The following is a 72,089-nucleotide window of genomic DNA, read 5'->3' as shown; positions in this document are numbered from 1 at the left end:
TCTTTATCTTTCTCTGTTTCTTCCTCTTTCTTTTCTTTCTCTCTCCTCTCTCTCTGCTTCTCTCCCCTTCCTTTCTCTATTTCTCCTTCTCTCTCTTTCTTTCTTTCTTTCCCATATATCGTCTTTCTATTTCCTTACCCCTATCCTATCCTTGGTGTGCTGTAATGGTAGCTGTTTTCTCATATCGGTAGTCTCAGCGATGTCCACCACTGTCTGCTTACATAGTGACACATGTCCGAGCCGTCAGTCAGAGGTCTATGACATGAGTGTACACTGTATATCCAATAAAAGGTTTGAATGCTGTTTATGCAGAACCCAAATAAGTTCATAGCGCATTTACCTGGTTTAGGTTGGAATGGACTATGGGGTAAATGAAGATTTGTGCACCAAAAGGGGGACCATGAATCTTAGCAAAGGGAAATCCCCAAAGTTAAGAAATAATGTGGGGAGCGTCTAACTGGGCTTTCTAATACAGATTACTAATGAGTGATGGATAGTGTAACTAAACTGGATTAGGATGGGTTGCAGGGACACTTTGTCACCCACCAAACACTTGACATCTCAGAGCACAAGCAATTAAAACGTTATCAGTTATGTAAGGAGCACGATCAGCAACATAGGTGGAATTGCAGTAGTAGTATGAGCTCTTTGGGAGGGGTGGTCAAAACTGGCAACAGATTCACTTTAATAAATCCAAAGAAAATAGAGCAAATGCACATTGATGACCAATAAATGCTTTTAGAACACTTAAGGACAGGTGCTGACGGCCGTAGATTTTCTTATCTGAGAGAATTGGGCCGATTACGCAAATTATACTGTGATCAGAGTGTGATCATCGTGTGATCCAATTCTCTCGGATAAGGAGAAGATGGTGAAAAAATGTATCCATTGTGCCAGTCCATGGAAATCAGACTCCACTCATATGTCATCCGAGTGCAGTCCTATGATTTCCATGCACTCATTGATTAGCATGGCCGAGTGCGATCAGATTATCAGATTAAGGGCTCATACTCACTGGCGAGTAAAACGGATGAGTGCAATCTGGTAAAACATCGGATTGCACTCGGACCAATGTTAATCAATGAGTGACATCTCATCTGCAGTTTTTTTCTCAGCTGAAATGCTGCGATTTGCCACGTATCTCATACGAGACTCGGCAATGCAAGTCAATGGGTGCCTGAAAAAAATCGCACGGTGCCATACGATTTTCACGAACCCGTCTCTTTAAAAAAAAAGTTGTCAATTCATCAGCCCCGTACAGTTGTTACAATACAGCGGTACCCGACAATTTAGAATAGAAAGAATAGATCTACACACATAGAATAGATAGATAGAAAGATGTCAGTCACATATATCATTAGTACAGTGACCCTGCTGGTTTCTATACTTGTCATTTATTGTTAAATTAAAGAATTAAAAAAAAAATCGTCGTGGGGGCCCCCATAATTTTATAGTCTAGCAGAGGTTAAGCAGACGGCTGGGGCAGATGTTTGAAGCCTGGGAAGGGGGTAATACCCATGGAGCTTTCCAGGCTACTAATATCAGCCGCCAGCTGAATACCTAGCCTTTACTGGCTATTAAAATGGGGGACCCAAAAAAAAGACATGGGGTCCCCCTATTTTAACAGCTAGCAAAAGCTATGCAGACAGCTGGGGACTGGTATTAATAGCCTAGGAAGGGGCAATGAATATTGGCCCCCTCCCAGGCTAGAAACACCAGCCCTCAGCTGCACCAGAAATGGTCATCCATAAGATGCGCCAATTCTGTCACATAGCCTCGCTCTTCCCACTGCCATATAGTGGTGGCAGTGGAGTAATAGGGCTGGGGTTGATGTCGGTGTAACATACCTGGCGGCGTCCTTGCATGGTGGTCCATCTCCCACTGTGCAAGAGCGCGCACTTGATCTCCAGTCCAGAATGTCTCTCTGGCTTCCCTCCATGCTGTCTGTTTGTGTCTGTTTCTGCTGCTTAAGGGCGGCGCCCTATCACTTCCTGCTTTTTGTACCTGCTGTGGGTCACACCCCTTGTGCGTCCTCAGCCTATTGCTGTCTGTCACCTGGTATATAGCTCAGCTGCTCCGATCTATCCCGGCCTGAGCATAGTGTTTCATTCAGTGTGTGCTTTCACTCTGGAGGTGCCAGGTCCCGTTCTTTGTCTCCTGTCTTGCGGTATCAGTTCCCGTGTCTGAACTGAGTCCTGTCTATGTCTCCTGCCTTGCGGTATCAGTTCCCGTGTCTGAACTGTGTCCTGTCTATGTCTCCTGCCTTGCGGTATCAGTTCCCGTGTCTGAGCTGAGTCCTGTCTTTGTCTCCTGCCTTGCGGTATCAGTTCCCGTGTCTGAACTGAGTCCTGTCTGTGTACTCTTGCCTGCTGCCTTTCCTGGAGGCTGTATTTCCAGGCCTGTCTGAACACGCTCCTAGCCTGTTCCTCCCGCCTTCTAGGGGCCGATTACCTAGATCCGTTCCTGTATCTTGTCTGTCCTGTCCGAACAAGCTCCTTGCCTGTTCGTCCCGCCTCTCTGGGGGCTGATTACCCAGACCTGCTCCTGTATCTTGTCTGAACACGCTCCTTGCCTGTTCGTCCCGCCTCTCTGGGGGCCGTATTCCCAGACCCGCTCCTGTGTCCCGCTGCAGTGTCGGTCTCGTCCGTACACTCAGTTCCAGTCTGTACTCTCTCCTATCTTTCATCTGTCTTTTCTCTATGTCCGTTCCTTTCCTTTTTCTGCAGAGTCTGAACTCGTACCTAACTCCTGCCTGTTGTCTCTGTACTCCCGTTTGTGAGTTTGTGGTCCACTCGCTACTTCACTGCAAGTACCCTGTGGGTGTCTGGCTCTGCCTTTCCCTTCCTGTCTGTTCCGTGTGAACAGAGCCCTGTCCCCCCTACTCAGCCTTGCCTGCTCTGACTCCTTTGCTCACTGCTCCGGCGGTTCTAGCCTGCTCTGACTCCTTTGCTTACCGCTCCGGCGGTTCTAGCCTGCTCTGACTCCTTTGCTTACCGCTCCGGCGGTTCTAGTCTGCTCTGACTCCTTTGCTTACAGCTCCGGCGGTTCTAGTCTGCTCTGACTCCTTTGCTTACCGCTCCGGCGGTTCTAGTCTGCTCTGACTCCTTTGCTTACCGCTCCGGCGGTTCTAGTCTGCTCTGACTCCTTTGCTTACCGCTCCGGCGGTTCTAGTCTGCTCTGACTCCTTTGCTTACCGCTCCGGCGGTTCTAGCCTGCTCTGACTCCTTTGCTCGCTGCTCCGGCAGCCTTGCTCCGCTCTGACCCTTTTGCTTGCTGCTCCGGTAGTCTTGCTCCACTCTTGCTCACCGCTCCAGGCGGCCTCGTCCTGCTTTACTCTTGCTCACTGCTCCGGCAGTCTCGCTCAGCTCTGATCCTTTGTTCACCGCTCCTGGCGGCCTTGTCCTGCTCTACTCTTGCTCACTGCTCCAGGCGGCCTTGTCCTGCCCTGTTCTCGCTCACCTCTCTGGGCGGCCTCACTCTGCTGTGTTTGTCCGCCACATCTGTGGTTCTGTTCCTGAGTCCCAGTGTGTACTGGGTCCTATCCCGCCAGTGTCCCTACCTGCTAGTGCCTCCCTGTCTGCACTCTAGCTGTGCTTGCCTGTACCCCTCTGCCTGTATTGTTCCTGAGTCCCAGTGTGTACTGGGTCCTATCCCGCCTGTGTTCCTACCTGCTAGTGCCTCCCTGTCTGCACTCTAGCTGTGCTTGCTTGTACCCCCCTGCCTGCATACCCGCCTGCCTGCATACCAGTCGTGCCTGCCTATACCCACCAGTCTGTGTGCCAGCCTACCAGTCTGTTCCTGTATTCCCCTGTGTGGGTCAACCCCCGTGTCCGGAGTTTGACCTGGAGTAGCACCTGGTCCCTCTGCCCGGTTTCTCCCTGGTGCACTGGCGTCGTATGCCGTCGTGCCACCTTGGTCGGATCGGCCAGATACTTAGTCACGCCCCTCCAGGCACTCTTCGGTCCATGGTCCAGTGGAACCACAACACCCGCACACGCCAGTCAGTCCGGGCGTGTGCATTACAGCATGCTCAGGCCATGGTTCCCGTTGAGCCCCACGTCCTTCGCTCTCTGAGAAGTTTTCCAGCGAATACATGCATTAAAATAAATAAATAAAATTTTTTTTTTCCTTAGCTGAGTTCCAGGCGAATTACGCACCGTCCAGATGGATCTATCAGCTCTCGTTCCTGCGGATCCGCCACGTTACTATGGGGATCCAAGACAGTGTCGTGCATTTGTGGAGCAATGCATGCTACACTTTAAGGCCTACCCTCTCTATTTTCCTTCCGATTGGGCTAAAGTGGCCTTTATGATTGACTACCTAGCGGGTGATGCCTTGAAATGGGTCGCCCCCCTATGGGAAGCATGGGATCCTGTCGTCCTTGACCTGCAGGCCTTCCTGGTGGCCTTTCGTATGGTCTTCGAGGACCCTAACCCTGAAGCCCCTGCTGAAGCTTCACTTCCCAATATCCCGGAGCAGCCCCGACGGGTAATGTGTGTGGGTAGCGCAATAGTCCTCCAGCCCAATGAGACTACTGCCCACCCAGAATCCTCACAAGGTGACTACGCTTTCCGGAATACTTCTCCCAACCTCAAGAGGCAGTCCAGACGTGCTAGACGTAGAGGCAAGCCGTCACGCCAGGGTCTGTCCTCCCTGAGACCTCCTGACCCCAACCTTGAAGTCTCTACTGAAGCTTCATCTCCCTGTATCCCGGAGAAGCCCCAACGGGTAATGTGCGTGGGTAGTGCACCAGTTCTCCTGCCCGAAGAGACTTCTGCCCATCCAGACTCCACACAGGAGAACTTCCTGCACCCGGCATCAGATGCTTCACCCACTTTAACCGGTGTGCATGTCCAAGGATGCTCCAAAGCTGTGGTTACCTCAGAGTCTGTGCACCTCTACTACCTGGTGGAGGACCCCCTGTTGCCTCCTGAATCCTCCGGGATACCACTCGATGACAAATGGAGAGAGACTTCTCTACACCCGGTACTCGATACTTTGTCCGCTTCGTCCTGTGAGCCTGACAATGGGTACCCCAAAGTTGTAGTTACCCCCGAGTCTCTACACCCCTCCGACCAGGCGGAGGACCTCCAGTTGTCTCCTGAACCCTTCGGGGTGCTACCTGGTAGCGAAAGGACAGAGACTCTCCTATACTCTGTACCTGATACCTCGCTCGCTTCGTCCAGTGAGTCCAACCTAGTGTACTCCGAAGCAGAGGTTACTCCCGAGTCTCTACACCCCTCCGACCAGGCGGAGGACCTCCAGTTGTCTCCAGAACCCTTCGGGGTGCTACCTGGTAGCGAAAGGACAGAGACTCTCCTATACTCTGTACCTGATACCTCGCTCGCTTCGTCCACTGAGTCCAACCTAGTGTACTCCGAAGCAGTGGTTACTCCCGAGTCTCTACACCCCTCCGACCAGGCGGAGGACCTCCAGTTGTCTCCAGAACCCTTCTGGGTGCCACCTGGTGGTGAATGGACAGAGACTTTCCTATATCCTAGATCTGATACCTCGCTTGCTTCGTCCAGTGAGTCCGACCTAGTGTACTCTGAAGCAGAGGTTACCTGTGAGTCTCTACACCCCTCTGACCAGGCGGAGGACCGCCAGTTGTCTCCAGAACCCTTCGGGGTGCCACCTGGTGGTGAATGGACAGAGACTTTCCTATACTCGGTACCCGATACCTCGCCTGCTTCGTCCAGTGAGTCCGACCTAGTGTACTCTGAAGCAGATGTTTTCTCTGAGCCTCTGCACTCTTCTGACCCGGCGGAGGACCTCCAGTTGTTTCCTGAATCCTCCGGGGTACCACCAGATAACAAAGAGACAGTGACTTTTCCTCATTATGTACCTGATAACCCGTCTATTTCTTCCTTGACAAGATGTACCTCGAAGCAGAGATTACCCCCAAGTCTCTGTCCCCCTCCAACCCGGTGAAGGACTTCCAGTTGTCTCCTGTACCCTCTGGGGTGCCACCTGAAAATATGTGGAGAGAGACTTCCTTGTGTGCTGTTCCTGGTACTCCACCCGTTTCGTCTGTTGCTGAGGATGGCTGGATAGGAGGTAGCATCCTAGCTAACCAGATGAGATCAGTTTTTCCTGTGGACAGTGGAAGTGATCTCCTTGAAGTGAACGACTGGTCCTCGAATTCCCTGCGGAAGATTCTGGCAGGCCTGAATAAGAGGGGGCGTAAGGGGGGGGGTACTGTAACATACCTGGCGGCGTCCTTGCATGGTGGTCCATCTCCCACTGTGCAAGAGCGCGCACTTGATCTCCAGTCCAGAATGTCTCTCTGGCTTCCCTCCATGCTGTCTGTTTGTGTCTGTTTCTGCTGCTTAAGGGCGGCGCCCGATCACTTCCTGCTTTTTGTACCTGCTGTGGGTCACACCCCTTGTGCGTCCTCAGCCTATTGCTGTCTGTCACCTGGTATATAGCTCAGCTGCTCCGATCTATCCCGGCCTGAGCATAGTGTTTCATTCAGTGTGTGCTTTCACTCTGAAGGTGCCAGGTCCCGTTCTTTGTCTCCTGTCTTGCGGTATCAGTTCCCGTGTCTGAACTGAGTCCTGTCTATGTCTCCTGCCTTGCGGTATCAGTTCCCGTGTCTGAACTGTGTCCTGTCTATGTCTCCTGCCTTGCGGTATCAGTTCCCATGTCTGAACTGAGTCCTGTCTGTGTACTCTTGCCTGCTGCCTTTCCTGGAGGCTGTATTTCCAGGCCTGTCTGAACACGCTCCTAGCCTGTTCCTCCCGCCTTCTAGGGGCCGATTACCTAGATCCGTTCCTGTATCTTGTCTGTCCTGTCTGAACACGCTCCTTGCCTGTTCGTCCCGCCTCTCTGGGGGCCGATTACCCAGACCTGCTCCTGTATCTTGTCTGAACACGCTCCTTGCCTGTTCGTCCCGCCTCTCTGGGGGCCGTATTCCCAGACCCGCTCCTGTGTCCCGCTGCAGTGTCGGTCTCGTCCGTACACTCAGTTCCAGTCTGTACTCTCTCCTATCTTTCATCTGTCTTTTCTCTATGTCCGTTCCTTTCCTTTTTCTGCAGAGTCTGAACTCGTACCTAACTCCTGCCTGTTGTCTCTGTACTCCCGTTTGTGAGTTTGTGGTCCACTCGCTACTTCACTGCAAGTACCCTGTGGGTGTCTGGCTCTGCCTTTCCCTTCCTGTCTGTTCCGTGTGAACAGAGCCCTGTCCCCCCTACTCATCCTTGCCTGCTCTGACTCCTTTGCTCACTGCTCCGGCGGTTCTAGCCTGCTCTGACTCCTTTGCTCACCGCTCCGGCGGTTCTAGTCTGCTCTGACTCCTTTGCTTACCGCTCCGGCGGTTCTAGTCTGCTCTGACTCCTTTGCTTACAGCTCCGGCGGTTCTAGTCTGCTCTGACTCCTTTGCTTACCGCTCCGGCGGTTCTAGTCTGCTCTGACTCCTTTGCTTACCGCTCCGGCGGTTCTAGTCTGCTCTGACTCCTTTGCTTACCGCTCCGGCGGTTCTAGCCTGCTCTGACTCCTTTGCTCGCTGCTCCGGCAGCCTTGCTCCGCTCTGACCCTTTTGCTCGCTGCTCCGGTAGTCTTGCTCCACTCTTGCTCACCGCTCCAGGCGGCCTCGTCCTGCTTTACTCTTGCTCACTGCTCCGGCAGTCTCGCTCAGCTCTGATCCTTTGTTCACCGCTCCTGGCGGCCTTGTCCTGCTCTACTCTTGCTCACTGCTCCAGGCGGCCTTGTCCTGCCCTGTTCTCGCTCACCTCTCTGGGCGGCCTCACTCTGCTGTGTTTGTCCGCCACATCTGTGGTTCTGTTCCTGAGTCCCAGTGTGTACTGGGTCCTATCCCGCCAGTGTCCCTACCTGCTAGTGCCTCCCTGTCTGCACTCTAGCTGTGCTTGCCTGTACCCCTCTGCCTGTATTGTTCCTGAGTCCCAGTGTGTACTGGGTCCTATCCCGCCTGTGTTCCTACCTGCTAGTGCCTCCCTGTCTGCACTCTAGCTGTGCTTGCTTGTACCCCCCTGCCTGCATACCCGCCTGCCTGCATACCAGTCGTGCCTGCCTATACCCACCAGTCTGTGTGCCAGCCTACCAGTCTGTTCCTGTATTCCCCTGTGTGGGTCAACCCCCGTGTCCGGAGTTTGACCTGGAGTAGCACCTGGTCCCTCTGCCCGGTTTCTCCCTGGTGCACTGGCGTCGTATGCCGTCGTGCCACCTTGGTCGGATCGGCCAGATACTTAGTCACGCCCCTCCAGGCACTCTTCGGTCCATGGTCCAGTGGAACCACAACACCCGCACACGCCAGTCAGTCCGGGCGTGTGCATTACAGCCGGCTTATAATGAACTTTCCCACGGTCGCTGTGCCGGAAAATGATGTCAGCGCATGCATGGTGAGAACTTTCCCCACGCTCGCGCTGACGTCAATGAGGTGAACTGAGTTCATTTGACCTGAACTCAGCTCATCTTGATGCCGTCGCAGCGAGACACTGAGGAGTGCACAAATTATATCTAATGATATAATGCAGTTTTATTGCAGTTTTATTGTCTCCTGTTGTCTTAAGCTAGTTGATTGATTGCTAACGAGTTAAATCTGTGTAGATCTAAGCAGATACGTCCATATATATTGAGACATAGTCAAGGGGCAGCATTTATGCAGGGGCATTTATGCATACTTTATCGAAGTGCCGCGGCAGTTAGAAAATGGCAGTTGGGCAGGAGACAGGTAAGACATGCAAGACAATTAAAAAAACTTGCTTTCAGTTCATCTGTTTTGCAAACAGTATTCACCATTTGTATCTGTGCCATTTATATTCTGGCTGCTACAATCATCCACATTCACCATTCTCCCACAAATTCGACACACTTCATCCATATTAACCCCTCACTCCTCTCTTCTCCTATGTACAGTTGTCATGCTCTCTTCAAAATGTTATACCACGCAGATCCATTCCCACCATACAACACAGGAAATGCTCTCACAAATCACTCAACCATCTGCTCACTCTCTGTATCTTCCTTCTTTTAGTCGCAGGTGATATTTCTCCCAACCCAGGACCCTCCAGTAATAATAACACTAACTCTTTCCCTGTTAGATTCAGAAACCCTGCTAATCTCATTAATATTCCCTGCATATCTTCTGTCTCATTCAACTGTGCCCTTTGGAATGCGCGCTCAGCATCTAATAAACTCTCTTACATCCATGACTTTTTCCTCTCTAATTCCCTCAACCTTCTGGCTCTCACTGAAACCTGGATCCAGCAGTCGGACACCACCGCCGTTGCAGCTCTCTCCCATGGTGGCCTACATTTCTCTCATACCCCGCGACCTGACAACAGATCAGGGGGAGGTGTTAGTCGGCTTCTTTCAACAAAATGTACTTTTCAGGTTATCCCCCCTGTACCCTCCCTTATCTTCCCGTCTTTTGAGGCCCACACAGTCAGTCTCTCCCTTCTCCCTGCGAGTGGCGGTTGTCTATCGCCCTCCAGGTCCCCCCCGTCAATTCCTGGATCACTTTGCTGCCTGGCTTCCAAATTTTTTATCCTGCTACATCCCCACGATAATCATGGGAGGTTTTAACATCCCAATTGGCGATTCTCTTTCCCCATCTGCCGCTCATCTTCTATCACTAACCTCCTCCTTCGGCCTTTCACAGCTTGCTAATTCTCCTACACATGAAGACGGGAACACATTGGACCTGATTTTCTCCCGGCTTTGCTCAGTACATGACTTTACTAACTCTCCCCTTCCACTCTCTGACCATAATCTTCTTTCATTCTCTGTCAAGAACTGTGACTCTACTCAAGACACTCCCACCGTCCACACTTATAGAAATTTACGCGCCATTAACACCCAGAAATTTATAAAAAGGTTGCAATCATCATTGGCCCCAATCTCCTCCCTCTCATGTCCCGACTCTGCATTGAAGCATTATAACAAAATAATGCTATGCGCCCTGGATGAAGCCGCACCTCCTACACAAAGAAAAATTCAGCATAGACGGCGACAACCCTGGCACACGCCTCAAACACGTCTTCTCCAGAGGTGTTCCAGGTGCGCTGAACGGCTGTGGAGAAAATCAAATCTGCCCGAAGATTTCCTCCATTATAAATTTATGCTGAAAACATATAACTCTGCCCTTCACCTCTCCAAACAAACCTACTTTAACAACCTCATAATCTCCCTTTCCAATAATCCTAAACGACTCTTTGACACGTTTCATTCTCTCCTCAAACAACACAGGCCCCGACCACCGACCTCAGCGCTGACGATCTGGCCAATTATGTCAAAGAAAAAATTGACCATATACGACAGGAAATTTTCTCCCAATCCCCAAATGTTATGCATGCTCTCCCCCGCCACATTGTATCTTGCTCACTTTCTGACTTCGAACCAGTCACGGAAGATGAAGTGATCAGGCTCCTTGCATCTTCTCGCCCTACCACCTGCACCAGTGACCCTATTCCCTCACATCTCCTTCAGTTCCTTGCTCCAGCTGTCACCACTCACCTAACTAACATTTTCAACCTTTCCCTCTCATCTGGTATCTTTCCCTCTTCTTTTAAACACGCCAGCATACAACCATTACTTAAAAAACATCCCTTTACCAGAACTGCACGGCCAACTACAGACCTGTTTCCAATCTTCCCTTTATCTCTAAACTCTTGGAACGCCTGGTCCACTCCCGTCTCATCCGCTATCTCTCAGACAACTCTCTTCTTGACCCTTTACAATCTGGTTTCCGCTCTTTACATTATACTGAAACTGCCCTCACTAAAGTCTCTAATGATTTACTAACAGCTAAATCTAATGGTCACTACTCCCTGTTGATTCTCCTGGATCTCTCTGCAGCATTCGACACTGTGGATCACCAGCTCCTCCTCACTATGCTCCGCACTATTGGCCTCAAGGACACTGTTCTCTCCTGGTTCTCCTCCTATCTCTCTAACCGCTCCTTCTCTGTGTCTTTTGCCGGCTCCTCCTCCTCCCTACTTCCCCTTACTGTCGGGGTTCCTCAAGGATCAGTCCTAGGCCCCCTTCTTTTCTCCTTATACACCGCTCCTATTGGAAAAACAATCAATAGATTCGGTTTTCAGTACCATCTCTATGCTGATGACACCCAATTATACACCTCTGCTCCGGACATCACCCCTGCATTACTACAAAAGACCAGTGATTGTCTTTCTGCTGTGTCTAACACTATGTCCTCCCTCTACCTAAAACTGAATCTGTCAAAAACTGAACTGCTCGTCATTCCTCCCTCCACTAACCTACCTGTGCCCGATATTGCCATTTCCGTTTGTGGCTCAACCATTACTCCCCAGCAACAAGCCCGCTGTCTTGGGGTCATTTTTGATTCAGATCTTTCTTTCACTCCTCACATCAAATCACTCGCTCGTTCATGTCATCTACAGCTCAAAAACATCTCAAGAATCAGGACTTTTCTCACCTTTGACTCGGCAAAAACTCTTACTGTAGCTCTTATTCATTCTCGTCTGGACTACTGCAACTCTCTACTTATCGGGCTCCCTCTTACTAAACTCTCCCCTCTCCAATCCGTCCTTAACGCCGCAGCCAGGATCATATTCCTCGCCAACCGCTACACCGATGCCTCTTCCCTGTGCCAGTCATTGCATTGGTTGCCCATCCAATATAGAGTTCAATTTAAACTTATCACGCTTACCCACAAAGCGCTCCATGCTTCAGTACCCCCCTACATCTCCTCTCTTGTCTCAGTCTACCACCCTACACGTGCCCTCCGTTCTGTAAATGACTTAAAACTAAAATCCTCTATAATCCGAACTTCCCACTCCCGTCTCCAAGATTTCTCGCGTGCTGCGCCAATTCTTTGGAATGCTCTACCCAGGACAGTTTAATTCCCAATACCCACAGTTTCAAGCGAACCCTAAAAACACATTTCTTTAGACTGGCATATCGCCTAAACACACTCTGTCCGTCCCAGTTTTCCCCCATATTAAAATCTTCTTCAACTTCAGGTTCATACCAACCATGAACTTAATAGCCTCTATCAGGACGGTACACATACTGGCTGGCGACCAGTCCATGTATTATTATTTATCCTATTCAGTATATCAAGGCTGCATTATACAATATATGTACTTTTTACCTTTTGTGTCTCCCCCATTTCCTCATAGACTGTAAGCTTGCGAGCAGGGCCCTCACTCCTTTCGATATGAGATATGCTTATTCTGTATTGTCTGTATATGTCCCCCCTAAAATTTGTAAAGTGCTGCGGAATATGTTGGCGCTATAAAAATAAAAACTATTATTATTATAACTATTGTTATTATATATGTCACTTACATCTTTCTATCTATTCTATGTGTGAACATCTATTCTTTCTATTCTAAATTGTTGGGTACCGCTGTATTGTAACTGTATGCGCCTGACGTATTGCTGGCTTTTAAAGAGCTGGTGCGTGAAAATCACATAGCACTCGCATGACACTCAGTCGTTTTTTCGGTCCAGAAAACGTAACTTTTTTTTTCACACATATGGGTATGAGTCCTAAGGCCACGGCCCCACTATCAGTATTTGGTCAGTATTTTTTCTCATGAGTGGAAGCCAAAACCAGGTGAGGAACAATCAGCGAAAAGGTATAATGGAAACAAGTCACCAATTCTGCATTTATCACCCACTCCTGGTTTTGGCTTCCACTCCTGAGAAAAAATACTGACCGAACACTGATAGTGGGTCCGTGGCCTAAATTTGAACATGCAGCAATTTTTTTATTTTTTTTTCCCTCAGACCAGCTCAGTCTAAGGAAAAAAATCAGGCATGTGCACAGCATCATAGAGTAACATTGGTTTGGGTGCAATCTGATGTTTTGTCGGATCGCTCTCAGACAGAAAATATGGTGGTGTGCGCTAACCGAACGTAAAAGTTTTTTGCTTAATACAATTGCCTTTGTGTTTCATTCTCTGCATGAACAAATGACTCCAGTAAGAACATACAATGATGTTAGTAACTGTTCACAAGTGCCCACAGTAATCACAGTGTATGCCCACTGTACCCACAGGTGGATCTCTGGGGTCACAGGCAGCAGTGTGCAGCGATGTGTCCATGGGCAGCTCTGATGGGGCGCTGCCCAATTACACCCCTGTGTGAGCATCGCACTGGTCACTGTGCACTGACGTCTCTGTCCCTTTAACAGCGGGTGCACATGTCCCAGCAGCAGAGCACAGCCCCGCACAGCGCCGCACAGCGGCCTCCCTCCCTGCAGCAGGAGGAGGAACATAACCAAACTTCTCGGGCTCTGCAGGAACATGTCGGAGGCTCAGGAGGACTATGAGAAAGGGAATCCCGGACTGAACGAGCTGCCCGATCATTCCCCGGTGGTGACAGAAGCCATCGGGATCATCCGGCGGAGGGCGGAGGCTGAGAGCGGCCACTGGCCCCTGGGGCTCTCCGACCACTTCTTACTCAGGTTTCTCCGAGCCAGAGACTTCTACATGGAGCAGGCAGTGAGGGTAAGTGCCCGGGTGTGCTGGGTGTATGAGGAGAGGCAGCTCCGGGCACTGCTGGTAATGCTGCCATCATACAGAGCTGGCAGAGAGGGTAAGTGCCCGGGTGTGCAGGGTGTATGAGGAGAGGCAGCTCCGGGCACTGCTGGTAATGCTGCCATCATACAGAGCTGGCAGAGAGGGTAAGTGCCCGGGTGTGCTGGGTGTATGAGGAGAGGCAGCTCCGGGCACTGCTGGTAATGCTGCCATCATACAGAGCTGGCAGTGAGGGTAAGTGCCCGGGTGTGCAGGGTGTATGAGGAGAGGCAGCTCCGGGCACTGCTGGTAATGCTGCCATCATACAGAGCTGGCAGTGAGGGTAAGTGCCCGGGTGTGCTGGGTGTATGAGGAGAGGCAGCTCCGGGCACTGCTGGTAATGCTGCCATCATACAGAGCTGGCAGAGAGGGTAAGTGCCCGGGTGTGCTGGGTGTATGAGGAGAGGCAGCTCCGGGCACTGCTGGTAATGCTGCCATCATACAGAGCAGGCAGTGAGGGTAAGTGCCCGGGTGTGCAGGGTGTATGAGGAGAGGCAGCTCCGGGCACTGCTGGTAATGCTGCCATCATACAGAGCTGGCAGAGAGGGTAAGTGCCCGGGTGTGCAGGGTGTATGAGGAGAGGCAGCTCCGGGCACTGCTGGTAATGCTGCCATCATACAGAGCTGGCAGTGAGGGTAAGTGCCCGGGTGTGCAGGGTGTATGAGGAGAGGCAGCTCCGGGCACTGTTGGTAATGCTGCCATCATACAGAGCTGGCAGTGAGGGTAAGTGCCCGGGTGTGCAGGGTGTATGAGGAGAGGGTGCTCCGGGCACTGCTGGTAATGCTGCCATCATACAGAGCTGGCAGAGAGGGTAAGTGCCCGGGTGTGCAGGGTGTAAGAGGAGAGGCAGCTCCGGGCACTGCTGGTAATGCTGCCATCATACAGAGCTGGCAGAGAGGGTAAGTGCCCGGGTGTGCAGGGTGTAAGAGGAGAGGCAGCTCCGGGCACTGCTGGTAATGCTGCCATCATACAGAGCAGGCAGTGAGGGTAAGTGCCCAGGTGTGCAGGGTGTAAGAGGAGAGGCAGCTCCGGGCACTGCTGGTAATGCTGCCATCATACAGAGCAGGCAGTGAGGGTAAGTGCCCGGGTGTGCAGGGTGTATGAGGAGAGGCAGCTCCGGGCACTGCTGGTAATGCTGCCATCATACAGAGCAGGCAGTGAGGGTAAGTGCCCGGGTGTGCTGGGTGTATGAGGAGAGGCTGCTCCGGGCACTGCTGGTAATGCTGCCATCATACAGAGCAGGCAGTGAGGGTAAGTGCCCGGGTGTGCTGGGTGTATGAGGAGAGGCTGCTCCGGGCACTGCTGGTAATGCTGCCATCATACAGAGCTGGCAGTGAGGGTAAGTGCCCGGGTGTGCTGGGTGTATGAGGAGAGGCTGCTCCGGGCACTGCTGGTAATGCTGCCATCATACAGAGCAGGCAGTGAGGGTAAGTGCCCGGGTGTGCAGGGTGTATGAGGAGAGGCAGCTCCGGGCACTGCTGGTAATGCTGCCATCATACAGAGCTGGCAGTGAGGGTAAGTGCCCGGGTGTGCAGGGTGTATGAGGAGAGGCAGCTCCGGGCACTGCTGGTAATGCTGCCATCATACAGAGCTGGCAGTGAGGGTAAGTGCCCGGGTGTGCAGGGTGTATGAGGAGAGGCAGCTCCGGGCACTGCTGGTAATGCTGCCATCATACAGAGCTGGCAGAGAGGGTAAGTGCCCGGGTGTGCAGGGTGTATGAGGAGAGGCAGCCCCGGGCACTGCTGGTAATGCTGCCATCATACAGAGCTGGCAGAGAGGGTAAGTGCCCGGGTGTGCAGGGTGTAAGAGGAGAGGCTGCTCCGGGCACTGCTGGTAATGCTGCCATCATACAGAGCAGGCAGTGAGGGTAAGTGCCCGGGTGTGCAGGGTGTATGAGGAGAGGCAGCTCCGGGCACTGCTGGTAATGCTGCCATCATACAGAGCTGGCAGTGAGGGTAAGTGCCCGGGTGTGCAGGGTGTATGAGGAGAGGCAGCTCCGGGCACTGCTGGTAATGCTGCCATCATACAGAGCAGGCAGTGAGGGTAAGTGCCCGGGTGTGCAGGGTGTATGAGGAGAGGCAGCCCCGGGCACTGCTGGTAATGCTGCCATCATACAGAGCAGGCAGCCCTCCAGATACACTCTGCAAAGTGTACAGAGAAAGCATTGCTAACCCGTCCTCATCACTGCTGCTTCTGGAGCCGAAACATCACATCTCACATGGGTCAAGAAACTTCCCCCACTTTTTTGCACACGTTATTTGGAGTGCTGCCTCTGTATGATGTATGGTGTACTGCAGAGGGGTGTACAGGGGCATCCCTTATACCACAGGTGATTCTTTATTTGGTTTTATCTTTCTTTCTTCTCACTCTCTTTTTTTCTCTCTTCTTTCTTCCCTCTTTCTTCCTCCCCTTTCTTCTCTTTTTTTCTCTCTTCTTTCTTCCCTCTTTATTCCTCCCCTTTCTTCTCTTTCCTTTCTCTCTTTCTTCTCTTTGTGCTTCTTTCCCCTTCTCTGTCTTTCTCCTTTTGTTTCTCTCTCTCTCTCTCTCTCTCTTTCTTTCTCTCTCTCTCTTTCTTTTTCTCTCTCTCTTTTTCTCTTTCTCTCTTTTTCTCTTTCTCTCTCTTTCTCTCTCTCTCTTTTTCTCTCTCTCTCTTTTTCTCTCTCTCTCTCTCTCTTTTTCTCTCTCTCTCTTTTTCATATATCATCTTTCTATTTCCTTGTCCCTATCCTATCCTTGGTGTGCTGTATGTGCATACGGTTAGAAATGGCTGCGGATTGTACGCAGCGCACTTGCGTTGCGTGCAGTCCGCAGCAGCCAGATGTTACAGCATTGTGGATGGGCTTTCAAGAAATCCCATGTCCACAATTTGTCTGTGTGCTCCTGCGGCTCACCTGCGGAGACTGATATGTCAGCATGTCAATTTCTCTTGCAGAGATGCTAATCTCCACAAGAGAAATTCTATCAGTGCAATGTATAGGCTGCGGTGAATCCGCGGATTCACCTGTGGGCAGCACTTTGGATGCCGCATAAAGTATACTGCGTTCAAAGGGCTGCCAGAAAGGATCGTGTGCACATACCCTAAGGGTATCTATCAGCACTGCACCGTATGTGTCATATATATACGTATATGTTATGTGTGAACAGACCATATTCCTGTCTATGTAAAGTTTACATCCATTTGGTACACAGTGATCCAAAAATCCTGAATGTCAGAAATCTTTAATGTCAGATTATTAGTGCTTTGTCCGTACAATTGCCGTCCTTCTGTCACTGGTTTCCCTGCCGCGCTCCTCTAGTGTCTCTTATTTTGCAGCCCCATGGCCTGGGCGGAATAACATCTGTAGCTGCAGCTGATTTCTGGCCAGAGGCCGTTGTTCTATAATGTGGGAATAAAGCTGGAGGTGACTACTCTACTATATGATGATCCTTTGAGCAGATGACCTGACATTTGACACTGGAATTCCACAAAGGAAAACACAGAACAGATGCTGCTGTATGAGATAAGGGTTTTTTGGATAATCTCCCTATAACACTTCCCTAACACCACAGCCTTGATCAGGAGGTATTTGTATGGATCCACAATTGCTCCCTGCACAATCAGGACTACGTTACAGGACTAAGGATCCATTTAAATCTCTAGATCGGCAGCACTAAATGACGATTGGGGTCATTTAAAAGGAACCTGCCATGTAAAAAAATGCTCTAATGTAGAGCCGGCTGTCATCCAGTGCCGGGACGCAATTACAGCCGCCGCTCACTATGCACAGAGCAGTGACTGAAGCAAGGTTGGCCGACCCTTATGACTGAAAGCCATGGGCTGCCTGAAGGAATAAAGCTCATTTGCTCCTGGCAGCGGGGCTCTCAGTGTAGGCGCTGGGCAGCTTTAGAACCCTGTTAACCTGCAGATTAACGCCATGTCTGCAGGTCAATGTCATTTTTTTACATGGCAGGTTCCCTTTAATAGCCTGTTCACACAGACTAACCGCAGTAAACAATCCGCACCGTGCGACCTGTGCTAAATCGCTCAGCACACATAGGCTGCCATGGTTCTAAGCAGTGTGAGTCTTGTTTACATCGAGAACAATGTTCTGAAGATCATTTAACCCAATGAACGGGCAATCTGCAGTGAACGAGCCGTCATGATAATCTTTCAGTGTAAATGCAACTTAAAGAAGTTGTCCACTACTTTTTACGATTCCCCCAAAGTATTTACCCTGTGATTATAAGACTTTTTTGTAATTACCTTTAGTAGTCTTTATTGCCTGAGAATATTTTCAGAATAAGTATAACAGTCTCATCAGGTTTGAGATATCTTTTTTAATAATGTATGCATTCTGTATTGTTAAATCTGGCGACAGATCCACTTTAAGGAAATGACGAATAATGTTGCATGACACAGAATGCACAGCTATCAGTAGTGGGCCAAAAGTAAGTTTGCACATATGAAGTACGGTGTAAGTTATGAGAACCAAGTTCTCTGGTGAGACTTAATTTTCTTGTAGATAACAAATGACATTTCTTTTACAGGGAACCGTCAGGTCCGATAACGCTACTAACCTGTAGATATAGGGTTAATCTGCATGTTAATAGCGTTATGAAGGTTCCTGTTTGCTGTACTGAAAGTGTGGCACACAAGAGAAAATTGACTTTATTTCATCCAAGAGCCGCCGGCTTTCAGTTATACAGGCATGCCCATAGCAATTAACAGTCACCGCTCACTATAGTGCGAGTGTGTTAACTGCAAGCACGCCCAGGCTCTTTAACTGACGGCTCTGCATAGATGCACTGCACCGCGAGCTGTCAGTCAAAGTGCCGGGGCGTGCTTACAGTCACTTCACTCACAGTATAGTGTGCGGTGACTGAAATTGCTCTGGGCACACCTACATGACTGAAAGCCGGCGGCTCCCAGCAGAAATAAAATTTATTTTCTCCTGGGTGCTGCACTTGCAGTATAGCAGCCAGGCACCTCTATAAAGCCATTAACCTGCAGATTAACCCTATATCTGTAAGTTAATGCCATTATTGGACATGATAGATTGCTTTTAAAGTATTGCCATGCCTGCAGTGCCCCTTTATAGGGAATCTGTCGCTACTAGTCTAAGTCAGCAGGAAGTGGTGACAGACTCCATCATTTCAGTAGTACAGGGTGGGCCATTTATATGGATACACCTAAATTACATGGGAATGGTAATGGTGATATCAACTTCCTGTTTGTGGCACATTAGTATATGGGAGGGGGAAAACTTTTCCAGATGGGTGGTGACCATGGCTGCCATTTTGAAGTCGGCCATTTTGGATCCATCTTTATTTTTTTCAATGGGAAGAGGGTCATGTGACACATCAAACTTATTGAGAATTTCATAAGAAAAACAATGGTGTGCTTGGTTTTAACGTAACTTTATTCTTTCATGAGTTATTTACAAGTTTATGACCACTTATAAAATGTGTTCAAAGTGCTGCCCATTGTGTTGGATTGTCAATGCAACCCTCTTCGGCCACTCTTTGACACACTGATAGCAACACCGCAGAAGAAATGCTAGCACAGGCTTCCAGTATCCGTTGTTTCAGATGCTGCACATCTCGTATCTTGATGATATGGTGTGGTATATGGGGTACAAAGATAGTGAAGCCATTGTTCACCAATGGAAACCTCAATGTCACATTTTCTAAGTGGTCATAATCTTGTAAAAAACTCATGAAAGAATAAAGTTACATTAAAACCAAGCACACCATTGTTTTTCTTATGAAATTCTCAATAAGTTTGATGTGTCACATGACCCTCTTCCCATTGAAAAAAATAAAGTTGGATCCAAAATGGCCGACTTCAGAATGGCCACCATGGTCACCACCCATCTGGAAAAGTTTTCCCCCTCCCATATACTAATGTGCCACAGACAGGTAGTTGATATCACCAACCATTCCCATTTAATTTAGGTGTATCCATATAAATGGCGCACCCTGTATATCTATTATTGGGCAATATGCAGCAATTCTGTTGAACTCACAGTTTAGTCACAGTAATGTGATGCCAGCACTGTTGACAGGAGTCTGATGTATTCATGAGACGGGGGCACCACCGACCCACCCAGTGCTTAGTGACAGCTTCCTTCCTATGCACAGTAATAGAAGACAGCTGTCAGTCATCTATGGGTTGGTCGGGAGAGCCCTCGTCTCATGAATACATCAGACTCCCGGCCTCACAGCGCTGGCATCGTTGTTCAGTGACGGACATACTGCTGAGATCGGGGGTCTGTCACTGCTTCCTGCTGCCCTCAGATTGGGGGTGAGAGGTTCCTTTCGGTGCAGTGTGTCTGCCCATAGCCTGAGACTAATCTAGTGCAGAGGTTGCATCATATGTTGTGCTGCGCTGCTAATACTGGAGCAGGAAGAAAATCCCAGCAGCTCCGAACCCTGGAATACATGGGCTGAGATAGTCACCTCTGTCAGTCATTATAGCCTTCTCTACACTAATCATTTATGCCGGTTGTCTAATAGTATTTTACTGCAGTATTAGTGTAATATATTAATGCAGTGAAAATAATAAGATTTTACTTTCTATGTTATGGGAGCACCTGGAATAAAAGCAATGAATAGATACCCTGCTGTCAGTAAATAAGTAGTAGTAATACATGTAAATAACATCGGGTACTTAGGTGACACTATTTTGATGAAAAGAGCGTAAAAGCCATCCCATCTGTTACACACCTGTCCTGGGTCCGGGCTCTGCTCCCTCCACCCCGGTCCTCTGACCTGTGTTATTTTTCACGTCAAGCTTTGCAGGTTGCCCGGCATGTGACATCACCTCCCTAGTAGTGATGAGTGAGTATGCTTGTTTAGCCCTTTCACTGAGCACGCTCGGCTGCTGCCCGAATATTTCCGACATGCTCGACAACTATGCTCGAGTGGCTGCGGCTGCATGTGTTTCGGCTTTTAGACTGCTACGACACATGCAGGGATTGCCTATTTGTTAGGCAATCTCTGCATGTGTCGCAGCTGTCTAACAGCCGTGACGACTCAGGCATAATTGTTGAGCATGCCGAAAATACTCGGGCAGCACCCGAGCGTTCTCGGTGAAAGGGTTAGCCAAGCACGCTCCCTCATCACTATTCCCTAGACCTATTAAAGGACCGTTAGGACACACACCTGTGTCTTTGGATTGTTGTTCAAGACATAGTAGTATTTTTTTTGCTGCCTGCTTACTTTGCTGCATTCATCGCCTTGCTGCTCCGCAGGGGTGTGTGCCTCGTCCTTGCTCCCCATGTGCCATCCTGCTAGCTGCGTCAATGCCCGGGAACCGTGTACCCACACAGACATGGACTTAGTGGGTCCACTTCACAAAATGAGCCTAACACCACCGCGACTAGGGTTACCCAATCAGGATGGTCCCATCTCTAGTGTATCATGTGGCTATGTGCCAGCAGGCCTCAAAATACTCGGGGGCAAGCAGGACTCAGACCTGACTGTTTTACACCTGCCTGTGCCCCCCCCCCCAAACTAAACCATCTAATAGTATTTTAATGCAGTATTAATGTAGTATAGTAATGTAGTAATATTAATGAAATTTTACCTTCTACATTAGAGTGACAAAGATTCAGGAAGATATTTGACTGGAAAGGATGTGACTATTCTTAAAGAGGTTGTCCACTACTTTTACATTGATGACTTATCCTTAGGTCATCAGTGTCTGATCTTTGGGGGTGCTACACCACTGCAGGGTACTATACATCCGCCTCCTATTGATTTAAAGAGGCGGATGTGCAGTACCAAGCCTGGCCACCACAAATAGACGGAGCAGCTCGGCAAGTGAGTACTTCCTGCCAGCGGCCACCGCCGCCAACACAGATATCAGCTGATCAGTGGGGGTGCCGGGTGTCGGACCGCGGCCTATCAGACATTGTTGACTTTTCTTAAGGATAGACCATCAATGTAGAAGTAGTGGACAGCCTCTTTAAGTTTAATTGAGAAGCCATGACATTAGAAGGATTATCCGGTCAAATGATATTGATAACCTAACTTTAGGATAAATCATCAATATTATATATAATAATATGCTGGGAGTCCAACACTCCCACTGTTCAGCTTTGGCAGCGCTGCACTGCACACTCCGTGCACTCTGTGTAGCAGTTGCTGCCGAGTACTGAAGATCAGCTTTTATTACAGAGAACAGGAGCTATTCTGCAGTTAACAGCGACTGCTACACAGTGAATTGGAGCTGCACATTGCATCTATGTTCCATGTTTACATCCAGCCAGATCCTGTAACAGCTGATCGCTGGGGTGCTAGGTGCCAGACGCCCACTAATCCAATATTGATGACTTATCCCAAGGTTCGGTTATTAATATCATTTGCCTGGGTAACCCTTTTAAAATCACTGACACATGATGTGACTAGTAATGATCTAATACCAATTGCACCTGACAAGCGGTGAGATATATAAGGCAGCATGTTAACAGTCAATTTCTTGAAGTTGATATTCTGGAAATAGGAAAACTGGGGGGGGGAGTGTAAGCATTTGAACTTTAAGGAGGGCCAAATAGTGATGGCTAGATGACTGGGTCTCAGTATCTCCACAGTGGCAGGTAGTCTGTGATGTTCAAGGTATGAAGTGGTCCAAAGATGGACATTTGGTGAACTTATAAAGTGATCATAGGCAATGTGACTCATTGATTCATGCGGAGAGCAAAGGCTAGTGTATCTTGTCCCATCAGAGTGCCATTTCTGACCTCTGTCCACCAGCAAAAGTGCATTAATAAGCATGTGAGAATCAAAAGTAGACCCAAGAGCAATATAATATGGTGGCCCATGTGCATCACATAACTGGCAAAGAGGTAGCACCAGGATGCTCTGGGCAATGTTCTGCTGGGAAACCATGAGTCCTGAAATTCATGTGGATACTACCAGGGCTAAAATATATAATAAATTGGGCACAGTACTTCAATGCAGTTTGTGTGGAATATTTTTTTCAGAAGAATTTGGGAAAGTTATGAAATGTCCTATAAATGTCTATCCTATTCCTGATCTAAGGGTCTGGACTTTTAGCTGAGATGAATCTGTGCTACAGTAAATTTATCACTTAAGCATGAGCCATGTATGAGGCAGTCGGAGTCGTGGAGTCGGAGTTGGGGTCGGTGTCATGGAAATTGACTTGAGGAGTCGGAGGTTTGGCTTACCGACTCCACAGCCCTGGATACTACTGCGACACATATTAGCCAAGCATTGTTCTAGATCAAGTACACTTCTTCTCGACAGGGCTATTCCTTAGTGGCAAGGGTCTCTTTAACACTGTCAAATTGAATTCAGGCTCTTGACTTGGCCGCTAATTTACTCAGATCTTAATTCCATCATGCATCTATGTAATGTGCAGAAAAACAAATTCAATCCATGGCGGTCACACCGCACAAACTACATGACTTACATGGGTTATCCGGGACTTTTGTATTTTTTTCTTATGGGGCTAAGAACTTACAGGTCCTGGTTAACTCCTTTTAAAGGATCTGGTGTATATGATGGGCTTGTAAATGCTCAACAGAGAATAGAATGAAAATTCCATTAAACATTCGGATAATGTCTGTGGCGGCTGCAAGATCCTCAACTTGTGCCTTATATTGGAGAAATCCCCATTGGTGGTCAAGTAGCCCTGAGCTAGTAATGAGGAGCATCGTCAGTACATAAAGCATCGGGGCAATGCGGTCTTCAGTGTGTGCTCTCCCCAGGACTTTCTGCACACTGAAAGCTACAGATACATATGCAGAAAGCTGTGAACTATGCGTAACCTAAAACTATGGGGGAATATATCTATTAGCAACAGGTGACAACGCTACATTTTGATGGGCTAATTTATGGGATCATTCCACAAAACTGGTGCCTTATGGAATAATGATTGTGTTCGCACTTATCAGATGTCTCTACCTCCATTAATTTACTAAAACTGTAAAACTGGGCTTTCACATTAGCAAAAAGTCATTTAAAAGCTCGAAAACTAGGAGTCAAGGTCGTTGGAACAGCTATAATATCAGAACAAACCCCAGAAGGTCGAGTCCGCTCCACCATTATATTCCTCCATACATTATGGCTGTATTACTTGTTTCATTCTCTTACATACTGGTCTTAAATTAGTGATCCTGTGTAGATCTTAATTCTGATCCTGATATTACGTAGATCCTAAACCTGATCCTGATATTGCGTAGATCCTAAACCTGATCCTGATATTACGTAGATCCTAATCCTGATCCTTTTTTTTCAGTAGATCCTAAACCTGATCCTGATATTGCGTAGATCCTGGTTCTGATCCTGATATTACTTAGGTCTAATTACTTATCTTAATATTACATAGATCCTAAACCTGATCCTGATATTACGTAGATCCTAATCCTGATCCTGCTATTACGTAGATCCTAAACCTGATCCTGATATTACATAGGTCCTAATACTGATCCTAATATTACATAGATTCTGATCCTGATATTACGTAGATCCTAATCCTGATTCTAATATTATGTAGGTCCTAATGCTGATCCTGATGTTACGGAGATTCTAATCCTTATATTACGTAGATCCTAATACTGATATTACGTAGATCCTAATACTGATATTACGTAGATCCTAATCCTGATATTACGTAGATCCTAATCCTGATCCTGATATTACGTAGATCCTAATCCTGATCCTGATATTACTTAGATCCTAATCCTGATATTACGTAGATCCTAATCCTGATCCTGATATTACGTAGATTCTAATCCTGATATTACGTAGGTCCTACTCCTGATCCTAATATTACGTAGATCCTAATCTGGATATTACCTAGATCCTAATCCTGATATTACGTAGATCCTAATTCTGATCCTGATATTATGTAGCACCCCATCCTATCACAGGATATAAATAAAATAACATACAGAATTGACTGATCTGCAGTTACTTTTCCCTCCAACTTTGTCACTAGCAGCCTGTGCTGTCTATTTAGGAAACCAGTTCTTAGTTGTTCTCCCTGTAGGGATATCCTTGGGAAAGCGCTTCCTGTCATGTGGATGCTTGTACTATGTAAAGGGTTAATGTATCACATGCAAACACAAGACAACTGACTTATAAGAAGCATTATATACAGGGGCATAATTATAGACTGTGCCGAGGTAGCAGCTGCCCCCCCCCCCCCCCCCGAGCACTGGTGCCTCAGTGACTAAAGGCAGCGGTATTAAAGTGATTAATGGCTGGTGGAGGTCCTTTTACATTGGGACCCAGGAATTCATATTACTCCTCTGATTAACCATATCGCCCCATTCTCTTCCTCAGTCTAATGAAGGCGTCTCGGCACCATCTCTACAATTAGTATGAGGGAAATACTAGATTTCTATGTAGTCAGGAACGGGGGAAGAGACTGTACTATTGTTTTTCTTCACTGGAGATTTTGCAATAGTGTCCAAAAGTCAGTGTGTTATCATAATCCAGCAAGTTATAGATTAGTACAATTTGTACAACCACAAACAATTTCAGACTTGATAAACAATGCAAGATTCAAGCTGTTCCTCTGCGACGTTACCCCTGGTTTAGAGAGATGATATCACTGGATTTTGCTCTGCATTGGGGCATCTGGTGACCATATCTGTGGGCCAAGATCTTACCTGAGTGGAAAGCCACCTTTCGGTACAGTTCATACTGCCGACTAGTTTGCAGTCACTGCAGATTTCATGGTAATGTTATGGAAAATCTGCATGTTTTCACAATGGATTTTCAATGTATAGGGTAATCCATGTGCAATGGTTCGGGATGTTTTTCGACAAACTTGTTGACTATTTTCTTCATTAAATCCAATCTGTCTCCTTTAAAGAGGTGTTCCCAAAATCACAAAGTGGTATAATATACACATATACTACAAGACCACATATTCATTTGTGCCAATATATATAACCCATTTTTTAAATCTGCCTTGTTTTGCACAAATCACCCCCTTAGAATGACATCGGAACCGTCCTGTAGTTCCAGGGGCCCTGGTCGGTCATCGGTGCAGCCTCTCTCAGCTGGCATCCTGAAAGCATAGCTGCCTTTAACACAGCTTCTACTGTGTGGAATGATGTCACAGAAAGAGGCGGAGCCTGCATAATTACAGAGAGCTCATACAAAGAAGCAGAAGTACCTGCGTGCTGTAGGGTGAGACTGTATTGACGCGCCCCCTGGGCCATATTCTCTAGGGGAATACCCGGAGCCGGATCAGATGGGGGTTGTAGTCTTCCGAGTGGCTGTGACCCGGTCCGTGCCCAGGGTGTCAAACTCAGTTGTATGTGGCAGTCCTACAGATGTTAATAAGTTCTTAATGTCGACTACGCCACCCGTTGTATTGCGGTCACTATGGCCGCCGCTGCAGCAGGGTCCGCTGAGGCTGATGGTGTTGGTGCAGCTTTTGGTGGTATAACCCCCAACGGGTGGGGTATAGCCTCAGGGGGTCAGGTGCAGAGGATGGGGGTTGTGGTGGTGCAGCATAGTTGTTAAATGAAGACAGAGTCGGGTTGTGCAGTTTAGGGTATTTACTCACTGCTGATGTTCCGGTCACTCCAGCTTCAAGTGACCACCCGAGCCGTGCTGCGTCCACCAGGTCCTGGATTCAACCAACCCCCAAACAAGTCCGGAGCGTGACCCTGAGCTCTCCTTCTGTCCTTTCCTCTGGCCGTCCCCACTAGTGATCCACCTAGGTCCAGCTCCCTCGGGCCTTCTGTTGGGACACCCTTGGCCTTGGGCTCCCTGACCCTCCACGTGGTATGCCTTCGGGGTGGATGTGGTGGGTGGCCGTGGCAGACGCTGCCCACGGCCTCCGGTCTCTGGCTAGGGTGTGCTTTTGCCCCCACCAGTTTGGGATCCGGTACCCTATTGCTGACTCTTCACCCGGGGATTGAATTTGGGTTCTCAGAGTCCTCTCTTTGTCCCCTCTGGGTCTTTCCTTCTCTGCTCCACTCTCTCTCTGGGGCTTCTCTGCTCCTCTTCCTCTGACTTCTCTGCAAAGGCTGACAGACTGACCCTGATCTTAGATGGTGCCCACCTTATATACACCCTCTATGTGTGAGCTCAGGTGACCAGCACCCAATGAGCTCCTATCTTTACCCAGGCTGCTCCCCCTATCTGCCCCTACACTACTTGGGATGTTCCACCCCCCTCCCACTCCAGCCAGGAACAGACTCGGTCGTACCTGCACATTTCTAAGTGGGAGTACCGTCGGCCTGCTCCTCGGAAATGGGATGTGTGTAGTGCATGCAGCCTACCGAGCTCAGATCCACACTCCATCCTTACCCGGGAGTGGAATATCACACCTCTGGGTTGAGGTGCAATACCCCTGTAGCAGCCGAATCCTCAGGGTGCTACAGTATATAGAGGAGACATATAATGCAGGATGGGGCTGTATATACAGGAGAGAGAAAAGAAAGACATACTGTAGGATAGACAAAAAAAGACCGGCATATTGTATACAAAGCGGAATAAGGGGCTGGTAAAACAATGTCGGGCCCAAACCACAAAAAAACCTACTCAAACAGCAAGATATAAAGGAGAAACATGAGTATTTATGGCATAAAATAGATTTTATTAGAAAATATTCTTATTAAAATGACAATAGTGTAAAGTATATAGTAGAAACAACAAGACATGGAAAAAATGGACCAGATCAAGCGACACCATGTCCATACACAAGGGGCCCCAATACATCCAATATGGATGACACAGGTAAATATATACAGTACAGACCAAAAGTTTGGACACACACTACTACCTCTTGAAGCTCATCAAGAGAATGCCAAGAGTGTGCAAAAGCAGTCATCAAAGCAAAAGGTGGCTACTTTGAAGAACCTAGAATATAAGACATATTTTCAGTTGTTTCACACTTTTTTGTTAAGTATATAAATCCACATGTGTTAATTCATAGTTTTGATGCCTTCAGTGTGAATGTACAATTTTCATAGTCATGAAAATACAGAAAAATCTTTAAATGAGAAGGTGTGTCCAAACTTTTGGTCTGTACTGTATGTGTATGAGTTACTATATCTATCTATTTAACAGCCTCAGTAGGAAGTATGCACCAACATTAGGGTTACAATAGAAATGAATAATACCCATAGAGACTCGCCACAAGACAGGAGGGGGCCCGAGAGGTAGGGCAGGGTGTCACCGAGGGCTACAGAGGTAAAAGGTCGCTCCCCTTTTACCTCTATAGCACTCGGTGACACCCTGCCCTACCTTACCCAGATATAGTAACTCATACACATATATATTTACCTGTGTCATCCATATTGGATATATTGGGGCACCTTGTGTATGGACATGGTGTCTCTTGACCTGATCCATTTTTCCCATGTCTTGTTGTTTCTACTACAAAATACATTTTCCAGCAAAAATCTTGCTTCAGCCCCAAATTTTTAATTTTCACAAGGGTAACAGGAGAAAAGACATTACAGTTTGTTGTGCAATAGATACTTTATATGTGGTGGAAAACTACGGTTTGGGCACATGGCAGGGCTCAGACGGGAAGGAGCGCCAAATTAATATTTTGGCTGGAACAGATTGCGGATGCCTCTGACATACCAACACAGCAGAAACCCCCACAACTGACCCCATTTTGAAATCTACACCTCTTGAGGAATTAATTAAGGGGTGTACTAAGTATTTTTAATCCTCAAGTGATTCACAGAATTGTATAAAATTTGGCAGAGTCAATGGAAAATGACCATTTTTTTCCACTAAACTGTTACATTGGCCTCAAGGAAAAAATGGACCACAAAATATGTTACACAATTTCTCATGAGTGTGCCAATACTTCATATGTGGTCAAAGACTACTTTTGAGGCACAGTGCAAAGCTCAGAAGGGAAGAAGTGCCATATTGCAGTGCACATTTTGCTGTTATGGTTTGCGGGTGCCACATCACATTGGCAGAGCCCCTGAGGTGTCAGAACCCCCTAAAAGAGACCCCATTTTACAAACTACACCTCTCAATGAATTCATCTAGGGGTGCAGTGATCATACTGACACCACGGGTGTCACAAAATTGTATACCATTGAAGAAAAAATAATCACATTTTTACCACAAAAATGTTGTTTTAGCCCCAGATTTTACATTTTCTCAAGGGGAAATGTGTAAAAGTGGCACCAAAATGTGTCATACAATTTCTGCTGAACTTGGCAATACCCTATATGTGTCTGTACAGTGCTGCTTAGTAGTGATGAGCGAGTATGTTCTGTTAACCCTTTCGCCGAGTATGCTCTGGCGAGTAGTGCATGATTTGCAACTGTTTGACAGCTTTAATACATGTGAAGAATGTCTATTTCTTACACATTCCTCACATGTATTAAAGTTGTCAAACAGTCGCAAATCATGCACACGGGAGCAATTCAAACATATCACTGAGCAGCTGTAAATACTCGGTGCTTGCCCGAGCATACTCGGTGAAAGGGTTAACAAAACATACTCGCTCATCACCACTGCTTAGCCATACAGCGAGACTTGGGAGGGAAGGAACGCTATTTGATTCTTGGAGAACAAATTATCATAGAATAGTTTGCAGACTCCATATACAGAGCCCCTAAGTGCCAGAAGAGCAGAATCCCCCTCAAATGACCCCATTTTGGAAATTATACCTCTCTGGGAATTTATCAACTGGCGTAGTGACGATTTTGACTCCATTGCTGGTTTCCAGAAACAGGCAGCAGTGGATGTTGCTGAGTGAAAATTGCTGATCTGCCACTGTAGTGCCCGTACATTGTAGTGCCCAGTACATTGTTATACCTATACATTGTGCCCAATTCTGAGGTAAAATCTGTATTCAGTGAAGACAGACTTCCCATTACTGAGATAGAAGATGGCGGCTGCTACTGATGAGATTCTATCTAGATAGGAGGGAGGACTTTGAGTATTCTCTAGGAGTGAGGTGTTTAGGCCCTTTGCCGTAAACCCTCCCCAATCCCTCCTCTCTCTTAAGGCTCTTTCACACGTCCGTGTTTCGAGGACTTGTGGTGTCAGTTTCTACACGTACTGGAGACACTGACACATGTAGACCCATTCAAATTAATGGGACTGTGCACATGTCAGTGTTTTCACGGACCGTGTGTCGTGAGCAAAACACGCTGACATGTCAGTTTTTTACCCGCAGCACAGGCCACAAAATGTCCTGCACACTGATGACACACGGCTGACATCCGTATGTCATCAGTGTGACACGTACCGGCACCTGGGAATCAGCGCTACAGTTCGTGCTGTTCCTAAGCGATGGGTGCTGCAGACATCTGTCATCATTGTCCCCTGCCGGCACTGAGATCAGCGTGAGCAGTGAACAATGTTGAGAGTAGTATTCTGCCCCGCTGTGTCCAAAACCTGTAAAAATAAGAATAAAATAAAAAATATCCTTATACTCACCTGTCCTAAGTGTCCCACGTTTTAATCCACCTAGCCGCTGATGAGCTGAGGAGAATTCAGGGAGCGGGCCCCTGAACTGCGCTGAGCTCACTGAGTGACAGGACATCGCTCACTGAGCTCAGCACAGAGCAGGGGCCCGCTTGCTGCAGCGAGTCATTCTCCCCAGCTCCTCGGCGTGTACGGTCAGATAGATTACAGAGTGGGACACGTAGGACAGATGAGTATAAGGATTTTTTATTTCATTCTTATTTTTACAGGTTTTGGACAGTGGAAGCAGAATACTACTCTCAACATTGTCCCCTGCTGGTGCTGATCGCTGCGCCGGCAGTGGACAATGATGAGGGCAGCGTTCAGCACCCAGCACTTAGGAACAGCTCTAACTGTACCGCTGATTCCCAGGCTCCGGTACGTGTGATACTGATGTGGCACACGGTTACCTCGCGTTTCATACACACGTACAATGATTTCTCCGGTACTATTTTTTCCAGTATCAAAATATCCAGACATGCGAAAGAGCCCTTACTGAGTGTCGGCTGTAGTTGTCTTCAGGATGACATTTTACTTAGTATTGGAAGTGCTTCTCATATAATGTCTGAGAATTGCTGTAGCTGACACAGCCTGAAGGTTACTATATCTGTATGTCTGTGTATAATACTACTGCCACTATGCAGAAATGCTTCTGATTTTTCCTGAGCGTTTCTGCATCTCCCCTGGCAGAAAAAACGCATGCGGATTTTACATGCGTTTTTCCTGCCAGGGACAAGCGGAAGTGAAGCATTTTGATCATGCTATTTCGCATGCGGGTTGTCAAGCGCTTTCCAAGCGATTTTAGCATCACTTGGAAAGTGCTTGACAACTTGTTCACACAATATAACTCCATGCAACCAAGTTAGTTAAAAAAAAGAATAAAAATGGTAAGAAATAAAAAAAAAACATTATACTCACCTTTCGCTGGCCCCCGGTCTCCTTATCCGATGCGTCCGGTCTTCCTGCTGTCTCGCAGTTGTGTAAAAGGACCTTCCATGACGTCATTTAGTCATTTAGTCATGTGACAGGTCATGCGACCGCCGACGTCAGCGGTCGCGTGACCGGTCACATGACTAAATGATGTCATGGCAGGCCCTTTTAGACCATAGCGAGCTGCCGGGGAGCCAGGACGCATCACTATGGAGACCGGGGGCCATCAGAAGGTGAGTATAATGTATATCTTTTATTTTAATTCTTTTTTTTTTACAGGTTCTATGGTACCCTACTCTTCTCCAGACCCGGCTACCATCCGCACATTGAATCACTTAATATCCGCATGTGCACATGTAGTCATGCGGATATTATGCTATTCAATGCAAGTCAATGGCGGCGAAAATGCCGCGATTACGCAAGATAATTGGTAGTGCTGTGGATTTTTCCGCAATGATAATCTGCAGCGGAAATTTCCGCAGCATGTGCACAGCACATGCGCATTATCATTGGGGAACTTTGCAGACCTTCTACCAAGCGTTTTTTAAGCGTTTCTGCGGCGGAATTGCCGCTGCGGAAACTCTTAAAAAACGCATAGTGGGCACACAGCCATACAATAATACTATCCCTGCCTATTATTTTGCTGCTTTTCACATAGAGTTTTTGTTTTATATTTTAATACATAGTGTATAGATAGATAGATAAATATTAACACTTGAACATAAAGTATACAGTAAAAGTGGTTGTCTTGTATTTGAGTCAAAAATTTGTAGTCACTCTAAATGACTGCAGATGCCAAATCATGGCAGCAAGCACACCGCATGCCGTCAGGATTCCCCGTGCGCTCACGACATTGGCATACTTACAGTCCCTTGCTGACGGGACTCATCTGACTTCTCTCACTTCACCTCTATTGAAAGAAGTTGAACGAGGCCGGTCCATATGTGACGGAAAGTATGCAAATGACATATATGTGGTCACATGACTGCCCGCTCGCGCCAGAAATACCGGGGAATCCTGACAGCATGAAGTGCGCTTAGGCTGTGTGCCCACTATGCGTTTTTCAAGCTTTTTTTGATGCGGAATTTCCGCAGCAGAAACGCTTTAAAAATGCTTGGTAATCCGTGCCCCATGATCCCCAATGAAAATCTGCATGTTCTATGCCCATGCTGCAGAATTTTCCGCTGCGGATTTTCCCTTCGGAAAAATCCGCAGCATGTCCATTATTTGTGCATTTCTGCATGCGGATTTGAGATCCCAATGCATTTGAAAAACGCAAGTCAAATCCGCATGTAAAAACGCGTCAAAAACGTGTGTAAAATCCGCAAGCGTTTTTGACTGCCAAGACCATGCAGAAACACTGCAGAAATTTTCTGCTTCATTTCTGCATCGTGGGCACATACCCTTAGTGTTTCCAGTCTGCAGTCACATAGAGACTTTTATCCCTCAATTGAACAAGCCCTTTAAGCTACATGGTATCCAACAGATATGGATGATCATCTTGTTCTATACCAGAAATACATTTCAGATTGTGCAAGAAAGGAGTGGCACGCTGGCAATAAAAACAATACATACATGTGAAGCCGGCAAACAAAGGTGGAGCTGTGGCATTCGCAAACACTGTAGCTCTGCCGAAGAAATCCAATCCTAAGCTGCAGAGTATGGTTGTAGAACCAAAAATTCCACCGGTGTAATATAACAGCGCTGGAAATGGAGCTTTATTATCCTGGAAGCAGATTAGTACGCTATATAAATGATCACTTATGTTGCAACTGATCTGGGGCTGCTATAACTCTGGCGCAGGACACCATACACACACTTTTGCTGCTCACTGTATCACCCCAATGCACAACAGTGATCTGCAATATTTTACATTCATTCTTGCATTTCTATTCCTGTTTCAGTTGTTGAAAAATTATCACAAGTGGAGGAAAGAGTGTCCGGAAATCAGTGCTGACTTACGCCCATCTCCTCTCCTTGAACTGTATGGTGCTGGTTACCATGCTGTCCTGAAGTCCAGAGATGCTTATGGAAGCAAAGTTCTTATTTATAGAATTGGTAAATATAAATGCTATGTACTAAATATATATGTGTATATATATCATTGATATTGATAGCTACAGGATTGTCAGATTAAAAAGAGACTTATTCATTCTGAATAGTGATGAGCGAGCACTAAAATGCTCGGGTGCTCGTTGCTCGGGTCGAGCAAATTGGAATGCTTGAGTGCTCGACCCGAGCAACGAGCCCAATGTAAGTCTATGGGAAACTCGAGCATTTTTCAGGCGGCTCCCCCCCGGCGGTCTGCAGAGGGCCTAAAAATTGCCCAAATCGATGGGAACAGTGCTCAAATGACATGGAGACAGCATGGGGAAGACCCTGGAAGCATCTCTGACTCCCAGATCACTGCTGTCAACAACGTGGTCAGAGTATTACACCACTTTTACGGACTCACAATAAAACATACAAAAACAAAACCAAAATGGATTTTCCTGTGAAATATGTTAAGGAACCTCCTTTCCAGGGTAATGACTTGTATACAAGGCAAAATAAATAACCAAAAACAAAAATACTCCTCCACAACTTGGGCTATGTTCACACGTAGCGTTTTTGATGCATTTTTGCACTTTTGCATTGCTTTCAAACAAGACAAATGCATTCACCAGGAAATGTCATTTTAACATTTTACAGCCTTATCTGGCCATGTGGTGTGTAACACATCATCAGACACATGCATACAGTGCTGAAAAGACATGGAAACAGCATGGGGAAGACCTCTGAAAGTGTGCCCATCATAAGTGATCCTTGGCGCATGCAAAGATGGCTCCCACCGTGCACCTGTCATTGCAGACTTGCAACAATCACTGTCCACGTCCTTGTCCCACTTTCAGCGTTCAGTTGTCCCTACCCCATTCCTTGGAATACAAGCGCAAGTATGCAGGCAGCCAGCCACCCACCCACAGGCTGCAATTCTATACTGCCAAATTTTTGACAGCTGCTTGCACTTGAAATGTGGCCTTTTAGGCTCGTGGAGGCGGAAGCTTTTCACCACCTCATGCTGGCGGCGGCCGGGTGTCCATACTCGGTCCCCAGCCGCCACTATATTTCCCTGTATCGCCTCCGCCTTCCACAAGCACAGGTCCCACAACATTACCCGTGCCCTTACCAGTGCACTTACTGGGAAGGACCGCCTAACCACAAACACGTGGACAGGTGAATGTGGCCAGGGACGGTACGAAGCCAGTCCACAACTTTTTTTGCTGAGAGTTGTATTTAGCTCGGTGAATGGACTGGCATAGAGGGAAACCGTATCTACCCTGCGTGTCATTTCTCCCAGGAAGTCCTCTAAAGCTGCTTGCACTTGAAATGTGGCCTGAAAATTACTGCTGGTACTTTTCTGTGGGAATTTTCTTGCCTCCTACCAGCCTGGAATATTTCCAACAAACTATGGTACGACGCCATGGTATTAGCACTGCCCCCAGTACCAGTAGCGAAGCCATCCCCAATTTCCTTCTCAGGAATTTTATTTGGTAGACTGAGTGGCTCACCAAATACATTTTCTCACAAAGGAGCTGAATATAGCGTGGCAGTAGGTGCAATTTTCTCCAGCCTGTTAGATATTAGAGGTTGAATGGCAGCACATTGGATCAGTGGTTAGCACTGAAGCCTTGCAGCGCTGGGATCCTAGGTTCAAATCCCAGCAAGGACAACATCTGCAAGGACTTTGTATGTTCTCCCCGTGTTTGCGTGTGTTTCCTCCTCATTAAAAAAGCAGCCATATAGTGTCCGGGAACCTTCCCACACACTTTTCTTAGCCAGGACTGCTTCTCGGCAGGGTTGGACGGTCCCACCAGAGAATCCTCTGGTGTGCCTTGGCTTCTACCTCAGGAGAGTTCATGATAGCGCTAACTTTGCAGCTGCTCTGGGGCTATTGAGCGGGTAAGAAAGGTTATCCCTCAGAATCAAATCCTCTGGTGGGCACAATGTTTTTCAATATGAAACAGCTTCTCAGTGGGAGTTGTATTTCACCACAGCCATATTCTTTAGCTCGGTGAAAGGACTGGCATAGAGGGAAACCGTATCTACCCCGGCTGTCATTTCTCCGTCGCCAGGTTCCGCCCATTGTCACACACGACCATGCCTGGCTGTATGTTTAGCGGTGAGAGCCACAGATCAGGCTGCTATGCTACAGCTTTCAACATCTCTGCAGCGCTGGGCGGTTTGTCAATTAAGCATGTTATCTTCAGCACAGCCTGTTGCCGCTTGGCCAAGGCAGTACTGCCGTGCTGTCAGCTTGTGACTGATGTGATCATTTCGGACATGGAGGAGGAGGTGCATGAGCTGAACAATGTGATTACATTGAGGTTAAATTGGTGACTCTGTTTTTTATACTAAAGAAAGATCCTATTGTTTTGTTTTTTTTACGTTTTTTTTTTAAGACAAATGCATTCACCCAGAAATGTCATTTTAACATTTTACAACCTTATCTGGCAATGTGGTGTGTGACACATCATCAGACACATCCTTTTTTATTTATGATGGAGGGACTCTGAAAGTCATAAAGCCTATTTTTACAGGCACATCAGACGGCCCTTACTATTCTTAAAAGGCCAGCAGTCGGCCCTAGCTATTGTTAGAGAGCCATCAGCTGGCTATGCTTTGTTGTTCCCATGATTAACAAGTGGGTCTCCTATACTGTTATTGCGTATCCAGTGATTGCAAGGGCTGCCAAAAATTTGGACGCAACCCAATACCCCTTTGAAGAGACAGAGGAGGGTCTCAGTAAAAAAAAATGTTCCCATTATAAATGAGCGGGTCTCCTATAGTGGTAATGCCCATGCTGTGACTACAAGGGCTGCCAAAATTTGGGAAAAACCCCACTATGAATTTAAAGACACATAGAGCAGGGCCACAGTAACAAGGTCTGCTATACAGTTATAGGGTATGCAGTCCAACGGCTGACCAATTTTAGGAAAAACCCCACTAAGAATTTAAAGACACACAGAGCAGGGCCACAGTAACGACAAATTCCCATTAGAAAGGAGAGAGTCTCCCATAGTTTTGGCCTATTCAGTGAATGCAAGGGCTGCCAAAAATTTGGAGGCACTTCAATGCCCCTTGGAAAAGACGTGGAGGAGGGCCTCATAAAAAAATGTTCCCATTAGAAAGGAGCGGGCCTCCTATACTTGTAATGCCCATGCACTAAGTGTATGGGCTGACAAACATTTACCCCTGGGGGGTATACATGAACATACTGTATAAAAAAAAATTTTCATGGGCATCATAAACACCCTTTAAAAAAATTATGTGGGTGTTGCATCACGGACCACGGTCACCCTGGTGATATGGTGGTGGAGGATGAGGAGAAGGAAGAGGACAAGAGCAAATAGACAAAATCAGGAAGCGTTGTAATACTATTGTAGGAACTCGAGGATTCTGATAGCGTGGGGCAATGAACAAGCAGAGACGGGTCTCTTTAGTGCAAATAGTGTATTTGTGCAACAGCAATAACACCCAAAAACAATATACAGATAACCCGTAGTGACGTACAATGAAATAGTCCAGCAATATTAAGTCTTTGAAACCTATATAGCAAGTCGGCAATGTTCTTACGACGGAGTCCACACACAAACGTGATCAAAAGGAAAGTGACACACTGGTGACGTGGCTTGATTCAAACACTGCGGGTGTAGTAAAAGTCAGAACCAGGTATGCAGTAGCCACAGGGAAGTCCAAGAACAAGTTCACAAGTTAATCCTAGATGTAGCGTAGATTCAGGGAAGTCCAGAAACAAGTTCACATTTAAGTAATATTCCAGTAAATAGTTCCAGCAGCCCTCACCGGAGGGAGTGAACGAAGGGTTAAACAACACAGTCCAGAAACACCGTTCTTACCGGGTGGAGTGAGGCAAGGGTTAAATTCCAAAGTCAACAGGTTAATGATAACACAGTGAGTGTAGCTTACATAGGCAGAGAATGTCCAGAGCCACAGGCTGCTGCTGAGAAACACGTGAAGATTAACCTGGTAAATACACAAGAGATCTGGGAGATAATAGTAGGACAAGGCAGCTTGACTGAAGGGATACAGAAGCAGAATACTCCAGCAAGGAAGCCAGCACCTGAGCCGGGTTTTAAACAAACGAACAGGAAGTAGGGCATACAAAAACAGCAAACTCCATCTTAACAAAGGGCAAAATCATTCACAAGGTTACCTAGAAAACCCGGAATACTGACATTACTCCCCCCCCCTAAAGACGGCCTCCGGACGGTCCAGGACCAGGCTTGTCCGGGTATCTCTGATGAAACTGAGCGACCTTCAGGGGAGCATTGATGTTACTTACTGGTTCCCAAGAATTGTCTTCGGGAGAGTAACCTTGCCATCTAACTAGATACTGAAGCCGGTTCCTATGAAGTCTCGAATCAACAATATCCTGTACCACAAATTGCTCTTCGCCATCAACCAACACTGGTGGAGGGGGAGATACGATACGTCCCTGAAACGTGTTAGGAGAGACCGGTTTTAATAAAGAAACATGAAATACTGGGTGTACCTTTAAAGTCCGTGGTAGCTTCAGCCGACAGGCAACAGAGCTCACAATCCCAGTGATCTTAAATGGACCGATGAATTTCTGCCCCAGTTTCTGCGAAGGAACACCCAATCTTAGATTCTTGGTAGACAACCAAACCGCGTCTCCTACCTTATACATAGGTGCCGGTTTCCGGAACCTATCAGCCGACTTCTTGTAACGCTCCTGTGCTACGGTCAGGGTGTCCTTTAAAACTTCCAGATTACGTTGCAACACCGCCACTCTGTCTTCAACTGCCGGTACCGAAATAGCAACCGGAGACCTAGGCAAAATATTTGGATGATAACCCAGATTGGCAAAAAAAGGCGTTACCTTCGTAGAACTGCTCTGAGAGTTGTTGTATGAAAATTCCGCTAAAGGAAGTAGCTTCAGCCAATCGTCCTGTAAATGACTGACGTAACAGCGTAGATATTGCTCCAAGGTTTGATTTGTCCGTTCGGTCTGCCCGTTGGTCTGAGGATGGTATGCAGAAGACAGGCAAACATTAATGTGGAGTGCAGAACAAAATCCTTTCCAAAATCTAGAGGTAAATTGTATTCCCCGGTCAGAAATGATCTCATCTGGTACTCCATGCAGCCGGAAAACGTTCTGGATAACCAGATCCACTGTCTCTGTAGCAGAGGGAAGACCGGTACATGGAATGAAATGAGCAGCCTTCGTTAAACGATCTACTACCACCAAAATAGTATTTTTACCGCCAGAGGTGGGTAACTCCACAATAAAGTCCATCGAAATAGACCCCCAAGGGCGAGACGGTACAGGTAGCGGTTTAAGAAGACCAGTAGGTGAAACACGAGGAACTTTGTACCGGGCACAAACCTCACAAGAGCGGACATAGTCATTCACATCTTTCAAACAGGTAGGCCACCAAAAAAAACGGCTTAAAAATTCCTGCGTCTTCTGTACCCCCCTATGACCAGCCAATACAGAGTCGTGGACCAATTTGAGAATTCGAAGTCTCACAGCCTCTGGGACATAAATACATCGATCTCTAAGCCACACACCATTCCGAAGGACAAGATTCACGTTGTCAGGTGGAGCAGCAAGAAATACGTCACCGTCATAGGCCAGCTTTATCTCCTGCCACAAGTCCCGGTCCTGGAGCACTCCTACAAAATTGGCATCAGACAAGATGGTCTTAGAAGGGGTCCCAGGCACGGAGTCCACTGTATGGATTCGGGATAATGCGTCAGCTTTCCCATTACGTGAACCTGGGCGGTACGAAATAATAAAATTAAACTGGTTCAAGAACAAACTCCACCTAGCTTGTCGAGGAGAAAGACACCTGGCAGACTTAAGGAATTCCAAATTACGATGATCCGTGAGTACCACTACCTGTTGAGTTGCTCCCTGCAAATGGTGTCTCCATTCCTTAAAGGCAGCAATGATTGCCAAAAGTTCCTTATCTGCAATATCATAGTTCAGTTCAGCAGAAGATAACCTACGAGAAAAGAAGGCACACGGGTGCAGCAAACCTTTGTCTCCGGTACGTTGTGAGAGGATAGCTCCCAATGCACAGTCAGAAGCGTCCACCTCCACGATGAAAGGCAGTGCAGGATCCGGATGCATCAATATCGGAGCCGTGGTAAAACAAACCTTGAGGCGATCAAAGGCTTCCTGAGCTTGCGAAGGCCATACAAACTTCTTCCCCTTCTTGGTGAGAAGAGTGATGGGACGGACAACTTCTGAAAAATTTCGGATGAAACGTCTATAAAAGTTAGCAAAACCAATGAATCGTTGTACCTCTTTAATGTTTCCTGGTACCGGCCAGTCTAAGATTGCCTGGATCTTGCTGGACTCCATATTCAATCCCTGAGGAGAAATAATATAGCCTAAAAATTGGATTTCGGAACAATGAAATTCACACTTTTCGAGTTTGATGTACAAATGATTATCTCTCAAACGTCTAAGCACGGTCTTAACATGTTCCCGATGTTCCTGTAAGGAATCAGAGAAGATCAAAATGTCATCCAGGTAAATTACCACATATTGGTCCAATAAATCCCTGAAAATATCGTTGGCTAAATGTTGAAAAGCAGCAGGAGCGTTACAGAGTCCGAATGGCATCACTAAATATTCATAATGTCCATACCGGCATCTAAAAGCTGTTTTCCATTCGTCTCCGGGACGTATACGGAGTAAATTATATGCCCCGCGAAGATCTAATTTGGTAAATACCTTGGCCTGGCGAACTCTTTCCAACAATTCCGGAATTAGCGGCAACGGGTACCTGTTACGAATGGTTACCTTATTTAACTCCCGGTAGTCAATGCAGGGTCTTAGAGTCCCATCCTTCTTCTTTACAAAGAATATAGGGGCTCCCGCTGGTGAAGAAGATGGTCGGATAAACCCCTTGGCTAAATTCTCATCTATATATTCTCGTAATGATTTTAATTCCGGAGCCGCCAGCGGGTAAACATGGCCGAAAGGAATCGCTGCCCCAGGAAGCAATTCTATGGGGCAATCATACGGTCTATGTGGGGGAAGTTGATCTGCCTTCCTCTTGTCACAAACGTCCGAGAATTCCTGGTAAACCAGAGGGAGAGTGGGTACCTGTATTGCCTCTTCCAAGTTCTGGGTGTCTGGAACCGCTACCGTTGGACTGATGGTAGGACTACACTTCGGAAGGAAGGATATCTCCTTGGTTTCCCAATTGATGTTTGGATTTTGTGACCGTAACCAGGGAATTCCTAAAATTACAGGAAAATGAGGAGAAGATATTAACATGAATGAAAGTGTTTCTTGATGGTCCGGTTCCATCTTACACTCCAGAAGCACTGTCTCCCGATCTACTGGTCCAGAAACTAATGGGGAACCATCCACTGTTTCCATAGTGACTGGTGAAGCTCTTAGTTGTTCCCTGGCAAAAGAAGAATCCATGAAATTCCCACCTGCTCCAGAGTCTATCATGGCAGAACTTGGTATCCACTGTCCCTCCCACTGAATCTGAATAGGAAGAGAACAATGTGAATATTTCTCCCCTTGGTCTTTAGGGGAAGTCGGCATCAATATAGGGGGAAAAACAGCATCTATCTGTAGACTGGTCTCTGAAACTTCAGACTCAGCGTCAGTGTTGTCATAATCCCCTACTACCGCCAACACCTTGTTGGGTCGCCTGGGACATCTAGGACAATTGATAAGGAAATGGTCTGATTGACCACAATAGAAACATAAGCGCTCACGGAGACGGTATTCGCGGCGTTCATTACTCTCACGTTTTAGTAGCGAGTCCACCTGCATAGGCACCTCCTCGGCCTCCCGCGAGTTTTTGCCTGTGGTTTCCCTAGACGGAAGGGAGAAATTAGTGATGCGATTTACAGCTGCCCATTTTTCTTGTCTGCGTTCAGTTAGACGGATATCAATACGTACACAGTGCTGTAAAAATAACTCAAACTCCTGTGGAGACTCTGAACGAGCTAGCTCATCCTTGATTGCACTGGACAAACCCTTTCTAAAGATTGGCAATAAAGCATTGTTATCCCAGTTGGTGTCTACCACTAACCTTTTAAATTCAGTAACATATTCTATGACTGAACGTTTCCCCTGGCGTAAGGAAAGCAAGGCAGATTCAGCGGTAGCACGGCGATTGGGATCGTCGAACATTTGTGCCATGGCTGTCAGAAAATCATCCAAATTATTTAGACGGGTATCGTGACTTTCAACCATAGGATTTGCCCAAGCCAGTGCCCGTGATGTCAACAACATAATAATACATAGTACCTTAGATCTATCAGACCGGTAATAGGAGGCATGTACATCAAAGAATAATATACATTGGTTAACAAACCCACGGAATTGACTTCGGTCACCATTAAACCGGAATGGAGGCATTTTGGGCATACTAGTGGATGATGTAGGCTCAGTAGATAAGGCCTCCCGGACTTCTAACTTAGTACGTAGATCTTGGAGAGCCTGACCAAACACCTGTGCGTTGTGGTCAACCCGGGATTCCATGTCTTTAATCTTAATGTGTATAGTCTCTATCTCCTGCTGCAAGGAGTTAATTATGGTGAACAGTTTGTCTGCCCGTGTCTCAGTCATTGCCCCAGCAGAATCCTCTTTAGGGCTGGAGTATCCTGTAATACTATTGTAGGAACTCGAGGATTCTGATAGCGTGGGGCAATGAACAAGCAGAGACGGGTCTCTTTAGTGCAAATAGTGTATTTGTGCAACAGCAATAACACCCAAAAACAATATACAGATAACCCGTAGTGACGTACAATGAAATAGTCCAGCAATATTAAGTCTTTGAAACCTATATAGCAAGTCGGCAATGTTCTTACGACGGAGTCCACACACAAACGTGATCAAAAGGAAAGTGACACACTGGTGACGTGGCTTGATTCAAACACTGCGGGTGTAGTAAAAGTCAGAACCAGGTATGCAGTAGCCACAGGGAAGTCCAAGAACAAGTTCACAAGTTAATCCTAGATGTAGCGTAGATTCAGGGAAGTCCAGAAACAAGTTCACATTTAAGTAATATTCCAGTAAATAGTTCCAGCAGCCCTCACCGGAGGGAGTGAACGAAGGGTTAAACAACACAGTCCAGAAACACAGTTCTTACCGGGTGGAGTGAGGCAAGGGTTAAATTCCAAAGTCAACAGGTTAATGATAACACAGTGAGTGTAGCTTACATAGGCAGAGAATGTCCAGAGCCACAGGCTGCTGCTGAGAAACACGTGAAGATTAACCTGGTAAATACACAAGAGATCTGGGAGATAATAGTAGGACAAGGCAGCTTGACTGAAGGGATACAGAAGCAGAATACTCCAGCAAGGAAGCCAGCACCTGAGCCGGGTTTTAAACAAACGAACAGGAAGTAGGGCATACAAAAACAGCAAACTCCATCTTAACAAAGGGCAAAATCATTCACAAGGTTACCTAGAAAACCCGGAATACTGACAAGCGTATACCCATGTGTGGGTGTGAAAAGGTGCATGGGAATACACCTCCCAAGAAAAGACACTGGATTTGAGGTTGTTATGCTGCTATCATTCGGTGGTGTTGAGAAGTCTGGCCCAATCCAGCCCTTGTTTCATTTTTATAAGAGTCAGCCTGTCAGCATTTTCAGTTGACCGGCGGATGCGCTTATCAGTTATAATTCCACCAGCGGCACTAAAAACCCGCTCTGATAAAACGCTGTCGGCAGGGCAGGCCAGGACCTTCAAGGCATAGAGAGCCAGTTCATTCCACGTATCCAGCTTGGATACCCAATAATTATAAGGCACGGAGGAATCACAGAGGACGTTGGTACGGACGGCAAGGTACTCCCTCAGCATCTTCCCAAACTTTGCACTCCTTGTGAGAGTACCCCACGCCTCAGGGCCTGTGCGATGGGAGGGTCTGAGAAAACTCTCCCAGAAATTTGACAGTGTTCCCCTGCCTCTGCTGGATTGGAGTTGTGTCTCTCTCGCCTGTACTCCTTGGATGTCCAACGAAGTGTGCCCTCTGCCGCCAGCATTTTCAGATGGGAATTTTTTTATTAGTCCCGCAACAAGGACCTTCTGGTACTGCCCCATTTTTGTAGACCTGTCCGCCTAGGGAATAAGAGACAGAAAGTTCTTCTTGTAGCGTGGGTCTAGAAGTGTCACCCAAAATTTTGAGAACGCGAGGGTCATGGGAAAGGCAGCGTAACATATCAGCCATGTGTGCCAGACTACTAACAGGCAAGACTTCCGTGTCCTCACCAAGAGGATGACTGACCATGCTCTCCTCCTCCTCCTCCTCCTCCTCTCTGTCCTCTGGCCATCCACGCTGAACAGACAGTATGACAGCTGTGCAGGTAGTACCGTCTTTAGTGCATGAAACTAGCTCCTGTCCTTCCTCCTCCTCCTCTTCTTCATTGTCACCCAATCCACGTTGGGATGAGATGAGGCTTGGCTGTGTGTAATCACCTTGTTTGGTTCCTTGCTCCATCTCATCGTGCTCCGCCTGCAATGCATCCTCTTTGATTGTGAGCAGAGAGCGTTTCAGAAGACAGAGAAGCGGGATGGTAACGCTAATTATGGCATCATCGCCGCTCACCATCTTGGTAGAGTCCTCAAAGTTTTGGAGGATGGTACATATGTCTGACATCCATGTCCACTCCTGAGGTCTTATGTGTGGAGTCTGAACTGAATACCGACGGCCTTGTTGATGTTGGTACTCAACAACTGCCTCTTCTGCTCACAAATCCTTCCGAACATCTGCAGTGTAGAGTTCCAACGCGTGGGGACATCACACACCAGTCTGTGAGCTGGGTGGAAAGGCAAAGTGAGCAATTGTAAGTACACAGTGCTATATAATATGATGACTGCAATATATTGAGAGGACAAAAACTTTGATGGGAGGAGGAGGAGTGCTTCTTTAACATATGTGCACTAAACATCCAAACCTAGTAAATGGTCACAGGATCCCGGAAGTTTAGTATTTTTTTTTAAATAAATGTGAGATGTCATCTCATAGAGCATGTGTATGTGTCGGCACATCACTGTTTTGGCATCCACCTCATTCCCCTCTTTGGCTGTCAGGCTTTTTTTTACTTACGTGACCAACAACAAGGCGAACCATCAGGTCCATTTTCTCTGGCCAGTAGCGAACTGATTTAAACATACGGAAAAAGGGCTAAACGTAATGGATCACATGACTGTTGCCCTGATCTAGCAATAAGAACATCTTTGCTAGTGAAAACTAATTACCTAGTGAACACTTTACGTCTACAGTCATGGCCAAAAGTTTTGAGAATGACACCAAAATTATATTTTCACATGATCTGCTGGCCTCTGGTTATTATTAGTGTTTGTCTGATGTTTATATCACATACAGAAATATAATTGCAATCATATTATGAGTACCAATAGGTTATATTGACAGTTAGAATGAGTTAATGCAGCAATTCAATATTTGCAGTGTTGCCCCATCTTCTTCAAGACCTCTGTAATTCTCCCTGGCATGCTCTCAATCAACTTTTGGACCAAATCCTGACTGATAGCAGTCCATTCTTGCATAATCAATGCTTGCATTTTGCCAGAATTTGTTGGTTTTTGTTTGTCCACCCGTCTCTTGATGATTGACCACAAGTTCTCAATGGGATTAAGATCTGGGGAGTTTCCAGGCCATGGACCCAAAATCTCTGTTTTGTTCCATGAGCCATTTAGTTATCACCTTTGCTTTATGGCACGGTGCTCCATCATGCTGGAAAAGGCATTGTTGGGCGCGAAACTGCTCTTGGACGGTTGGGAGAAGTTGCTCTTGGAGGACATTCTGGTACCATTCTTTATTCATGGCTGTGTTTTTAGGCAAGACTGTGAGTGAGCCGATTCCCTTGGCTGAGAAGCAACCCCACACATGAATGGTTTCAGGATGCTTTACAGTTGGCATGAGACATGACTGGTGGTAGCGCTCACCTCTTCTTCTCCGAATAAGCTGTTTTCCAGATGACCCAAACAATCGAAAAGGGGATTCATCAGAGAAAATGACTTTGCCCCAGTCCTCAGCAGTCCACTCCCTGTACCTTTTGCAGAATATCAGTCGGTCCCTGATGTTTTTTCTGGAGAGAAGTGGCTTCTTTGCTGCCCTCCTTGAAACCAGCCCTTGCTCAAAGAGTCTCCGCCTCACAGTGCGTACAGAAGCACTCACACCACCCTGCTGCCATTCCTGAGCAAGCTCGGCACTGCTGCTAGTCCGATCCCGCAGCTGAAACAGTTTTAAGATACGGTCCTGGCGCTTGCTGGTCTTTCTTGGGCGCCCTGGAGCCTTTTTGACAACAATGGAAGCTCTCTCCTTGAAGTTCTTGATGATGCGATAGATTGTTGACTGAGGTGCAATCTTTGTAGCTGCGATACTCTTCCCTGTTAGGCCATTTTTGTGCAGTGCAATGATGGCTGCACGTGTTTCTTTAGAGATAACCATGGTTAACTGAAGAGAAACAATGATACCAAGAACCAGCCTCCTTTTAAAGTGTCCAGTGATGTCATTCTTACTTAATCATGACTGATTGATCGCCAGCCCTGTCCTCATCAACACCCACACCTGTGTTAATGGATCAATCACTAAAACGATGTTAGCTGCTCCTTTTAAGGCAGGACTGCAATGATGTTGAAATGTGTTTTGGGGGTTAAAGTTCATTTTCTGGGCAAATATTGACTTTGCAAGTACAGTAATTGCTGTTAAGCTGATCACTCTTTGACATTCAGGAGTATATGCAAATTGCCATTACAAAAAATGAAGCAGTAAACTTTGGAAAAATTACTATTTGTCTCATTCTCAATACTTTTGGCCATGACTGTATGTTATGAAAGCGACGGTCATGTTTTTTGTGCCTCCATATCCCCTGTAAACATTTGTCGGCACTGAACATTTTTAATGTTTGCCTTCAGGTAAAGTGTTTTTCCTAAAAATCAAGTGATTCCATATTTATTGGTCTGGGAGCTTCATTTCTGCGACCCCCAGTAGTGCCGAGATCAGGGCTTTGCAGGTCTATCCTGAATGGAGCTGATTCCATGAATGCCAACCTCCACTTCATTCAGGATGGGAATGTAGATATTTGTTCTCATGGTTCCAGAGCTTGATCTCGGCATTGCTGGGGTTCCAGTAGTCGAACCCGCAGCAATCAACAAGTTATTCCCTATCTTGTGGACAGGGGATAACTTTATTTTTTTGGAATAACTCTCTCTAAGGGTGCTTTCACATTGCGATCGGTGTCCCTGTCGGGGCATACGTCCTAAAATTCCCTGCAAAACGGGGTCTGGATGTATTCTGTGACGGGGCCATGAGCTCTGCCGTGCACTTTTTCTGGGAGTGTACGCCCACAGGAGGCTTATAGCCAGACGTAGGCTGCTGCGTAGCTTCCAGCAACAGAGAGAAGATATAAATGTGTCAGTGGATTTACACTTCACAGATCTACATGCCCACTTATGTGGTTTGGGGTGAGTTGATCATAATGACAGAATCCCTATAATTCTAATCATGCTTAACCCTTTAAAGCAGTTTTCCCACAAGTCCACAGGAAAGGTGATAAAGCCATGATCGTTAGGGGTCTGAGTGCAGGGATCCCCATTGATCAAGAAAGCCAGATTCTGTGTTCCTATTGTGAATGTAGCGGTAGTGCACATACGTGACTGATGCTCTATTCCGTATTCACTGTCTATGAGAGCGGTGTTCACGCCATGCATTCCAACGTTATTGTGATCGGTCCATCGGTTGGACCCTGACATTGTTGAGGGAGGGCAGCAATGACCCTTCACGGTTGACCAAGTGAGTGTCAAATTATTATGTTACAAGGTTGATTGCGCAATTCAGAATCTCTAACCCCCGTTTATTCTACTTAGCATTATATATTGTTTTGAGTATATCAATAGCCAATCACCTACAGCCATACTACAGGCTTAAACCAATGTTAGTACAATTATTACGGAAACACACATTTGGTCATATTATCGTTAGCTCGGCACATGATGGAAAGTTACAAGGTTATACATCCCGGTTCAGACTAGTTAGATAACAGGAGCAGGGTGTTTCATAGAATGTTCTTGAGAGAAAAGGTTCCTGTGAGAAAATTGCATGTGAAGCAGGAGAAAAGAATAAAAGAATGTATGCTATGCAAGGAGTAATAATAACATGATTTTAGGAGCAAGCAACAGAAATTAAGTAACTATAAAAGTAACTATAACATGAATATCGATATGTCCTTTACTAGATCATGCATTTGTCTCCTATCCTGTGCAAAAATGTTTTCTGTGGGATAACGCCTTTAAGTCAACCATATTAAGGTTCCTTTTTGAGGTCAATGTGTCTCACCATGTACAGTCAGGTCCATAAATATTTGGACAGTGACCGAATCTCTTGATTTGGGCTCTGCAGGCCCTATCTTTTTATTTAAAATGAACGGAGATGCAATTGAAGTGTAGACTTCCAGATTTAATTAAAGGGTTGATCAAAAATATCCTGTGAAATGTTTAGCAATTGCAACCGTTTTTCTATAAAGCCTCCTCATTTCAGGGGCTCAGAAGTAATTGGACAAATTAACTTTACAGTAAATAAAATGTTCATTTTTAATACTTTGTAGAGAAACATTTGCAGGCAATGAACACCCTCTTCCTGGAGAGTGTTCTTCACTTGGGTGGATGTTGTGAAGGGGTTTTTCTTCACCATGGAAAAGGATTCTGTGATCATCCACCACTGTTGTCCTCTGTGGACCTCCAGGCCTTTTTGAGTTCCCAAGCTCACCAGTGCACTCTTTTTTTTGGCAGAATATACCAAGCTGTTGATTTATCCACTCCTAACATTTCTGCTATCTCTCTGATAGATTTCTTCTTTTTTTTAGCCTAATGATGGACTGTTTCTCTTCCATTGAGAGCTCCTTTGACCGCATTTTGTGGGTTCACAGCAACAGCTTCCAAATGCAAATGCTGCACCTGGAATCAGTTCCAGACCTTATACCTGCTTAATTGATGATGGATTAACAAGGGAACAGCTCATGTAGCCCATTAAATAGCTTTTGAGATAATTACCTTTGGTCCCTTTAAAAAGAGACCGCTACATATTAAAGAGCTGTAGTTCCTAAACCCTTACTCCAATCAGGATGTGAATACCATCAAATTAAAACTGAGAGTCTGCACGTTAAGCCCATATTAATTATATAACTGTATCTTGAATATGTTTTGGTAAACAGCTAAAAATTCCAAAACTTGTCACTGTCCATTTTTTTCTGGACCTAACTGTATATGGTAATTGTAATTATATGGGCTCCTTGTCTTTTATTATTTGGGAGGCTTTGTAGCTTGCTCTATTTTAAAGCTGACAAGCTAGAAGTGCACTTCCAGACAAAACTTTAAACTTAGATTTCTCCCTGTTGGAGCATTGCTTTGGGCCATAAAGGTATCAACTGGCTTATTGTTTAAAAGGCTACACAGTCATATCAATGATTTGGGGAGTTAAAGTTTCCGACAAGTTCCCTTTTAAAAAGAGGTTCTGTATCAGCTGAGTATTGTAAGCGGTAACATACCTCATCCTATAGAGTAGTCAGAATATCAGAATTATAAGGGTATGTTCACATGTTGCATTTTTTAAGCGTGTTTTCCTGCGCCAATAACCGGAGTGGTGTTGGGAAAAATGCTGCGTACAGTACGCGCGTTTGCGTTGTGTTTTTTTATGTGTTTTTGCTAATGTTTTTCACCTATTGAATGGGTAGCTACAAAATCGCTAAAAGAATTTACATGCTGCGTCTTGGTAAAAACGTAACAGGGCTCAATATACACCCAGAAAAAAAACTGAACTTGTGCATGAGATTTCAGAAATCTTATTGATTATTCTGGCACTGTAAAATGCACATAAATACGCTGCATAAAAAACTGCAGCAAAAACACCACGTGTGAACATACTCCCAAGACTTCCCTAAGTTTTGTGTGATTCCTGCTATCTAATATAATTTACAGTAATCCATTATCATGTACAGTTGTCATGCTCTCTTCACAATGTTATACCACGCAGATCCATTCATTCCCACCATACAACACAGGAAACGCTCTCACAAATCACTCAATCATCTGCTCACTCTCTGTATCTTCCTTCTATTAGTCGCAGGTGATATTTCTCCCAACCCAGGACCCTCCAGTAATAATAACGCTAACTCTTTCCCTGTTACATTCAGAAACCCTGCTAATCTCATTAATATTCCCTGCATATCTTCTGTCTCATTCAACTGTGCCCTTTGGAATGCACGCTCAGCATGTAATAAACTCTCTTACATCCATGACTTTTTCCTCTCTAATTCCCTCAACCTTCTGGCTCTCACTGAAACCTGGATCCAGCAGTCGGACACCACCGCCGCTGCAGCTCTCTCCTATGGTGGCCTACATTTCTCTCATACTCCGCGACCTGACAACAGATCAGGTGGAGGTGTTGGTCTCCTTCTTTCAACAAAATGTACTTTTCAGGTTATCCCCCCTGTACCTTCCCTTATCTTCCCTTCTTTTGAGGCCCACACAGTCAGACTCTACCGGCCCTTCTCCCTGCGAGTGGCGGTTGTCTATCGCCCTCCAGCTCCCCCCCGTCAATTCCTGGATCACTTTGCTGCCTGGCTTCCAAATTTCCTATCCTGCGACATCCCCACGATAATCATGGGAGACTTTAACATCCCAATTGGCGATCCTCTTTCCCCATCTGCCACGCATCTTTTATCACTAACCTCCTCCTTCGGCCTTTCACAGCTTGCTAATTCTCCTACACATGAGGACGGGAACACATTGGACCTGATCTTCTCCCGGCTTTGCTCAGTACATGACTTTACTAACTCTCCCCTTCCACTCTCTGACCATAATCTTCTTTCATTCTCTGTCAAGAACTGTGACTCTACTCAAGACACTCCCACCGTCCACACTTATAGAAATTTACGCGCCGTTAACACCCAGAAATTTATAAAAAGGTTGCAATCATCATTGGCCCCAATCTCCTCCCTCTCATGTCCCGACTCTGCATTGAAGCATTATAACAAAATAATGCTATGCGCCCTGGATGAAGCCGCACCTCCTACACAAAGAAAAATTCGGCATAGACGGCGACAACCCTGGCACACGCCTCAAACACGTCTTCTCCAGAGGTACTCCAGGTGCGCTGAATGGCTGTGGAGAAAATCAAATCTGCCCGAAGATTTCCTCCACTATAAATTTATGCTGAAAACATATAACTCTGCCCTTCACCTCTCCAAACAAACCTACTTTAACAACCTCATAATCTCACTTTCCAATAATCCTAAACGACTCTTTGACACATTTCATTCTCTCCTCAATCAAACATCACAGGCCCTGACCACCGACCTCAGCGCTGACGATCTGGCCAATTATTTCAAAGAAAAAATTGACCATATCCGACAGGAAATTTTCTCCCAATCCCCAAATGTTATGCATGCTCTCCCCCGTCACATTGTATCTTGCTCATTTTCTGACTTCGAACCAGTCATGGAAGATGAAGTGATCAGGCTCCTTGCATCTTCTCGCCCTACCACCTGCACCAGTGACCCTATTCCCTCACATCTCCTTCAGTCCCTTGCTCCAGCTGTCACCACTCACCTAACTAAAATTTTCAACCTTTCCCTCTCATCTGGTATCTTTCCCTCTTCTTTTAAACACGCCAGCATACAACCATTACTTAAAAAAACATCCCTCGACCAGAACTGCACGGCCAACTACAGACCTGTTTCCAATCTTTCCTTTATCTGTAAACTCCTGGAACGCCTGGTCCATTCCCGTCTAATCCGCTATCTCTCAGACAACTCTCTTCTTGACCCTTTACAATCTGGTTTCCGCTCTTTACATTCTACTGAAACTGCCCTCACTAAAGTCTCTAATGATTTACTAACAGCTAAATCTAATGGTCACTACTCCCTGCTGATTCTCCTAGATCTTTCTGCAGCATTCGACACTGTGGATCACCAGCTCCTCCTCACTATGCTCCGCACTATTGGCCTCAAGGACACTGTTCTCTCCTGGTTCTCCTCCTATCTCTCTGACCGCTCCTTCTCTGTGTCTTTTGCCGGCTCCTCCTCCTCCCTACTTCCCCTTACTGTCGGGGTTCCTCAAGGATCAGTCCTAGGCCCCCTTCTTTTCTCCTTATACACCGCTCCTATTGGAAAAACAATCAATAGATTCGGTTTTCAGTACCATCTCTATGCTGATGACACCCAATTATACACCTCTGCTCCGGACATCACCCCTGCATTACTACAAAAGACCAGTGATTGTCTTTCTGCTGTGTCTAACACTATGTCCTCCCTCTACCTAAAACTGAATCTGTCAAAAACTGAACTACTTAGTCTTTCCTCCCTCCACTAACCTACCTGTGCCTGATATTGCCATTTCCGTTTGTGGCTCAACCATTACTCCCCAGCAACAAGCCCGCTGTCTTGGGGTCATTTTTGATTCAGATCTTAATTTCACTCCTCACATCAAATCACTCGCTCGTTCATGTCATTTACACCTCAAAAACATCTCAAGAATCAGGACTTTTCTCACCTTTGACTCAGCAAAAACTCTTACTGTAGCTCTTATTCATTCTCGTCTTGACTATTGCAACGCTCTACTAATCGGTCTCCCTCTTACTAAACTCTCCCCTCTCCAATCCGTTCTGAACGCAGCAGCCAGGATCATATTCCTCGCCAACCGCTACTCCGATGCCTCTTCCCTGTGCCAGTCATTGCATTGGTTACCCATCCAATATAGAATTCAATTTAAACTTATCACGCTTACTCACAAAGCGCTCCATGCTTCAGTACCCCCCCTACATCTCCTCCCTTGTCTCAGTCTACCACCCTACACGTGTCCTCCGTTCTGCAAATGACTTAAAACTAAAATCCTCCATAATCCGAACTTCCCACTCCCGTCTCCAAGATTTCTCGTGTGTCCTGCGCCAATTCTCTGGAATGCACTACCCAGGACAGTTCGATTAATTCCCAATATCCACAGTTTCAAGCGAACCCTAAAAACACATTTCTTTAGACTGGCGTATCGCCTAAACACACTCTGTCCGTCCCAGTTTTCCCCCATATTAAAATCTAATTCAACTTCGGGTTCATACCAACCATGCACATAATAGCCTCTGTCAGGACTGCACACATACATGGACTGGTCGTCAGCCAGTATTATTATTTATCCTATTCAGTATATCAAGGCTGCATTATACAATATATGTACTTTTTACCTTTTGTGTCTCCCCCATTTCCTCATAGACTGTAAGCTCGCGAGCAGGGCCCTCACTCCGTTCGATATGAGATATGCTTATTCTGTATTGTCTGTATATGTCCCCCCTAAAATTTGTAAAGTGCTGCGGAATATGTTGGCGCTATAAAAATAAAAACTTATTATTATTATATCTCATACACAGTAGTATTAAACCCTCCCAGAAATGTATTACGGTTTATGAAAGAAACATCTGTTTTATATCCATTTTTTCATCTTTTGTAGAAAAATGGGACCCAAAGCAATTTACAGCATATGAGGTATTTCGGGTGAGCCTCATAACATCTGAGCTGATAGTACAAGAAGCAGAGACTCAGAGGAACGGCATAAAGGCTATATTCGATCTACAGGGATGGAGAATAGCTCACGCATTTCAAATCACCCCAACTATTGCCAAAAGGATTGCTGCAGTCATGACAGTAGGTGGCAAATGGGAAAAGAATAAAGAAAGTCTTATTAGGAACACAGAAAGACAAAGACGTACAGACATATAGCATAGGGAATGAATGCTTGTCCCTGTAGATGTATATGAGATTTCATGCAATGTATCAAATCAATGGAGTTCAGAAATCACTTGGAGTCAACTGCATGTAGATTTATACAGCTCCAATAGCAATTAAAGCAGGGATGTCAAACTCAAACACACAAAAGGCCAAAATAAAAAAGTTGGACAAAGTCGTGGGCCAACCAGTATACGGTATTATGGGCCCCACATAGTCCTCCATAGAGAATAATGGGCCCCATATAGTCCTCCATAGAGAATAATGGCCCCACATAGTTCTCCATACAGAATAATGGGACCCACCTAGTCCTCCATACAGTATAATGGCCCCACAAAATCCTCCATGCAGAATAATGGCCCCACATAGCTTTCCATACAGTATAATCAGACCCACATAGTCCCCCATACAGAATAATGTGCCCCACAAAGTCCCTCATACATTATAATGGGCCCCACATAGTCCTCCATACATTATAATGGGCCCCACAAAGTCCGCCATACAGAATAATGGCCCCACATAGCTTTCCATACAGTATAATGGGCCCCACATACTCCTCCATACAGTATAATGGGCCCCACATACTTTTCCATACAGTATAATGGGCCCCACATACTCCTCCATACAGTATAATGGGCCCCACATACTCCTCCATACAGTATAATGGGCCCCACATACTCCTCCATACAGTATAATGGCCCCACATAGTCTTTCATACAGAATAATAGGCCCCACATAGTCCTTCATCCAGTATAATGGGCCCCACATAGTCCTTCATCCTGTATAATGGCCCCACATAGTCCTGCATACAGAATAATGGGCCCCACATAGTCGTCCATACAGAATAATGGGCCCCACATAGTCGTCCATACAGAATAATGGGCCCCACATAGTCGTCCATACAGAATAATGGGCCCCACATAGTTGTCCATACAGAATAATGGGCCCCACATAGTTGTCCATACAGAATAATGGGCCCCACATAGTCGTCCATACAGAATAATGGGCCCCACATAGTTGTCCATACAGAATAATGGGCCCCACATAGTCGTCCATACAGAATAATGGGCCCCACATAATCCTCCATACAGAATAATGGGCCCCACATAGTCGTCCATACAGAATAATGGGCCCCACATAGTCCCCCATACAGAATAATGGCCCCAGATAATCCTCCATACAGAATAATGAGCCCCACACAATCCTCCATGCAGAATAATGAGCCCCACACAGTCCCCCATACAGTATAATGGGCCCCACATAGTCCCCCATACAGTATAATGGGCCCCACATAGTCCCCCATACAGTATAATGGGCCCCACATAGTCCCCCATACAGTATAATGGGCCCCACATAGTCCTCCATACAGAATAATGGAACCCACATAGTTCTCCATACAGAATAATGGGCCCCACATAGTCCCCATGCAAATAATGGGCCCCACATAGTCCCCATACAGAATAATGGCCCAACATAGTCCTCCATACAGAATAATGGGCCCACATATTCCTCCATACAAATACTGGGCCCCACATAGTCCCCATACAGAATAATGGTCCCACATAGTCCTTCATACAGAATAATGGCCCCACATAGTCCTTCATACAGAATAATGGCCCCACATAGTCCCCAATACAGAATAATGGCCCCACATAGTGCTCCATACAGAATAATGGCCCCTATATAGAGGTGGTGGTTCTAGTGTCGGGGGTCAAATATAATCACCCTGCGAGCCAGATTTTGCCCATGGGCCAGAGTTTGACATGTATGACTTAAAGGGAGTTCTTTACTGAGGACACCAGGTCAAAAGTGGCCTGTTCTTTCTCTTATTTCTATTCCCACCATTAATTTAATGTTAAAGTGTAACCATCATTTTAATTTTTATTTCATAAATCAATAGTACCCATGAAAATAAGCAACTTTGTAATATATATTATCAGAGAAATATGCTTCTTTCTCTGCCAGAATTGATCAGTCATTATCAAAATTCTCAATTCCGAGTTATGCAAATTGCTTCTTCAGAGAGGAAGAGGACTTGAACCCTATAGTGCCTCCTGTTGGAAGCAGCAATCCTACAAGTCACAATTGACCCTTGCAATATGACTTAGGATAATAGCCAAATCAGAATCTCAATTTGCAGACACGGTGTTTTGGGGTATTGCCCCTCATCAGTGCAAAGTATGAACTGATTTGGATAGATGAGAGGCTCTGGACTGAGGTCTAAGGGGTAAGGGGTAACGTTTCCCCTTGTGGAGAGAGACATACCGGCTCTGGCATGCCAAGGTAAGGAGGCTTATTCGCCCTGCAATGCTCCTCTGGGAAATTGAATATGCAAATTGCCTCTTCAGAGAAGAAGAGAACTTTAACTATAGCGCCACTTGTTGGAAGCAGCAATCCTACAAGTCACGGGTAAAACCTGTACTCAGTGAAGTCAGACTTTCCCATTACTGAGGTAGGAGATGGCAGTTGCTATGAATAAGATTCTATGAAGATAGGAGTAGGAGCAGGGAGGAGCTCCGCCTCTAGCTCCTCCCTCATTCAGTCTACATATAATTCTATTCATAGCAACTGCCAGCTCCTATCTCAGTAATGGGGAAGTCTGTCTTCAGTGAATACAGTTACACTGAATACAGTACACTGAAAATTATTATTATTATTAATTATTAAATTATTAATACAGATCTTACCTCAGAATTGAGATTTTTGATAATGACTGATCAATTCTGGCAGAGAAAGAAGCAGATTTCTCTGAGAAGATATATCCTAAGTTGCTTATTTTCATGTGTACTATTGATTTATGAAATAAAAATTAAAACGACTGTTACTCTTTAAGGATTCAAATAAATCTGACATCCCTCTCAGTTAATTCAATTATTTCTTACAACCATAAAATAGTAATTACCATTACAAATGTACATAAAAGATCGCTGGTAGAAAGTTGTTTATTTTTGTGATCAGTTTCCTATTACAAGGATAATATTGTTTTATTTTAACCTGTCAGTAACCCCTGTGCAAACAGAGGTAGTGCGGGATAGGGCTGTGTGCATTATTTTAAATACCTATAACAGCGCCATCCATTGGGCCAATACTTGACTTTTAATTATGAAAATTAGGTTTGCAAGTGCACACAACAGTGCACTTGCAGGCTATGGCTCACCTTTGCTTATCCCTGTCGGCGCCACTCCTTGCTTCTCGATTGACAGTGGAGAGCAGTGGAGGTAACGCTGTGCTGTAAAGTTTCTGTTATCACTGTCAATCAAGAATCAGGGACGGCGCTGGTTTAGAGAAGCAAAGAGAAGCCATATACTGCAAGTGTGCTGATATGCCCAGCCGTGCACTTGCATACCTAATTTACATATCAATAAATGGCGACTTTCAGTGCAGCAGATGGTGCTGTAATAGGTATCTATGATACAGTTTTATACTTCCCTATTCCGCAGTGTGTTATTGACAGGTTCCCTTTAAAGGCAGTGTGTAATCTGGTTTATGTTTCGTTCAAACACCCCAAGATACTGACTATCCTGAAAATGCTATAACTTTTAGTGGTACATCTAAAAGTTCAGAAGTTTCTGATGATGAAACCTGTGGTAGGGTGGCATTTAAGCAAACGTGAGTTGCAGTAAAATCACAGAAATATAGCAACAATATCATGACCTCAGTCTCCTTGTGGCCGTGCAATCCGAGACTGAATTGAGTCACTTCTTAAAATAAAAAAGAATTGTCACAAAAGAGCGAAAGACTGAAAACTGAGAACCTGTCACTAAGTTTTTCCCATATGAGGTAATGCCAGTACCTGTAAGCCCTGATATACAGCATAATATGCTGTATATATGCCCCCAATCCGGCCTGCAAGACAAGAAAAGCAAATAAATATGAAATAAGGGGTTAATAGGCACCAGTCTCCAAAGTATTGTGGCTGGCTGCTTGGCTCAGTTTCCCGGTGGTGCAAAAGCCAACAAATATTCAAGCAAATAAGAAGAGAATAGAAAGGCAGCAACTCACCGATCCTGTTGCAATTGAAAGTCCTTTATTCCAGAAAAACTGCTAATCCATCAAATGGTACGTTTCAAGGCAAGTGTGAGCAGTGCAGGGAGAGGGTAAGTGGACGACGGCCGTTTCGCACCTGTGTGGTGCTTCTACAGGTCCAATCACCTGTAGCAGACCCATAGAAGCACCACACAGGTGTGAAACACCCGTCGTCCACTTACCCTCTCCCCGCACTGCTCACACTTGCCTTGCAACATACCGCTTGATGGATTAGCACTTTTTCTGGATTAAAGGACTTTTAATTGCAACAGGATCGGTGAGTTGCTGCCTTTCTATTCTCTCCTTATTTGCAAGACAAGAAAAAGACCTTTCTTTACACTCCCCTATGGGGCGGTCCGGACCGATGGGCGTCGCTGGTCTTGATCCGGCACCTCCTCTCTTCTTGGGATGCCGTCCTCCTGCACTGCTTAATGTGGATGACACATCCTACATCATCTACACAAGTTTCCAGCACCGCGCTCCTGCGCAGGCGCACTTCTCTCTGCCCTATTGAGGGCAGAGGAAAGTACTGCAGTGCGCATGCACAGGCGCTCTTTGGCCTTTTCCTGCGGACCGGACCGCCCCGTAAGTGGGTATAAAAAAAGGTCTTTTTCTGGTCTTGCAGGCCGGATTGGGGGCATATAGACAGCATATTAGAATGCTGTATATAAGGGTTTACAGGTACTGGCCTTACCTCATGGGACAAACCTGGTGACAGGTTCCTTTAAATGATAGAACATAGGGGCAAATTGGTGCACGAAAACTGTACAAGGCAAAATGAGTATGTCTTGGTAAAACATGCATATGCTGACAAAGTATTAACATTTTGTGATTTTATCTTTTTATTCTGTCAGGACTCTTTCCCACTTAAAGTCCGAGGGATACATCTTCTAAATGAGCCTCTCTTCTTCTATCCTGTATACTCATTAATCAAGCCATTTCTTCCTGAAAAGATCAAGGAAAGGGTGAGTGAGCTGAAATGGCCCAGCAGGGATACCGTACTGCTGACACTAGTCTGAGGACATTGTTGCTGATACTCTTAGCTTATGTGCATACTTTTTTGAGGAGTCTTTTGGAGCGGGTCCACTCCAAAAAATGTTTGAAGGACTCTTCCTATTGATTTTCTTTGAAAAACGACTTCCTGGTCATACGTTCAATCTTCATTGTTTTTAATTATCTTCAAGAAGTTGTCCCCTGTCTAGACCAGTGATAATTTTTAGACCGATAATAGAAGAGCGTTTGCACATTTATTTTTTCGCTGGGTAGGTTTACATTAGGCAATGATCGGCAGCGTTTGTTCTGGCGATTTGTTTTTTAAAGATGCCCATGCTCAAATCAGAACAGTTGGTCTGACCTGCAGATTTGTGTAACGGGGGCCTTCTGAAACTTGATAATTCCTATATTATTCAATTTCCCACACATTTTTAAACCACTAAATTTAATTCAACAAATCAGTGATTGCATAGGTAGCCGCTACAAAATGTGACTCTCCCGGGACTTGCAGACAAACTGACTGTGGGTCACAAGGTACAAGAAGTTGGAATATTCTAGATAACAAATTTGTAGTTAGACAAAGAGCAAACTGAGTCCTAAGTTCAGATTTTACTGCTGATTTGCTGAGAAAATCTGCAAGAGGAAATATCTGATCTGACGCTAAGAGTAGATACGACAAGTCTAATTGTCATCATGGATAATATCCCTTCTTATGTTCTTCTAGGTCCATTTGCACGGTAGCAATTACATACCAACTCTTCATCAGCATTTTGCAGAGAATATCCTCCCCCCAGAGTATGGAGGCACGGGGCCGTCAATGAATGACCTTTGTAAAGAGTGGACTGACCACATCATGAACTCTGAAGACTACCTGCTCAGTATATCTGAGAGTGAATAGTCTCCGGCTCGTCCTCGTACTAGAAATGGAAACACAATTCATGAATGTTTGAGTAAAGATTCAGAAGAAGTGGAGAAACTTCATGTCCTCCGGTGCTTTACTCTGAGAAGAGGAATCATACATTCACCTGGTGGTTTCATGTTTCCAGGCCTGGACGTTTCCGTCACATGAAGCCACGGTGTCACATATAACATTCCATTGTGGAAATCAGGATTAGAAACATATTTTTATTAGTGGTAATCGGATCGTAATGTGAAAACATTTCTATTGTGTATATGTCTTTTCATTTCCTTATAACATTTATGTGTTATTTGTTTTTTTTTGCATTTAATAGGTGCTTATTCTACACCACTAAATCATTTCAATTTTAATAGGATTTTGTGAAATATGAACTGAAGTTACAATCTCATTTATGGTCCTGTACTTGATAAGCTAAGAGCTACTAATCCGCTTCCAACGACAGCAAAATATTGCAGATCTTCATAAGAAGCAGACTTTTATTCAAATGTTAGTGCAATACTTCATAAGGCGATGTTCCCACTATGAGTATTTGGTGAGATTTTGTTGTTGCAGATTTCCTGCAGCATTTCCTTTTTTTTTTTTCTTCGTCTTTTTTTATCGCATTTGAGTGGGTTTTTTTTCTATGCATTTTTATCACATTTATAACGCCGTATTTTTGGTCTCTTTTTAGTCTATGTTTTAACCCCTTCACACCTGATGCCTTATATTTACATCATTGCCCGTGTCCCTGCCTTTGATGCTTCTTTCCATGCACTTGATGGCTGATTTAATCAGCCATCAAGTGCCACTAACAGCCGTGGGTGAATCCAAGATCCACCTGCAGCTCTTAACCAATTAAATGCCGCTGTCAATCACTGACAGCGGCATTCAACACGCGCAGACAAGAAGCGCGTCATTGATCCCATCCATGCTGTGGCTGAGATTCATAGGAGATCTTGATTTTTGCTACACATTGCAGTGTTGATGCTCTGCTATGTATAGCACAGGCGATCGGATGATCGCAGCTTCAAGTCTCCTAAGGGGACTATTAATTACAGTAAAAAAAAAAACACAGAAGTTCAAATCACCCCCCTTTTGCCCCATTAAAAATAAAGCAAAAAAAAATGAAACATATTTGGTATTGCCGTGTTCAGAAAAGTCCGATCTATCAAATATAAAATAAATTAATCCAATAGGTAAACGGCGTAACGAGAAAAAAATCAAAATGCCAGAATTTTTTTTTTTTGGTCACCGCAACATTGCAATAAAATGCAATAGAAAGTGATCAAAACCTTGTATCTACCCCAAATTGGTAGTATTAAAAGGGCTCAAAAAATAAGCCATCACCCAGATCCCGAAAAATGAGAATGTTATGGATCTCGGTCTCAGAAAATAGAGACAAAAGAAAAAAAAGAAATTTGGAAATTTGTCAAGATTTTATTTCACCACTTAAATAAAGAGCTATACATGTTTGGTATCTGTGTACTCATACTGACCTGGAGAATCATATTGCTAAGTCAGTTTTATCATATATTGAACATAAAAAAAAACAAATAAAAAAACCATTGGGGAATTGCAATTTTACCGCACTTGAAATTTTTTCCCCGTTTTCCAGTACATTATATGGTAAAATCAATGGTGTCTTTCAGACGTACAACTCGTCCAGCAAAAAACAAGCCCTCATACGGCTATATGGCTGGAAAAATAAAAAAAGATTGACTCTTTGAAGAGGGGGTGAAGGGGCTAAACAAAACGACTTTGTTTTTTATACTGCCTGGTAGTTGGTTTTGACCAAATTTTATTGATACGGTCATGTGCGGATTACATGCGTTTTTAGTTCTTTTGTAAAAAGAAGAGCCCTCCAACCCTTAATAATGAAATATTACGATAATTGTAAGCTGCTGGAAAAGGATGGAGGGAAATTGCACTTTTTGACCTTCCTATAATCTAAATAGTGATATAAACCTGCTCTTCTATAACTAGGCAGATTTATTAGCTGGTTGGGTGACAACCCCTGAGGGAGCTGTACACTTCTTGAATGTTTGTCACTTGTTTATGAGAACAAATATATTTGTGAATTTAAAATGATACTATAGGTAAGAATTCAAATTAGTTTTCATTTTCTGCACCCAAAATCGCCCTTTATGTGCCGAAATACAAAAATCTAGGAGCTTACATGTCCATTTCCGACCGTAAGAACATAAAAGCCTCTATAGTTGTTGGCATGTCTGATGTAAGCCTCAATATATTCAGTATCCTTGAGGGAGCATTTATCTATACAGAGAATTGCATCATGACCACATTTTTGTGCATTTACAAAGCATATTTTTGTTTACAATGGTTTTCAGTCACAGGAGTTGTACAGAAATATAACATAGAGAACAAACAGGGTATCGAATAGTCAGTGTTAGGACGAGTAAATGAAGTAAATGGTATGTACGGTCAACGAAAATATGTATAAAATATAATTATCTCATGATGAGCTGTGAAAGTGCCTAATAAAGTAAAGTACCTTGTAAGGCGGTGGTCCCTAACCAGTGGGTTGAGAGTCACACGTGGTTAGCGACACCCAACTGTTTCGCTTGAGAACTCCGTCTGCCAATATGCACTAGTGCTGGCACATTACCCATTCTTACAATATAATACAGACATATATTAACCCCTTAGTAGTGCCAAAAGTCTCAATTTGAAAAGGTATAAAACCCATATGCCAATATTTTATGATTACTTATACATTCACGTTTAATATGCATCACCTCCATTTTTATTGAATTTGACTTCCCACCACCATTCCAGGTTGAATGTGGCTTTCAAGGCACAAACGGTTGGGGACCACTTCTGCAAGGTTTACTTAAACACGTGAGTTAGCCAATCATATAATTTCCTATTTGTTTTTACCATTGTGCCTGTAATTTTTAAATGTAGAAATACTGTATTTTATATAATTGATGAATAAAGATTTTATCACTTGAGAATATTTAAAATGTTCATGAAAAATAAAATACAAATTCAATTATAAGTCAGTGAGATCCTTGTCTTATGTGATAAAGCTGGTATAATGTTGTTATATATAGAGGCCACAAAGATATATGTGAACTGATATGATGACCTTATTATAAAGGTTTAGTCCACTTTGGCTACATTTAAATATATTCTTGATTTATAATCTGGTGTGTATACAGTTCCATTGTGGATCTATATCTATGTTACAAACAAACCTGGTGCAGTTAGATCCTCCATTTATACTTCCTTCCATCTGACCACTGCTAACTAATGTACATTTGATAAGTATTGATAAGTACATACTACATACTGAGGATGCTGGAACCCAATGCAAATCTGTATCTTGGCATTCCTCCTACCATACATGATTTATAATGCCTTTAGGTTCCCTCAGATACCAGAGCGTACATGGGACTTCTTCCTTTGCACCCCAGTAGCTATGCCCTGGGTACACTGCCTGCTTTTTAGATTCCTAGCTTTTTTTTCTAGTTGCATGTATAATAGCTAATGAGAGATCACAGATAATAATTTTATAGTAATGGGGATAGGATGATGTAATCTTTGCAGCTGATGGCTACAATCACAGAGAGCTAAATTTCATGGGCGTTGGTGACGAGCTATGCTTGGGATCTACATCTCACTGTTATGGTAGTGGTGGAACCACTGTGCAGTGGGCCAAGGAGAGCTTGGTGGGTGTGACTACGTGAACACCTGACTCTTCACTAGAGCCCCTGATGGTGGGGTTAGACTTGGCTCCCAATGGACACCAGGTGCTACTCCAGGGCACATCTCGGACTCACGACAGCTGACCCCCAAGGAACAGGTAGCTTGAACTACCTGGTGGGAGAGTATAGCTGGTACTGGCAGGCGCAGGATGGTAAGGCTGTAATACAGATAGACACTGGCAGGGACGGGCTGGTATACAGATGGGCACAGCAGGTGTAGGCTGGTATATAAATGGACAATGGTGGATGCAGGCTAGTATGCTGATGAGCACAGCAGGTATACAGATGAACACTGGCGGGTGCAGGTCGGTATGCGGATGAGCACGGCATGTATATAGATGAACACTGTCAGGTGCAAGCTGGTATGCAGACAGAAGGACACAGCTGATACACAGGCAGATGGGCAGGGCTGAAATGCAAGTACGGGCAGACATGTACTGGACTGGTAGACTGGAGGGTACTGTGGACCAGCCAACCAGCAAGCGTGCAGGGGACTAACAATACACGTTGCACAGGCACCTCCATTCAGGTGGAGGTGCCTTAAATAATAAGTGTCTCCCAGCCATTAGCTGGGGACACTAGGACAGCGCACGCGGTCCCATTAAGAAGGAGTAGCACGCGCGCCCTAAGCACAGTGCTCGGGAATCTGCGCGCCATGTGCAGACCTTGTGCAGCAGCCGGAGAAGGAAGGACAGGACAGGAGCCGTGGCGGTGAGTTGGCGTCCCTGCTGGGGGAGGGGAGAAGCTTGCAGGGACGCTCTTCTTCAAGACTGTAAGAAATCTCTCCAGGACGAGAGGGGTATGGATGTTCTCCCTAAGCTCCCACGACCTCTATTCGGGACCAAACCCCTTCCCATCCACAAGAAAAAAGATTTTACCTCTTACCCTCTTGGTGGCCAGAATGTTCATACCTTAGAGTGGGCCCCCTTGCGGGTCAGAGCAGAAATAGGAGCAGTTCGAGAAGAGTAATGCGGAATGAACTGGCGGTAATTATTAGCAAATCCGAGGAACCGCTGGATAGGTTTCAGACTGCCTGAACGGGGCCACTTCAGGACAGCGGACATCTTCTCAGGATCCATTTTCAGACCGGTCTCTGAGATGATATACCCAAGAAATGGAAGAGAGGTCTGCTCGAAGACGCACTATTCATACTTGCCGTACAGACGATTCTTCCTTAATCTTTGTAGAACCTTGTGAACTTCCCTCCTGTGCGTAAGCAGATCGGGAGAAAACACCAAGATGTCATCCAGGTAAACTACCACACGTGTAGACAAGGTCCCGGAAGATGTCGTTCACCAGTTCTTGGAAGACTGCAGTGGTATTACAGAGCCAAAACGGCATTACATGATACTCATGATGGCCATCATGGGTGTTAAAAGCCATCTTCCATTCATCTCCCTGGCGTAATCAGATCAGGTTATACGTCCCACACAGGTCGAGTTCGTGAAGACTCTGGAACCTTTGAGACGATCAAATAACTTGAACATGAGGGGCAGATGATATTTATTCTTGATCGTTATTTGGTTGAGTCCTCTATAATCGATACAGGGTCAAAGTGAGCCATCCTTTTTGTTTACAAAGAAGAAACCAGCTCCGGCCGGGGAGGATGACTTCCGGATTAATCCCCTAGCTAGATTCTCTTTAATATACTCGTGCACGGCTCAGGTCTCAGCCTGAGACATGGGGTAGATTCGACCTCGTTGAGACGAGCCAGGAAGACGGTTGATAGGGCAATCATACAGCCTATGAGGTGATAGCACCTCAGCCCCGCTTTTGTCGAAGACGTCAGCATACGTTCAATATGCACCTGGCACGCCGGGTAAATTTGATGGAGAAGCCGGGAGTCGAGCAGGACGAATGGGAACTAGACAGATCTCATGGCACTCCTTTCCCCAACTGAGTACTTCTCCAGATCTCCAATCCTAGACAGGCTTGTGTTTCCGCAGGCATGGCAGACCTAGAAGCAGAGGATGAGACAGAACCGCCAGCACATAGAAAGGAATCTTCTCTGAGTGTAGCATTCCTACCCGGAGTTCCACAGGCTCGGTAACAGACAGGATGGTCTCCAAAAGGGGTTTTACATCCATCAAAGATACCACCAACAGTTCCTGTAAATGTTGGATCGGCATATGATACTGCTCCTCAATGGCCTGTTGAATGAGATTTTCTGTGGAACTAGAGTCCAGATAGGCCAATTCGACAAAACGGATGTTGCCACAGGAAACGGATACTGGAAGAGTCGGCTAAGGAGAGAAGTGATCTTCGCCCAGGGTAGCCTCTCCAAAAGACCCTAGGCTCTGGAGTTTCTCATTTTTTTTCTGAGCAGGAGCGGAGTAAATGTTCAGGACTGCCGCAATAGAAGCACCTTCCCTCGGCATGGCATGCATCCTGGCAATTCTTGGCCATCTTCACCTGGTCGATTTGCATGGACTCTGGGGAAGGTGTCGAAGCAGAGGTTGGCTGCATGATCGGCCTTTGAAAGGTAGGAGCCAAGCACACAGGTCTTCTCTTGTGGGTCACCTCCTTGGAACGCTCCTGGAACGTGATGTCGATCCAAGTTGCCAGGGACAACGGGTCATCCAGAGAGATAGGTTTATCATGACCAGCCATTTCATCCTTGATTCTCACGGAAAGACCCTCCCAGATGGCGGTCATCAGTGCCTCATTATTCCAGGTGTGCTCGGAGGACAGAGTACGGAATTGGACTGCGTACTGGCCTACAGTCAGGTTTCCCTGGAGCAGTCTGAGAAGAAAAGATGCTGCAGAGTTAATGTGGCCAGGCTCATCAAAGACCTCACGGAAGGCTTCAAGAAAGGACTGGAGGTTAAAAGCAAGTGTCCCCTCTCACATAGGGGATTGAGCCACACCAGAGCTTCGCCAGTGAGATGGCACATGATGAAGGCCACTTTGGCCCGATTTGAAGTGAACTGATGATGAGCCAATAGTTAGAAGTGCTGCGTGCACTGATTGATGAACCCACGACATAGCGCAGGGTCACCGTGATAATGTGGAGGAGCTGACAGACGGGGTCCGGAATCAGGAACATAGATGGCAGGCTGATAAGTCTCAGCCGAGGTTGCCTCAGCTTGGGGAGGTGCGGATGCGGTCGGAGTTGTCAGCGCCCTAGGCGGGTGGTCACTGTCCATAGGTAGGAGAGGATTTTATCCTGCAGGTCTTTCTGACGTGAGACCTCTTAATACAGGTCTGAGATACAGGGATTCTGGGAGCCAGCAGATTCCATTGCCTGTGCAAACTGTTATGGGAGTGGTCGAACCACTGCGCCGTGGACCAAGGAGAGACTGATGGGGTGTGACTAGGTGAACACCTGACTCTTCACTAGAGCCCCTGATGGTGGGGTTAGACTTGGCTCCCAACGGACATCAGGTGCTAGTCCAGGGCAGATCTCGGATGTACGGTAGCTGACACCCAAGGGACAGGTAGCTGGAGCTGCCCTCAAGAGAGTACAGCTGGTACCAGCAGGCGCAAGATGGTACGGCTAAAATACAGATAGGCACTGGCAGGTACGGGCTGGTATATGGGTGGGCACGGCAGGTGCAGGCTGGTATACAGATGGATACTGGTGGGTGCAGGCTGATATGCGAATGAGTACAGCAGGTGCAGGCAGGTATACAGATGGACACTGGCGGGTGCAGGCTGGAATACGGACAGATGGACACGGCTGATATGCTGGCGGGCAAGGCTGAAATACAGGAACAAAATGCAAGTACGCACAGACAGGTACTGAACTGGTAGACTAACTGGCGGGTACTGGGGACCAAACAACTAGCAAGTGTGCATAGGACTAACTATACACATTGCATAGGCACCTCCATTCAGGTGGAGGTGCCTTAAATAATAAGTGTCTCTAAGCCGTCGGCTGGGGAACCTTTAGGACGGTGCACGTGGTCCCCTTAAGAAGGAGGGAGCGCGCGCGTGCCCTAAGCACAGTGTCCGGGTATCTGCGCGCCATGTGCAGACTCCGGGCAGCAGCCTAAGGAGGGAGTGTGAGACTGGGGCTGCAGCAGTGAGTGAGTTGCCGTCCCTGCTGGAGAGTGGAGAAGCGTACAGGGACGCAGATGCTACACTCACCATCATTTTACATACCTCAGACAGCACTTAAACATGTGATTTCATGGTATGAACGCTTAGCGTGATCAGTCCTCAACTCTGTGTCTTTCTTGGGATGACTCTGATCCTTTGTTTGAGGATGGCTTTTTTAGCCCCTACATTTTGGTGCCTGGATGTGATTGGTACCTCTACAATTCCAACAACTATGCAACTATATCTACCATGGAACAGTAATGTAATTTAGTAGTTGTATCATTGGAAGGTGAGAGTGGGTAGATGATTCTCGAATTTCCACCACCACCCGGCCTGCATCTCTCTTAAAAAAACTGGTGCATCTAAATCAGGCAGACTCTGCATCAAGACTAGCATATAAAACACAAGTCTTGATGAATTAGCTCCTTAGTGTTTTTTAAAGGGAACTTGTCACCAGTTTTGTCATGTAACAACTAAAACTATGACCTTATTCAGCGCTTGTTCTGCACGCCATAAATGCTTATATAACCCCCTGATTCATCCTGTATACCCACAAAAAAGTTATTTTTAAGTTCTCCCGCACGGTATGGAAATCAGGTCGGTCCAGTCCAATGGGCATGGTTTTGGGCCTCTCCACCCCTCCCCAAAGCTGCTGCTCACCGTCTTCCTTCTTTAATTGACATGGAAGACTCCTCACGTCACCCACATTGCCAGACAAAATCTTGCACCTGCGCACTCTCCTTTGCCCTCATGTGGGCGCATGCGCACTTATGTTTTCGGCTCTGCCTGCAGTAGGGCAAAGCATAGTGCGAGATTTTGCCTGGCACTGTGGATGATGGTAGCATCGGCATTTCTGCCCCCTGCCAGGCAGAGACGCCGTCCCTCTCACCGCCGCGCTCCCTGCCCGGCATCCTCCAGCGCTCCTCTTCCTGCTTCTGCCGGCGCGCGCAGCTTCCCGGGCACTGTGCTTAGGACGCGCGCTCCCTCCCTCTTAAAGGGGCCGCGCGCGCCGCCCTAAGGAGTCCCCGGCCAATTGTCGGAGGTCCTCCCATATTTAAAACACCTCCTCCAATATGGAGGTGCCCGAGCAATAGTTGTTGCACAGTATACTTACCTCTGCTTCAGCCCTCAGGTCCCGCTGCTAGCCTGATTACTAGTCCTGCCCGCCAGCCTGACTATCTGTCCAGCCCGCCAGCCTGACTACTCTCCAGCCCGACAGTCTGTCTTCCGTTCAGTCCGCCACTCTGTCTATGGGCTTTGCCCGCCTGCTTACCTGGAAGCACCTGCCTGTTACCTGCCGTGCCTACCTGGAGGCCCCTGCTTGCTACCTGGCCGTCACTAGCCGTGACCACCTGTCTGCCTATCTAGAGGCTCCTGCCTGACACCTGCCGTGACCACCTGTCAGCCTACCTGGAGGCTCCTGCCCGTCACTTGCCGTGACCACCTGACAGCCTACCAAGAGGCTCCTTCCGTCACTTGCTGTGACCACCTGACAGCTTGCCTGTCACCTGCCGTGACCACCTGTCAGCCTACCTGGAGGCTCCTGCCCGTTACTTGCCGTGACCACCTGACAGCCTACCTAGAGGCTCCCGTCTGTTGCCTGCTGTGCCCATCTGCTGTATCGGTCAGTCCCAGCCTTCTGACCCGTGGGAGTCACCTGCTCTCTTACAAGGTCGTCCCCAGAGTAGCACCTGGTCCCTCTGCTCGGTCCCTCCCTGGTCATGGAGTCGTTAGCCTCCGTACGACCTAGGTCGGTGCGAGTTGATACTTAGTTACGCCCCTCTGGGTCCCTCCTTGCACCGCAGCACAGAGGTTCCACCATCTGGATCCGTAACAATGACGCAAGGCGTCTTTCATGTCAATTAAAGAAGGAGGACGGCGAGCAGCAGCTTGGGGGAGGGATGGAGAGGCCCGAAACCATGCCCATCGAACCGGACTGACCCGATTTCCATACAGTGCAGGAGAACTTAAAAAGGTTTTTGGGGGATCTACAGTGGGAGTCAGGGGGTTATATAAGCATTTATGGAATGCAGCACTGGCTCTAAATAAGGTGATACTTTTAGTTGTTATATGACAAAACTGGTGATAGGTTCCCTTTAACAATTAGAGGAGACAAAGTTCAGCACCTGTTTCACAACATTCGCATGTGTGAGAAATCGGCATGGTCATCTCCTATGGAAAGTACATTGTTGTGTTTGTTTCTGTGACTGCTTTCTGTATCTAACAAATAGTAATTTTCACCTTTGTAGTCTGGCAGTTTATCAAGACTGACAGAGGATTGTAATTGTGGAATAATGCCATTTAATTTATTTGTTGATTACAGTGGTCATCACAAATCTGTAACCTATTCCACCAAATCAATTTATATTTCCAAATTATTATTAAAATGTTATGATAAATCACATTTTATTGGACAAACTTCCCAATGATAACAGTATTTTTTTTCAAAACTAAAAACTCAAAATACTATGCTCCAAATTATTATGCACAGAGATTCCAAACATCTTATACAGTAGTCTTCAAAATAATAGCAGTGTGTTCAAAAACACGAGTTAAGCACAAGTCATAGACTATTGTTAAAAAAAAAAACGGAAAACAATTTATGACACTTACGTTTCCATGCAAATGAATAGATCATGTACTAGAACATTATATTTCAGTTTTTATGATCTCAAAAGAGATCAAAAATGAAAATAACCACTGAACATAACAGAGCCTTAATTTTCTCTGCTCCAGTGAAACTTTTCTCTCTCACCTGAAAATACACGACTAGCCACTAGAGGGCCCCCCAATGTAAGCTTCCATACTGTACTGCCCAGCTATCTATATTCAGTGCACAGAAGAGAGAATGGGCCTCCTTCAATCCAGTGCCGACCTGAAGGTTGGGTCTAGAGTGGAGTTGATATTTTGAGGACCTCGTTTTAGCCACTCCATTCTAGATGGCTCACTAGTGAGGTGACCACATTGGAGTTGATTTTTTGAGGGTTCTCCACTGTAGACAGCAAAGTGCTGAGGTGACGATAGTGAGTTGATCTTTTGAGGACCTCAGTGTGCATGATCGATCACTGCTTCATTCAGATGGGGTTCTTCAGAGCCCTGGTTCTTGGGATCGTTGGGGGCCGTAGTGGTCGGACCCCCAGCGATCGAAAAGTTATCCTATATCTCTCAGGGGATAACTTTCAAACTTGAGAACTTTAAAGGAAACCTGTCATGTACAAACACTTTTAACCAGCAGATTAACCCCTAATGATGAGCCGGCTGTCAGTCAGTGCTGGGGCGCGGGTCCAGCTGTCACTCACTGTGTACTGAGTAGTGATTGAGGCCACACCCCTATGACTGAAAATCCAAGGCAGCTAGGATGAATACAGTCCATTCCCTCCCAGCAGTGGGGAGGTCTAAGTGCAGGCGCCGGGCAGGTTCAGAACGCTATTAACCTTCAGATTAACCCCATATCTGCAGGTTAATAGTGTTTTTTGTACATGCCACGTTCCCTTCAAGTGGTTAAATGTCTTCATACAACATAAAATGCTATTTATTTGGGCAGTCAGGAGGACAAGGACATATTTAATACTGGTAAATAGTCAGCGCTGTATTTAAGGTCCATGCACTTTTAGTTCTGGTCCAATCCTTTTATCACCTAGCTACAGGATAAATGCTTGATCACAGGAGTCCCATCATTATGACCGAAGTTAGTAGCGGTTTTAGGGAACGGCAATCACCCATGCCCCCTACAGCTCCATTCACACTTCAGTGATAGTGACAGAAACAAAACGACAATCCAGCACCGCCATGTTCTTTATGATCCACAGCCTTATGTAATGAAGTAGAAACCCGCAGACTGGGTCCTCATTGTTGTAACAAAGATCCAGATCTCCAGGAACATCTAGCTGCCGTATTCTCACGTTATACTGACACATTTACCAATCATGAACACATTACAATAAAGAAACATTTCATATTTATAATGAATAAATGCATTTATTAAAGATCTACTGATCTCCCGGATCTCTGGATTCTTATCATTATAAAGGGTGATGGGTAGAAGGTTACATGTAGTGAGATGATTTACCAAAATTGTATCTTCTACTTCTTCACAGTAGTAATAAGCCACACAGAAACCAGAAGTCAGACCTGTGCGATCACTGGGCCGGCGTAATATCAGACAATGGTGGTCAAGATAACCCCATTCACAACAGTAGTGCCAGTATTACACCATGACCTAATGACACTATTGACATAATGTGTCACCCCGGGGGATATATAGGGGACTCGGTACCCGGGCCTTTTACCTTGTTTACGAGGTCACGGCAGTCGGCTCCCGGGCCCGTACTCTGGGTCTCTCTTTTAAAAGGGGTTTTAGTGTACAGTTTGTCTTGTGACGCCACCTGTGGTTTCTGGTAACGGCTACCGGCGCTGCTGCAGACCTCCGGGGGGTGATGGGATGGCAGCTGGGATGTTTCCGCTCCCCACAGGTGGAGCGGGCCCCCGGGGCAGTGTAGGTGCAGATGGTGGTGATGCTGGGGCTTGTAGTGCAGGAGAGATGGCGCAGCAGGAGTAACTGACAGAGACAGGGGATTCACTTCAGTACCTTTACTGGTGTGGATGTCAGGTACGGTCCAGGGTACTCGGTAGGAAGGGTGCACTTCAGGACTCCTCCCCAGTGAGCGGGTATAAGGCCTCCTGGTCCGTGTCTCCCTCTCTCTAAGCTCCTGGCCAGCCTGCAACTGGGCCTAGCTTCTGTGTCGTGCTGTTCCTTCACCTGTCGCTTGGTAGTAGGACCTTTCTTTGGCAACCACTATCCCTGGACGCCAGGGCCTTCGTGGTTCCTAGTCCTGTCAAGGGTTTAGCTTCAGGTCGACCAGGGACTTGTAGTCCTCCTGGTATGCCGGTGATCCCTACTGTGTATAAAGGACCCTGTAGGCGCGGACCCGGTGTCCAGTTTGTGTCTTGGGGTGAGCCTATGATGCTCCTCTGCGCTCTCAACTCCTCTCTCCTCTCCTCTTTGCCTCCGGCCACACTCGAGGCCCTCAATACAGCTGCAGACGTGCTGCGTCTTCGCTGCTCTCAGCGTCAGCACGCTCTCTCTCAGACTGAGAGACTTTCTGACTCAACTGCCTAACTCCACCCTCCATATATATATCCCTAACAGGGCTCCCTCTGGTGGTATGAGGTGGAAGGGTGGAGCTGTTTGTTTGTAATGAGGGCCTCTTGTGGAGAAGTCCATCCATGCACCCTTTTGGGTCCTGTGGTACCTGTGAACAGCAGGGTGCCACAATAACGGTGCCCAATATGTCGGCTGCTATATAATCACACATGTATCAGTCCGACCTTATATGAGAATTTTAGATTATATACCGTACAGACCAAAAGTTTGGACACACCTTCTCATTTAAAAATTATTCTGTATTTTCATGACTATGAAAATTGTACATCCACACTGAAGCCATCAAAACTATGAATTAACACGTGGAATTATATACTTAACAAAAAAGTGTGAAACAACTGAAAATATGTCTTATATTCTAGGTTCTTCAAAGTAGCCACCTTTTGCTTTGATGACTGCTTTGCACACTCTTGGCATTCTCTTGATGAGCTTCAAGAGGTAGTCACCGGAAATGGTTTTCACTTCACAGGTGTGCCCTGTCAGGTTTAATAAGTGGGATTTCTTGCCTTATAAATGGGGTTGGGACCATCAGTTGTGTTGTGCAGAAGTCTGGTGGATACACAGCTGATAGTC

At 46.1% G+C, this 72,089-nt stretch overlaps 1 protein-coding gene across 1 annotated transcript; it reads left to right on the top strand.

Moving 5' to 3' along the window:
• Positions 1–13,115: 13,115 nt before the first annotated feature.
• On the top strand, positions 13,116–61,602 carry TTPA (alpha tocopherol transfer protein). The gene is made up of 5 exons (XM_073679356.1): positions 13,116–13,454; positions 32,774–32,927; positions 52,392–52,585; positions 57,547–57,657; positions 58,410–61,602. The coding sequence occupies exons 1-5, from the start codon at positions 13,251–13,253 to the stop codon at positions 58,581–58,583; spliced, it is 837 nt and encodes a 278-aa protein (XP_073535457.1). The 5' UTR covers positions 13,116–13,250; the 3' UTR covers positions 58,584–61,602.
• Positions 61,603–72,089: the final 10,487 nt, after the last annotated feature.

The sequence above is a fragment of the Phyllobates terribilis genome, unplaced genomic scaffold, assembly GCF_046119375.1.
Source record: "Phyllobates terribilis strain yellow unplaced genomic scaffold, ASM4611937v1 Scaffold_4__5_contigs__length_816908805, whole genome shotgun sequence".
Classification (NCBI taxonomy): domain Eukaryota; kingdom Metazoa; phylum Chordata; class Amphibia; order Anura; family Dendrobatidae; genus Phyllobates; species Phyllobates terribilis.
The sequence above is the reverse complement of the archived record's forward strand: the minus strand, read 5'-3'. Positions and strand labels throughout refer to the sequence as shown.

What these genes read in the sequence shown, in the direction of transcription:
- TTPA (XM_073679356.1), top strand. Translation starts at nt 13,251, where the DNA reads ATGTCGGAGGCTCAGGAGGACTATGAGAAAGGGAATCCCGGACTGAAC. An exon ending in GGATTGCTGCAGTCATGACA is followed by an intron (nt 52,586 to 57,546) that starts GTAGGTGGCAAA and finishes TTATTCTGTCAG; the next exon opens with GACTCTTTCCCACTTAAAGT. An exon ending in CTGAAAAGATCAAGGAAAGG is followed by an intron (nt 57,658 to 58,409) that starts GTGAGTGAGCTG and finishes ATGTTCTTCTAG; the next exon opens with GTCCATTTGCACGGTAGCAA.